We start from the raw sequence: 72,089 nt of genomic DNA on the forward strand, positions 1-72,089 counted from the left end.
ATGACCGGGGGCTGGGGCTGGGGGGGGGTGACGGGGGGTGACCTAGCGGGACCTGGGGACTTGGGGGCACCTTTCTGTCGCATGTGACGTGTCACATGCGGCAGAAAGAGCAGAATGAATGCGGCCGCGCGGCGCCGCCATCTTCCACGCTACGGAGGGGGGAGGCGGCTCTGGAGACCGGAGGGGGCTCCGGGGACCAGAGATCTCCGGTGTACCGGAGGAGGGGTCAGGGGGAGGACATTTCCCTCCGATCTGAAATGTTTGATCATTTCAGATCGGAGGGAAATGACTGCAGAGCCGGCGGCGGCTGCAGTTTTCTGTGCGCTTCGGCGCCATTTTGGATGTCCGGTGGGGGTAGGGGTGGGGGTGGGGGGACTCTCCGGTACCGGGGGCTTTGGGGGCACTAGGGGTTTAGATTTCTTTCTCATCTGACATGTTTGATCATGTCAGATGAAAAAGAAATCAGTTTTACCGGCCATTTCTTTTTTTTTCATGTGTTCGTCGGTATACGGTGTATACCGGCGATCACATGGTCGGGGTCCAAAAAAAACACCCCGATTCATAATCTGGGGGGTCTCAGCTACCCCCGGTAGCTGAAACCCCCGAGATTTTCGGTCGCTGGGGGGCGCTACAGGGCTTTTTCGGGCCGCCGCTTTAAAGCGGCGGAACAGAATAAGTACCCTGTTTTGCCGCCGCTTTAAGTCGTACGGCCGTCGTTATGAGGTTAAGCGGTACACACAAATGAAGGGAATTTTGTTTACTTACCGTAAATTCCTTTTCTTCTAGCTCTAATTGGGAGACCCAGACAATTGGGTGTATAGGCTATGCCTCCGGAGGCCGCACAAAGTATTACACTCAAAAGTGTTAAGCCCCTCCCCTTCTGCCTATACACCCCCCGTGCTCCCACGGGCTCCTCAGTTTTGGTGCAAAATCAAGAAGGAGGAAAAAGAATTATAAACTGGTTTAAAGTAACTTCAATCCGAAGGAATATCGGAGAACTGAAACCATTCAACATGAACAACATGTGTACACAAAAAAACAGGGGCGGGTGCTGGGTCTCCCAATTAGAGCTAGAAGAAAAGGAATTTACGGTAAGTAAACAAAATTCCCTTCTTCTTTGTCGCTCTATTGGGAGACCCAGACAATTGGGACGTCCAAAAGCAGTCCCTGGGTGGGTAAAATAATACCTCGTAAGAGAGCCGTAAAACGGCCCTTTCCTACAGGTGGGCAACCGCCGCCTGAAGGACTCGTCTACCTAGGCTGGCATCCGCCGAAGCATAGGTATGCACCTGATAGTGTTTCGTGAAAGTGTGCAGGCTCGACCAGGTAGCCGCCTGACACACCTGCTGAGCCGCAGCCTGGTGCCTCAAAGCCCAGGACGCGCCCACGGCTCTGGTAGAATGGGCCCTCATCCCTGATGGAACCGGAAGCCCAGCCGAACGGTAAGCTTCGATAATTGGCTCCTTGATCCACCGAGCCAGGGTTGATTTGGAAACCTGTGACCCTTTACGCTGGCCAGCGACAAGGACAAAGAGTGCATCCGAGCGGCGCAGGGGCGCCGTACGAGAAATGTAGAGTCTGAGTGCTCTCACCAAATCTAACAAGTGCAAATCCTTTTCACATTGGTGAACTGGATGAGGATAAAAAGAAGGTAAGGAGATATCCTGATTGAGATGAAAGGAGGATACCACCTTAGGGAGAAAATCCGGAACCGGACGTAGAACCACCTTGTCCTGGTGAAACACCAGGAAGGGGGCTTTGCACGACAATGCTGCTAGCTCAGACACTCTCCGAAGAGAAGTGACTGCTACTAAAAAAAAAACACTTTCTGCAAAAGTTGTGAGAGGGAAATATCCCTCATTGGCTCGAACGGTGGGTTCTGAAGAACCATCAGCACCCTGTTCAGATTCCAGGGTTCCAACGGCCGCCTGTAAGGTGGAACGATGTGACAAACCCCCTGCAGGAACGTGCGTACCTGTGGAAGCCTGGCTAGGCGCTTCTGGAAAAACACAGAGAGCGCTGAGACTTGTCCCTTAAGGGAGCCGAGCGACAAACCCTTTTCCAATCCAGATTGAAAGAAGGACAGAAAAGTGGGCAAGGCAAAAGGCCAGGGAGAAAAAACCCTGAGCAGAGCACCACGACAGGAAAATTTTTCCACGTCCTGTGGTAGATCTTGGCGGACGTTGGTTTCCTAGCCTGTCTCATAGTGGCAAAGACGTCTTGAGATAACCCTGAAGACGCTAGGGTCCAGGACTCAATGGCCACACAGTCAGGTTGAGGGCCGCAGAATTCAGATGGAAAAAACGGCCCTCGAGATAGCAAGTCTGTTTGGTCTGGTAGTGTCCACGGTCGGCCGACCGTGAGATGCCACAGATCCGGGTACCACGACCACCTTGGCCAGTCTGGAGCGACGAGGATGGCGCGGCGGCAGTCGGTCCTGATCTTGCGTAACACTCTGGGCAACAGTGCCAGCGGAGGAAACACATAAGGGAGCTGAAACTGCGACCAATCCTGAACTAAGGCGTCTGCCGCCAGAGCTCTGGGATCTTGAAACCGTGCCATGAACATTGGTACCTTGTTGTTGTGCCGGGAGGCCATGAGGTCGACGTCCGGCACCCCCCAGCAGCAACAGATCTCCTGAAACACGTCCGGGTGAAGGGACCATTCCCCTGCGTCCATGCCCTGGCAACTGAAATAATCTGCTTCCCAGTTTTCCACGCCTGGGATGTGAACTGCGGATATGATGGATGCCGTGGCTTCCACCCACATCAAAATCCGCCGGACTTCATGGAAGGCTTGCCGGCTGCGTGTTGCGCCTTGGTGGTTGAAGTATGCCACCGCTGTGGAATTGTCCGACTGAATTCGGATCTGCTTGCCCTCCAGTCACTGCTGGAACGCTTTCTGGGCAAGATACACTGCCCGTATGTCCAGAACGTTGATCTGAAGCGAGGACTCTTGCTGGGTCCACGTACCCTGAGCCCTGTGGTGGAGAAAAACCGCTCCCCACCCTGACAGACTCGCGTCTGTCGTGACTACTTCCCAGGATGGGGGTAGGAAGGATATCCCCTTCGATAATGAAGTGGGAAGAAGCCACCACCGAAGGGAAGCTTTGGTCGCCTGAGAGAGGGAGACGGTCCTGTCGAGGGACGTCGGCTTCCTGTCCCATTTGCGTAGGATGTCCCATTGAAGGGGACGCAGGTGAAACTGCGCGAAAGGGACTGCCTCCATTGCTGCCACCAGCTTCCCCAGAAAGTGCATGAGGCGCCTCAAGGGGTGTGACTGGCCTTGAAGGAGAGATTGTACCCCTTTCTGTAGTGACTACTGCTTGATCAGCGGAAGCTTCACTATCGCTGAGAGGGTATGAAACTCCATGCCAAGATATGTCAGCGATTGGGCCGGTGTCAGATTTGACTTTGTAAAATTGATGATCCACCCGACACCCTGGAGAGTCTCCAGGGAAGCGTCGAGGCTGCGTTGGCATGCCTCTTGAGAGGGTGCCTTGATCAGTATCCAAATACGGGATCACCGAGTGACCCTGAGAGTGGAGGACCGCTACTACAGTAGCCATAACCTTGGTAAAAACCCGTGGGGCTGTTGCCAGGCCGAACGGCCGTGCCACGAATTGCAGGTGTTCATTTCCTATGGCGAAGCGCAAGAAGCGCTGGTGCTCTGGAGCAATCGGTACGTGGAGATAAGCATCTTTGATATCGATCGACGCAAGGAAATCTCCTTGGGACATTGAGGCGATGACGGAGCGGGGGGATTCCATCCTGAACCGTCTGGTTTTTACATGTTTGTTGAGCAGTTTCAGGTCCAGGACCGGGCGGAAAGACCCGTCCTCCTTTGGGACCACAAACAAGATGGAGTAAAAACCGTGGCTCAGTTGCTGAAGAGGAACCGGGATCACCACTCCTTCTGCCTTCAGAGTGCGCAGCGCCTGCAGAAGAGCCTCGGCTCGCTAGTGAGGCGGGGATGACCTGAAGAATCGAGTCGGGGGACGAGAGGTGAACTATATCTTGTAACCGTGAGACAGAATGTCTCTCACCCAGCGGTCTTTTATTTGTGGCAGCCAGGTGTCGCAAAAGCGGGAAAGCCTGCCACCGACCGAGGATGCTACTAGAGGTCGAAAGTCATGAGGAAGCCGCTTTGTTAGCGGCGCCTCCGGTGGCCTTTTAAGGACGTGACTTAGACCGCCATGCTTCAGAGTTCCTTTGTACTTTCTGAGACCTTTTGGACGAGGAGAATTGGGACCTGCCCGCGCCCTGAAAGGACCGAAACCTCGACTGCCCTCTCCTCCGTTGGGGTATGTCCTGTTTGGACTGGGGTAAGGATGTATCCTTTCCCTTGGATTGTTTGAGGATTTCATCCAGACGCTCGCCAAACAGCCTGTCGCCAGAAATTGGCAAACTGGTTAAGCGCTTTTTGGGAGCAGAATCTGCCTTCCATTCCCGTAGCCACAAGGCCCTGCGGAGTACCACCGAATTGGCGGCCGCGACCGCCGTACGGCTCGCAGAGTCCAGGACAGCAATAATAGCGTAAGACGCAATTGCCAAGGTCTGGGTGGTAATGGATGCCACTTGTGGCGCGGCCGTGCATGTGGCTGCTTCAATTTGTGCTTGACCTGCTGAGATAGCTTGTAGCGCCCATACAGCTGCGAATGCTGGGGCAAAAGAAGCTCCGATAGCTTCATAGATGGATGTCAACCAGAGCTCCATCTGCCTGTCAGTGGCATCCTTGAGCGAGGCCCCCTCGTCCACTGCAAGTATGGATCTAGCCGCCAGTCTGGAGATTGGAGGATCCACTTTGGGACACTGAGTCCAACCTTTAACCACGTCAGGGGGAAAAGGCTAACGTGTATCCTTAAGGCGCTTAGAAAAAACGCTTATCTGGACAAGCATGATGATTCTGGACTGCCTCTCTGAAATCAGAGTGGTCTAGAAACATACTCTGTGCAAGAGAAGCTGACTCCTCCGCCGGAGGAGCTGAGGGAGAAATATCCAGCATTTGATCGATGGACGCAATAAGAACGTTCAGTATGGCGTCCCCGTCTGGAGTATTAAGATTGAGAGCGCCCTCAGGATCAGAATCCTGATCAGCTGTCTCCGCATTATCAACCAGAGATTCCCCCCGCTGAGGCCCTGAACAATATGATGTCGAGGGAAATTCTAAGCGAGCCCGCTTAGTCGGTCTGGGGCTGGGGTCTAAGTCAGAACCCTCAGCCTGGGATGTATGAGATACCCCGGGAGGACATTGTTGGTCCAACTGAGGGGGGCCAGGGAACAATGATTCAACAGAGTCCCTTTGCTGAGATACCGGCCTGGACTGCAAGGCTTCTAGTATCTTAGCCATAGTCTCAGAGAGTTTTGCAAATTCCGTCCCCGTCACTAGGACAGTGTCAACAGGTGGCTTCCCCTGGGCCCCTCTTAGCAGAGGCCCTGGCTAAAGAAGTGTCACAGGGGCCGAACATTGCACACAATGAGGGTCAATGGAACCTGCCGGCAGCTGGGTCGTACAAGCGCCGCAGGCAGCTAATAAGCCTGTGTTTTTGGCACCCCTGCCTTTTGTGGGCGCCATGCTATTGTTTTCCCTGAGTAACACACTAGGGTATATAGCCAGAATGAACTGTGCTCATACAGTGTAAAATCTATACTAAAAACAAATAATGTATCAGTACACTACAGCACCATGAGGCTAGCACCACAGGTGCTGCTTACCAGCCGCCTAAAGCGGTTATGAGGCCACCAGAGACCGTGTCTGGGTCTCTCAGGGTTTGTCCCTCTCTGCAGCGTCGTAGGAGCTGACAGGAAATGGCTGCGGCGTCGCCGAGGTGCTCACACTGTGCACAGTGAGGGGGGTGGAGTATGGAAATCATATTCCAGCCCTCAGTGCTGCTCTTCCGTGCAGCGTCCCGCCCTTCCCCTGCCTGTCAGGGCTGAGGGCGGGAGAAAGGGAAACTAGGCCGCAAGCCAAGCCGGGGACTCGAGTATAAGCGTGGCCGCCGTAAAACTACAAGTCCCAGCCGCGCCGCAGTTTCCCATGGCAGCGGCGGTTAGCGCGGTAGCCCCTACATATAAACACACTCAGCGACGCTGAGTGTGTAATGGCACAATTTAACCCGGTCCCCCGGTGCACTAGCACACCCAGCAAAGCTGAGGTGTTGCCGTGCGCGGTCCCCACAGGGATACAGAGTACCTTCACGTAGCAGGGCCATGTCCCTGAACGGTACCCGGCTCCTATCCAGCAGGCTCCACAGGAGTTGTGGATGAAGCACGGTCTCAGTGCCTGGAGACCGATAGGATCCCACTTCACCCAGAGCCCTGAGGGGGATGGGGAAGGAAAGCAGCATGTGGGCTCCAGCCTCCGTACCCGCAATGGATACCTCAACCTTAACAACACCGCCGATAAGAGTGGGGTGAGAAGGGAGCATGCTGGGGGCCCTATATGGGCCCACTTTTCTTCCAACCGACATAGTCAGCAGCTGCTGCTGACTAATCTGTGGAGCTGTGCTGTGCATGTCTGACCTCCTTCGCACAAAGCAAAAAACTGAGGAGCCCGTGGGAGCACGGCGGGGTGTATAGGCAGAAGGGGAGGGGCTTAACACTTTTGAGTGTAATACTTTGTGCGGCCTCCGGAGGCATAGCCTATACACCCAATTGTCTGGGTCTCCCAATAGAGCGACAAAGAAATTGATCTGTTCCATGCAGTCAGTCATCTGACCGCTGCTGCCAATTACTGGTCTCATGATTATTTTCTTATTAGGAGACCAATCTTCTAAAAATACTTCTTTTCAGAAAAGATCAGCTCATTTATTTGCACATTGCAAAGAGTTGAGATGTTAAATGGATTATTTGGGCCCAATATGGGTAATAGAAACCCCCCTTATTTAATGAGAAGTAAATTAGTGTACTTGGTTATTACTGACTAACCTAAATATTTGGTACACTGTAGTGCTGAAGACCTTGACAATATAGAATGTGTGTCATTGGAAATCCCCCACCATGGAACCACTAAGGCTGGGAGCCACACGGGGATTACTGCGATCCCATCCATGACACTCGGCTCACGCTGGCAGTACAGCAGAGCCAAGTGTCATACAAGTGTCAGGTCCGATCATGTGAGCGGACCTCAGCTGCGAGGGTCAGGCCGGCTCCGAGGCGCGGCAGGCCGGCATTTATCTCCCTCTCTCCTCCATAGCCGGCTATTGCCATTCTCGCCCTGCACTCGCGGTACACTGGTGTACTGCGAGTGCAGTGCGATTTTTCCATCGCCCCATACACTTGAATGGGTGAGAGAAAAACAACGATCGCATTCCACCCGCAGCATGCTGCAACTGTTTTCTCGGTCCGATTAGGGCTGAGAAAATAATTGCTCATGTGCGCTGGCACACAGGCTAATATTGGTCCGAGTGGAATACGATGTTTTATCGCACTCCACTCGCACAGATTTTCATGACGTGTGTCTTAGGCCTAATAGTGAACAGACCATACACCCAGACAAAGGAAACATTTGACCATATATAGACTTTTAATATCACTATTACATTTCTGAACAAATCCAATGACAACCTGTATTACACAGACAATGATCAGAGATGGAGCTTCCTCCCGAATGTCAATCCTACGTACAAGGGAGAAATAGGAGCAATTACATACAATGATAGATATCAAATTCATAAGGAGGTTTGGTCCCAAAAAGGAGGAAAAAGGTAAAATTTAACCAATTTTTTTTTGCAAACATAGCTTCTCTGAGATTAAAATATTGGAAGTGTCATATTGTTTTGTCGTGATTTCTTCTCAGTGCACCAGTGGGGCCTGCTTGAGGGATATCAGGACTGAGCGCATACGCGAAACATCTTTTGCTTGCTTGCTAGACTTGGGGTTAAAGTCACAAAGACGAGCCACTCTCTCCCAATCTGTTCCTGGGCATGTTTCTTCAGCATCGCTCACAAACGCCTCTTCGGCAGCCCTGAAAAGCAGCAAATTCACCAATTAGAAAGAGATCCGAGATTAAGTATTTATTTCCCCTCTGGTTACAAAGGATTCAATTACACAGTTTCCTAAGCCTTAAACTGTATCAAACTGAAATGCATTCAACATGGTTTCAAGATAGAAGCAGACCTGATCTATTTATATACTATATACTAGGGTTTACATTATATCAACTAATAAAATACGGAAACGAAAACATTTTGAGAAACAGAAATAAGTAAAACTCAGGGCAAAAATGATTACTATGAACCTCAGCTCAAATGGAATTAGTATAAGTTTAGTTCTTGAGTGACAAATGCCATCACTCATCGTAGACTTGGCCCTATCTATAATAATAAATAATAATAATAATAATAATAATAATAATAAATAAAAAAAAGTCTAGTTTTCACCAACTTTTTTGTGCTCAAAATTATCTTTATTCATCTGAGGGCGCCCAGTCCTGACCCCCCCCCCCCAGCTTTCCCAGGGCGCCCAGTCAAGCCTCCCCCCCCCCCCCCACCGCAGCTTTCCCAGGGCGCCCAGGCGCCCAGTCTCGTCCACCCCCTCTCAGTGCCCCCCCCCCCCAGCTTTCCCAGGGCGCCCAGTCCCGGCCCCACCAGCTTTCCCAGGGCACCCAGTCCCGGCCCCACCAGCTTTCCCAGGGCGCCCAGTCCCGGCCCCACCAGCTTTCCCAGGGCGCCCAGTCCCGGCCCCACCAGCTTTTCCAGGGCGCCCAGTCCCGGCCCCACCAGCTTTCCCAGGGCGCCCAGTCCCGGCCCCACCAGCTTTTCCAGGGCGCCCAGTCCCGGCCCCACCAGCTTTCCCAGGGCGCCCAGTCCCGGCCCCACCAGCTTTCCCAGGGCGCCCAGTCCCGGCCCCACCAGCTTTCCCAGGGCGCCCAGTCCCGGCCCCACCAGCTTTCCCAGGGCGCCCAGTCCCGGCCCCACCAGCTTTCCCAGGGCGCCCAGTCCCGGCCCCACCAGCTTTCCCAGGGCGCCCAGTCCCGGCCCCACCAGCTTTCCCAGGGCGCCCAGTCCCGGCCCCACCAGCTTTCCCAGGGCGCCCAATCCCGGGCCAACCAGCTTTCCCAGGGCGCCCAATCCCGGCCCAACCAGCTTTCCCAGGGTGCCCAATCCCGGCCCAACCAGCTTTCCCAGGGCGCCCAATCCCGGCCCAACCAGCTTTCCCAGGGCGCCTAATCCCGGCCCAGCCGCTTTCAGAGGGCGCTCAGAACCAACCGACTGTGCGTTTGGCTCCTGCAGTATCAGTGTTATTTCGCACACATGCCTAAGTCTACAGTTCAGGTAGTGCTCCCTCTGGGCAAGTGGATACTGTGACTGATGGGAACTGAGGAGTGGAATGGTTCAATTGGCATTTGGGCAAGCAAAGGGAGCAAAGTGCTTCATCTGCCTAGTGAATAAAAGATAAATTATCTGCACATAAAAGTTATAGAAAAAAAAAAAAAAAACTAAAAAGAAGAAGTGACAATTATAGTAGCTACATCCCCTATACTGAATCTGAAAAGCTAAATTAGAGTTTTAGGGGAGAATGACTGCCTTTAATGAAATATGGCTACATTAAAAACTGCTGTATGGATGGTAGTCCTTGCTGTTACTGCCTCGCTCGAAGGTATTCTCCCGCTTTATGGATACTCTGTACCATGTTAAAGCATTATTTCAGAAACGCAAAAAGAGACAATATAACGGAAGCTACAGAGAAGCAGTCGTAACAAACAAGGCCTGCAAATCTAAGTAGCGAGTCAGTCTACGCCTGTACATACAGCCATTACACCTATACCTAATGCACGTATATATCAAACAGACAACATGTACTACTTTCAGAGCTCAGACCACTCATGGTTCGGCCCAGACAGAACACATAAGTCTAATGCTATAGGGTAAGGGGAACTGACTTCTGAAAGCCTTGCCGGAGAATGCCATTAATGCCCCATGGAGCCTAAAAGCTTTATGGTTCCATGCACCATTTATAGTAGCAGCCAAGCCATTGGAGAGGATAAAACAAGACGCAACATGTAGACAAAGCAGGAAAGAAGAAAAAAAATAAACTGAGGAGGAACCACAGTGAGGATGGGCTTCCATGGCAGGGTGAACATACGGAGGGTATACACACCACCGCAAACAGGTCACTACGACACTAGCACTAACCATAGGACGGACATGTTAAAGGGGCAGTGAGAAGATTTTACTTAACTGTTCTAGGCTGTAGCAAGGATGGTTTATGTTTGTGCTTATAGGTGACGAGAAGAAATAAAAACAAGAAAAAAGTTTAAGTCAGATATAGAAGATGAAAATGAACGTAATGATGCTGACAGGCAGGGCATGCACCATGACACAGCTGGCATGCTGGCAAATTCACTTAGCGTCAATGACAATTAGAAAATGTACACTAGTATTCATAGCCCAGGAACTAAATAGGCATCTAATGATAAGAGCGCAGGTTTCTGCAGCGGAGCACAACAATTACAGTGTATGATGCAGCTAAACACCCACACACAACTCAATAATACACGGGAGACGCATCCATTGTGTGCCGCCTGGATCACAGCTATCTGAAAGGGGATGTGTAGGCTGAAAATATCCTGCGCGCCGTGACGAGGCAGGGCTTACACCACGCGCCCACAGCGCTCTTCATGGGCTCCCTCTGGGATGTCATTACACCACGATATTGATAATCCAAAGGACTAAGACATACTGTGACTAACAGCATATTTATTGTGAAACGTGGAGAATACTCCGTGCACCCGGCTGCCATCTGTAGGCCTTCCATTTACCCAACGGTGTAGGAAGCTCAGAATGCCCTTCTCTATAGAAGGCCACCACAAAATCAATGCGATACCTGGCAGTAAATATAGTGTGTATCCCCTCCAGAGATATAGATATTCTACTCATGCATCATAATAGGACAGATGAAACGTTCATTTTTTTGGTTTGTTTGTTTTCTGTGTATCCAGCTATAACTTTTTTTGGGGACTATGTTGGAGGTGCAGGTTGGCTTTGTTCACCTTTTTATTCCATATTTTGAGCGGTAGGACAAAAAAAAAAATTCTGGAATTCTTGTTACGGTACAAGAAGTTACGGACATGGGTGTGCCGTACATGTGCATGTTTCTATAGGGCATTTTTTTAAACATTTACAATACTCAAAAATCCTACATGGAAGCGTAAAGAGGTTGGCCACTAGTTTAACATTGATGACCTATCCTAAGGATAGGCAATCAATGTCTGATTGGCCAGGTCCCAGCATCCCCATCAGGCTGGAATTGTTCAGTTCAGGAGCAGTCCCGTCAACAGATAGTGGTCGCAGCCGAGTACTGTACATCCATCTCCTATGGATTTGAATGGGAAGCAGATTTGCAGTACCCACCTGCAGCCGCTATCAGCAGACGGGGCAGCTCTGGAACGGAGCATTCAGCTATTGAGAACAGCTGATCGGCGGGGGTTGAGGGTGTAGGACCCTGTATGAAAAGATGATGATGACTTATCCTAAGGATAGGCCATCAATCTTAGAGTGGACAACCTCTTTAAGCATGTGATCCTTTGATCGTATCAATAATATACGTAGTACAGCGAATATCTAACGGGTCAGTGTTTGACGGGTCACCTGAGGCCCTATTTTCAGAGAGATCTGCTCAGATAAAAGGATTGAGCTATAGGGGTGCAGAGAAGCTGACAGGGAAAGCGCTGTTACCCTGTCAAACACAACATGGGAGAGCGGTGTAGCTTCAGAATAGAGAAGAGGTTAACAGCTAATATTACAGATAGCATAGATCCCGTCTGTTGCAGTGGCAGCCCAACTAACTGCCAGCCCCTCCTGCTGATGGCACAGCTCCTGCACTCAATCCACGCCTATGTGTATGGCATGGTGTGATAAACACCACAACACAGTAGACATATAGGCATAGTGAAAAATGGTTTACAGTAGGTCCTTCTGTCTATGTTCATAATGAATGTCCAAAAATGGGTGTGTGTATGTATTATACAGTACAGACCAACAGTTTGGACACACCTTCTCAAAGAGTTTTCTTTATTTTCATGACTGTGAAAATTGTAGATTCACATTGAACGCATCAAAGCTATGAATTAACACATGTGGAATTAAATACTTAACAAAAAAGTGTGAAACTGAAAATATGTCTTATATTCTAGGTTCTTCAAAGTAGCCACCTTTTGCTTTGATTACTGCTTTGCACACTCTTGGCATTCTCTTGATGAGCTTCAAGAGGTAGTTACCGGAAATGGTCTTCCAACAGTCTTGAAGGAGTTCCCAGAGATGCTTAGCACTTGTTGGCCCTTTTGCCTTTCAAACTGCGGTCCAGCTCACCCCAAACCATCTCGATTGGATTCAGGTCTGGAGACTGGAGGCCAGGTCATCTGGCGTAGCACCCCCCTCCTTCTTAGTCAAATAGCCCTTACACAGCCTTGAGGTGTGTTTGGGGTCATTGTCCTGTTGAAAAATAAATGATGGTCCAATTAAATGCAAACTGGATGGAATAGCATGCGGCTGCAAGATGCTTAGGTAGCCATGCTGGTACAGTATTGCCTTCAATTTTGAATAAATCCCCAACAGTTTCACCAGCAAAGCACCACTACACCATCACACCTCCTCCTCCATGCTTCACAGTGGGAACCAGGCATGTAGAGTCCATCCGTTCACCGTTTCTGCGTCGCACAAAGACACAGTGGTTGGATCCAAAGTTCTCAAATTTGGACTCATCAGACCAAAGCACCGATTTCCACTGGTCTAATGTCCATTCCTTCTGTTCTTTAGCCCAAACAAGTCTCTTCTGCTTGTTGCCTGTCCTTAGCAGTGGTTTCCTAGCAGCTATTTTACCATGAAGGCCTGCTGCACAATGTCTCCTCTTAACAATTGTTCTAGAGATGTGTCTGCTGCTAGAACTCTGTGTGGCATTGACCTGGTCTCTAATTTGAGCTGCTGTTAACCTGCGATTTCTAAGGCTGGTGACTCGGATAAACTTATCCTCCGCAGCAGAGGTGACTCTTGGTCTTCTTTTCCTGGGGCGGTCCTCATGTGAGCCAGTTTCTGTGTAGCGTTTGATGGTTTTTGCCACTGCACTTGGGGACACTTTCAAAGTTTTCCCAATTTTTCGGACGGACTGACCTTCATTTCTTAAAGTAATGATGGCAACTCGTTTTTCTTTATTTAGAATTTGTAGAATGGCAAGAACAAAAGCAGCTAACAGTCTATTCAGTAGGACTATCAGCTGTGTATCCACCAGACTTCTGCACAACACAAACGATGGTCCCAACTCCATTTATAAGGCAAGAAATCCCACTTATTAAACCTGACAGAGCACACCTGTGAAGTGAAAACCATTTCCGGTGACTACCTCTTGAAGCTCATCAAGAGAATGCCAAGAGTGTGCAAAGCAGTAATCAAAGCAAGAGGTGGCTACTTTGAAGAATCTAGAATATAAAGACATATTTTCAGTTGTTTCACACTTTGTCAAGTATTTCATAGTTTTGATGTCTTCAATGTGAATCTACAATTTTCAATGTCATGAAAATAAAGAAAACTCTTTGAATGAGAAGGTGTGTCCAAACGTTTGGTCTGTACTGTCTATCTCTATATATGGAGAAGGAAGAGGGATCCATATTTGAAAATATAATATAATATAATATAATATAATATAATATATATATATAATTATTTTTTTCCCAATCTGTATTAAAGGGGTTCTCTCCTCCTAGCTCTTCAGAAGCTCCATTCTGCGTGCTCCTGTTTGAATGTCACCTCAGACCACTAAATGTCACACCGCTTGCCTGAACGGTCTGATCCCATTGCTGTTATATGAGGCAGCACTGGGCAGGAAATAGAGCTGGAGTGACAGAGGCAACAGATCTACAAATAGTTCTTCAGCCTCATGTACATATCAAATGAAACGCTGATTTCTCAGTAATGGAGGAGCTGACTGGACATGTAAAGGTATTGCTGGACTGGTCTTCTAAAGCGGTACATGGCCATAGAAGTTAGTTGGGGGGGGGGGGTGAAATCCTGACAAATTCTCTAAGGTACGTGTCTTTGGGTGAATTCGTCCAATCCATTATGAAGACCATTAGATAAAGCTCTGTGCACACCATGCCTGGTCACATTCTGAGTTAGATGGCCATGTAATACAGCTACATAAAAGGAAGAAAAGCCCCACAACCTGTCTCGTACATACACAAAGCAGCTGAAATGAGCCATCATTAGATACTTCACTATATATTTAATCACATACATGACACAGCTGGAAATGCCGTTTTCCAGCTACTGCTCAGTTTTGTACCTTGTGCATTATTTAGTAAAAGAAAAGCTCCCGCTAGGCTGGGGGCGCACACAAAAATACGGCTTTTCTACGCGTATACAAGTCTGAAATGAATGCCTCTATTGTACCACACAACACAGGAACATAGACTTCCAGCGAACATTTAATAAGCAGCTGACAAAATGCGGTGAAATATATACTTGTTACTAAACTTCGATAAATAAAACTGACAATATAATTCCAGGAAAAAAATAAGAAATACATAAAAGTAAATTAACTGTTCTCATCTCCCCTAAAATGACATGTGGCACCCATCCTGACATTATACCATTGTATGCAACAGATTTCTAAACTATAATTGGATGCTTAGAAAGCAATTAAAAGAAAACATGTAAAAGGGTGAAGTGAAAAAAGCCCAACGTACCGTACGATACAAGCACATAGGCGTACTGTGTGATTTCTATGGACAAACCATTGCAATCATTTACACAAGTGGGTGTGAATATTCATACTAGTAAGGTGACCCATAATGACACCACAGCTACTACAGATAGTAGTAAAGGCAACTTTTCAGTGGATGGTATATATTTTATGAAGTGTTCGAATTTCCCATTGACTTCCATTATAATCGCTACACGAGACAAGGCCATCCGAGCATCCACCTTCTCGTTACGAGCATGGTAGTGGTAATCACCACTAGTGGGGATCTAAAGACAATGCCGATATTAAAGCTCAGTACAGCATCCTCTACTATGGGGAGGGCAGGTTGGGGCGTGACATCGTTCCCCAATGTCTACTGCCCCCTCAGTGGTGGGTGAAAGAAATATTGACCACAAAGACGTTTCTTCATGCTATCATCTGTGTTAAGTCGCGGTCATGCTGATAAACTCATACCTTCGTTTTAGCAATCTGCGTTTCCATTACAGAGAAGTCCATTGTTCACTATTTATGCTGATGTGCCGCAATTGCAGGGTGCTTGGCATTGCACTTGCAGCTCTCCGACCTCTTTCACCACCTGCTATCCTTTAAGTGATCTCCTCCCCTCAGCTCTTGCTCAAGCGCTATCATTTTTTGGGGAGCGGTACATAGGCAGATCCATAGTCCAGTTCTCGCAACATCCTCAGGGATGAACAGCGTTTGTGTGAGAACACCGGAGTGGAAGCAGGTCACCGTGAGAAAAGTGTCCGACATGTCAGTCAGTTAAGGAAGACCATTGGTGGGTAGGGTAAGAGGTACATAAGCCGGAGAGCTATAAGTGCAGGGACAAGCTCATTCGCATAAAACATTGGAAAAAGCATTTTTTTTCTACAACTAAAAAAGGTATAGATTATTCAGCGTTACAGCAACTTCTCATAAAGGATATTCATTTGACAAAAACCTGCTGACCACTTCTCTATGTCCTCCTTACTAAGGCTTACTGAGCAGTTTGCTCATCCCAACGAGCATTTTGATGCTAATTTACAGACTATAATGGAAGTCAATGGGGAACTTGAGTATAGAGTTGAGCGAGTACCTAACTATTCGTACTATACTCATAATGAATACTGTCTAATACTCGCGAATTCATTCCGAATAGCGTGTGCAATGCAAGTCAATGGGGAAAACTCACAAAGTAACGACTAACCTAAATTCTGCACGATTCGCTACTCGCGTGAATAGTAAGAATTCGGGTTAGTCGTTACTTTGTGAGTTTTCCCCACTTGACTTGCACATGCTATTTGGAATGAATACGCGAGTATTAGATAGTGCTCATTAGGAGTATAGCGAGTACGAATAGTTAGGTACTCGCTTAACTCTACTTGAGAGCTTTTGTGGGAACTCTGCCGGAAAAATGTTTGGGCTCCCCATTGACTTCTATTATACTCTGTAAATGAGTACTGAGCACTAAAATGCTCGTTAGGCTTACCGAGCACTTCAGATGAGGTGAGAATTGGGCGAACATGCCATTTTCGGTGGGACCAGTTGACCACCTTACATGTATGGGGTGAAATCCTGACTCTCTTCCGACAGATTAGGTCAGGGAAGAGAACGGTCAGCAGAACAAATCTAGTGTATAAGGCCAACTTTACATGGAAAATAAGAAAAATATATAAACTACACAACAGGGAGAACTGCTATGGTGTGATTATCTTAACAGCAGGCACAAACGTGCCACCTGACATGATCTTTTCCCCTCCTACCTGTAATAACCGCAGTACCTAGGCGGCCCCCCCCCCAGTAGTCGTAGCAGTGCCAATCAATCCAGGACAACTTATCGAAGCTCATAGCTGATTTTAGTCATTGTGGCAATTGGATGGATATTATGGATATTGGATATTATGCTTTTTCTACTGGGACCCCGGCCATACGTAGTGCCATTGTTAATGGCTGCACAATTTTGCAAGTAAACTTTTGCAGGTATTATGACATTATGGTTTTTGCCTACATCACAGAGGTAACTTGGCGGACCAGTGCCTTACCGTTAACTTAACCGACAATTAAGGAGATTCTATTTTTTAGGACCCCTTTGTCAGTGCGTCACACAATAACAGCATTACGTTTTAATACATCTGTTCACAGACAAAGCCCACAAAGTTCCTATTACAGGTCTCCTCACCCAACAGAAAAGCGCAAACATAGTGACACAAAAAAAAGAACATCCATTTAGTGATTAGAATTAGTAATTTTGCAACATACACATAACCAATCACGTCAGCGAAGGGTTGTTTGTAGAAAGCTTCATCTGCCACCCTACAGACAGCAAGAAGTCCAAAGAGAAGGCAAGCAGGCAAAGAAGAAAAGAGGGAGAGAGCATTGAAAAGTGGAGAACATCAGAGCGTTATAACAGTATGGAGAATAAAAGGAGATTAGTGACACCATGCATGAAGCAAGACCACCACCACAGCACAAAAATGGTGTAGACTGTCAAATAAGATGTTGGTTGCCCATAAGATCATTGTTCTCGGCAGCACATTGTAATATATAAACAGTACCTGCGCTGGCGAGAACAATGGCAGCCTACATGCACTAAATCCCCCATTACACAGTCTTGTACGCATCATTAAGGGGGAACCTATCACTGTAAATGTAGTCCGATAAGTGGTATGGAGAAGGAAGCGGAGCAGAATGATATGTAGGTTTGTGAGAAAAAAAAAAAATTCAGTAGAACTTGGATTTATTAACTGAAAGCCCACTGCATTTATATGGGTCCAATTGGCGGTCCTACCAGTGACCAAGTCTCCCCTGTATGACTATGCATAGAGATAACTGTCAATCACTAGTAGGACCGCCCACTGGACTCTTGTGAAAGTATTTTAAAAAGGGAATCAGTCAGCAGGTTTTTGCCATGTGAGCTCAGAACAGCGTGATGTAGGGGTTAAAAAGCAAAATGCAACTACGCCTCATTTGTGTGTGCACGCACTATTTGTTATTGAAACTTATAGCTTTATTACCCTGTGATTAACATTGCAGGACTAGAAATGCCTGTGCACAGAAGTCTGACATGCCCCCTGCTGTGATTGACACCGCACAGTCAATGCACAATCTCTATAGAGAGAGCCTGGTGTGGGCTTCAGCTCTGCCAGCTCAGCTACATGCTTACAACTCAATTCTTTGATTGTGTCAGAATGGCTGTACCCAGTAATCTAAAGGCCGCTTTACACGCTGCGACATCGCTAAAGCGATCTCATTGGGGTCACGGAATTTGTGACGCACATCCGGCCGCATTAGCGATGTTGTTGCGAGTGACACCTATGAGCGATTTTGCAGCGTCGCAAAAACGTGCAAAATCGCTCATCGGTGACATGGGGGTCCATTCTCGAATATCGTTACTGCAGCAGTAACGATGTAGTTCGTCGTTCTTGCGGCAGCACACATCGCTCCGTGTGACACCGCAGGAACGAGGAACCTCTCCTTACCTGCCTCCCGCCCGCAATGAGGAAGGAAGTAGGTGGGCGGGATGTTACGTTCCGCTCATCTCAGCCCCTCCGCTTTGATTGGGCGGCCGCTTGGTGACGTCGCTGTGATGCCACACGGACCGCCCCCTTAGAAAGCGACGTCGCAGGGCAGGTAAGTAGTGTGACGGGTCTGGGCGATGTTGTGCGCCACGGGCAGCGATTTGACCGTGTCGCACAACCGATAGGGGCGGGTACCCACGCTAGCGATATCGGTACAGATATCACAGCGTGTAAAGTGGCCTTTAGTCAAACAGTTTGATTCAGGATCTCCTTGCCTACATTATGCTGCTCTCAGATGACGTAGCAAAAGCCTGCTGACAGATTCCCTTTATTGACTAAAACAGACGTTTTACTGAAACTTTTCCCATAAAAGGCTAAATTCCCATGAACTTTTGATATTGCAGAATTTCTGCACCTATTTAAAATTAGGTTGTCTTTTTTTTTCAGATAATTTTTATCACATTTTTGACACTACGGTTTCTGTCTTTGATAGGTCATTCTTTAAATAATACTGCTTTGTTTTTGTTACTTCCTAGTATGTGACAAAATATTACTGATATACGCGAGATTCCTACAAGATTCATCCACTGTGCTGGAACTGTAAGACGCAACAAAAACAAGCAGTATCAAAAACTCATGGTGGGAACATAGCTATACAATCTAATCAGTGCTGGTAATGATGGGTGTAATATTACAGTTTTCTTAGTATACACATAGTAATTAAAAATAGTTAGGAATTACCGATTATTTGCTTTAGTCTTCAGTAACAATTCATCCTGTCTGGCATACCATTCGTCTAACTCCTTTGAAGCCTTCTCTTTCCATTCAGATTCTTGCTTTTTAGAGTTAGCATCTGTGTATAAGACAGAAACCATTTATCACACAGAACAAAAAAGGTCAGGATTAGGGATTCTATTCGCGAATATTCGATGCGCAATGTAAGTCTATTGGAAGCCCGAATAGTTGTTATTCAGGTTTCTCATAGACTTACATTGCGCATCGAATATTCGCGAATAGTGGCGACCTATTCGGAAAACATATATTCAAAGCCGAATATTTGAGGTAGTCGATCATCCCTAGTCAGGATACATTGATTTGCAGGACTTATATATATTATATTTTTTTTAGGAAAAAGATTATCAATAATACACCAAGTACAGAGGATACAGTTCTTGTTCTGGGGGTGGGGAGTCATATTGGCATACACGCACAATAACAGATCATCAGCAGGGGTCTGACTCCCAACACCCTACAACCAGCTGATGAAGGGGGGGGGGGGGCACAGCTCATTAATGAGCACATTGCTCCCTTTGGTTGTTTATTTGCTGAGATTTTGAAGCTGATGCCAGGGGCATATTGTACACTGAAGAGAGGCTCATAGAAGAGATGGTACCTTTCTCCTTTATGAATCCATACCTTGATTTGGATACAAAAGTTAGGGTCAAATCAAATAGAAGGACTCAGTCCATCGGTTGCATCAGTAATCTCTGGCTGCCGGATGGTTGGCCTCTGAACCACCTACCTTATCATCAGCCAGTCTGGCGTGACGACATTTGTATCATGCAACAACGATGCGCCAATGGCTAATAAAGAAGAGCTGCAGATTTTGTCAAGTAAGGAGCAGTTCTCAGAGTTCCCATCCAGAAACCACACTTTACTTGTGTCTAATGGACCAAGTCTAGTGGTTAGGCTGGAGTCACACTTGTGTGTGACTTGTGCGAGTATCAGATCGCACTGCCCGGACCGGCTGGCTCTCTCTTCTCCCAGGGGCGGCTCCGCTGTATGTAATTCTATGATGCTGACCCGCTCCTGTCAGGAGAGCCGCGGCCGGTCCGGGCAGTGCGATCCGATACTCGCACAAGTCACACACAAACGTTATTGAATCGCTCCCACCTTCTTGATCCCTCAATCAGGAAACTGCAATCCTAAGGCTGATCAACCATAATCTATTTTTTTTTCCTATTTTCCTGAACACAAGCCGATACCAGATGATAAAGCTACCAGAACAGCTTCTGCATATATACTTAGAGACGGAGTTCTTACCAAGCACTTCTAAACGACTCCTCTGTTCCTCCCTCCATTTGCGGATGCTCTCTGGCTCTGCCTGTAGCCGGTCGGCATGGGAAATTGCTGCATAACTGTCTGTTGGGCCATTAGACTCCTGATCAAACCGTAAATAACATTTAATCCCCATGTATACATACAGTTACACACAACTAAGAATTTGTCATTTATAAACACATGGTCATGGCACTAAGAACTGAACCTAAAATACAATGACAATTTTTTTTTAATACACAACCCTGCATATGTGCCCCAAACCGTGCTCATTAAAAAGCAATATAAAAAACATAGTTATTTAAATTCTATTCACCGCAAAGCTGCCGTGTGCTGCGCCAAGCAAACGACTGTTAGAGAAGAGGCAAGAGTAAGAAACACTGAATATCACCACCACATAGCTTTCTCATGAGCCAGATCAGACACCCCCATACTTTGCACTGACGAGGGGCAAGCACCCCGAAACACCGTGTCTGTAAATTGGGATTCTGATCTGGCTTATATATCCTGAGTCATATTGCAAAGGATTGTTAAAAATCCACTTGTGACTTTTAAGATCGCTACTTCCAATAGGTGGCGCTGTGCTAGAGTTTGTCTCCTTTACTGGAGAGACAATTTGAATATCACCAGGCAGCCGCTAAGTGCAAGAATAGGATAATGTGAGAAGTGCTCTGGATAATAAAAAAAAAAAATAACACACACACACACACACACACAAACACAAACACACAAACACAAGATTTTATATGTAATTCCATTTGCACATAAAGTGATACATTTTATCAATAATACATGGAGAGAAGTCCGGCACAAAGTGTAATAGCATAAATTAGAAATAAACTTTAAAAGAAATAAATAAAAATCACCAAAACATCTCGTGCCGAGCTTCCAGTGACTATTTGTAGTGTTTTAACACTAGAAGTCCCAGAAATTTCGAGCTACCCTCTAAAGTCCCGAAAGAGGGTCAAATGACCCTTAAGGCCCCGTCACACTAAGCAACATCGCTAGCAACATCGTTGCTAACGAACAACTTTTGTGACGTTGCTAGCGATGTTGCTGTGTGTGACATCCAGCAACAACCTGGCCCCTGCTGTGAGGTCGTTGGTTGTTGCTCAATGTCCTGGGCCATTTTTTAGTTGTTGCTGTCCCGCTGTGAAGCACAGATCGCTGTGTGTGACAGCGAGACAGCAACAACTAAATGTGCAGGCAGCAGGAGCCGGCTTCTGCGGAGGCTGGTAACCAATGTAAACATCGGGTAACCAAGAAGCCCTGTCCTTGGTTACCCGATATTTACCTTTGATACCAGCCTCAGCCGCTCTCACTGTCAGTGCCGGCTCCTGCTCTGTGCACATGTAGCTGCAGGACACATCGGGTTAATTAACCCGATGTGTGCTGTAGCCAGGAGAGCAAGGAGCCAGCGCTAAGCAGTGTGCGCTGCTCCCTGCTCTGTGCACATGCATCTTCAGCACACATCGGGTAATTAACCCGATGTGTGCTGTACTAGGAGAGCAAGGAGCCAGCGCTCAGTGTGCGCTGCTCCCTGCTCTCTGCACGTGTGGCTGGTCACTGGTTGCTGGTGAGCTCACCAGAAACTCGTGTAGCGACGCTCCAGCGATCCCTGCCAGGTCAGGTTGCTGGTGGGATCGCTGGAGCGTCGCAGTGTGACATCTCACCAGCAACCTCCTAGCAACTTACCAGCGATCCCTATCGTTGTTAGGATCGCTGGTAAGTTGCTTAGTGTGACTGGACCTTTAGTCCAAACTGTAATTAAGGCCATTACTGTCACACCACAGGAGGTTGAAAAACAACAACCTCCTGTGGTGCGACAGTAATGGCCTTAATTACAGAACAAAAGGCAGTGATTATACGAGGTTAGCTAAAATCCTTCAGGTCATTCCACCCGTCTCTGGGTTCCAAAAGGTAAAAAAGTTAAATGACCCCTCTCTGGGACTTCTAGTGTTAATCAAGCAATTCTACACAATTAGCTCATTAGGCTCCTTGCATTTTTTTTTTTTTTAATGAGGTTTTATAGCATTTTACAGCTACTAGAGATGAGCAAATACATTCGAGAACAACTGAATTCTACTCCGATCTTACATAAAGCCGCATTCTCCAAAATTAAGGGGTTTTTTTTGCTTTTGTTTTTTTTGCAATTCACATTTACGAGGATTCAGCAAGATGAGAAAGCAAGAACCAAGTATAGCTGACCTCATTACTAGTAGTATACATGAACCCCATGATATGAATATAATAATTTGTGGAAGATCAGGGGTATTAACATGTTGAAAATACAACTCTGGTACCACAATTGTGAAAAAGTGTATACATTTTATTACAAAAATACATAAATTGTAGTCAAATGTGGTAAACCATTGGAATTAGACATACAACATTAATAACCAGATCTATAGGAGACAAGAGGAGGAAAAAGGGGGATTCAGCAAGATTAAGCACCAAAAAGTAAAAAGCCTTCTACCCATATAAAAGCTCACCTCTCTGGCCTCACCAGTTCTTGCCGCATGTTCTGATCCCCCACCACTCACACCAAACCAAGATTTCCAGCTTTCATGAGTCCTGGGAATCAGTGGCATGACTAGAGTTTGATAGGACCTGATGCAAAGTTTGGACCTGGGCCCCCCAAACCATACACAGACACTCAGCGTATGGGCTAATGACGCTGACATTAGGGATACAGGATAGTGTCGCTGACACTTGGCTTAGTCCCTCAGCACCCAGGTTTCCCCATGATCTAAATTCCCCTCTATCAGCACCCAGCTTTCCTGTGTTCTGATCTCCATCTTGTCCTCAGCACCCAGCTTTCCTGTGTTCTGATCTCCATCTTGTCCTCAGCACCCAGCTTTCCTGTGTTCTGATCTCCATCTTGTCCTCAGCACCCAGCTTTCCTGTGTTCTGATCTCCATCTTGTCCTCAGCACCCAGCTTTCCTGTGTTCTGATCTCCATCTTGTCCTCAGCACGCAGCTTTCCTGTGTTCTGATCTCCATCCAGTCCTCAGCACGCAGCTTTCCTGTGTTCTGATCTCCATCCAGTCCTCAGCACGCAGCTTTCCCATGATATCAGATCATTGGAAACCTGGATGCTGAGTGAAAGATGTATAGCAGAGCATGGGAAAGAGCCTCTTTCCCTCAGCATAAAACTTTCCTATCCCACGCTTTTATATTTGTCCCCCCTTCCTATATACAGTGCAGTATTCGCCCCCTTGAATTTTTCAACCTTTTCCCACATTTCAGGCTTCAAACATAAAGATAAATTTTTTAACGTTATGGTGAAGAATCAACAACAAGTGGGACACAATTGTGAAGTTGAACAAAATTTATTGCTTATTTTAAATGTTTATAAAAAATAAATAACTGAAAAGTGGTTAAAATTGATGGGAAGATGGATGGAGCCAAATACAGGACCATTCTTGAAGAAAACCTGTTGGAGTCTGCAAAAGACCTGAGACTGGGACGGAGATTTGTCTTCCAAGACAATGATCCCAAATATAAAGCAAAATCTAAGATGGAATGGTTCACAAATAAACGTATCCAGGTGTTAGAATGGCCAAGTCAAAGTCCAGACCTGAATCCAATCGAGAATCTGTGGAAAGAGCTGAAAACTGCTGTTCACAAACGCTCTGCATCCAACCTCACACAGCTTGAGCCACTTGCAAAGGAAGAATGGGCAAGAATTTCAGTCTCTCGATGTGTAAAACTGATTGACACATACCTCAAGCGACTTGCAGCTGTAATCGCAGCAAAGGGTGCCGCTACAAAGTATTAACTTAAAGAGGCTGAATAATATTGCACGCCACAATTTTCAGTTTATTATTTTTTAAAAAAGTTTAAAATAAGCAATAAATTTCATTCAACTTCACAATTGTGTCCCACTTGTTGTTGATTCTTCACCAGAACATTAACATTTTTATCTTTATATTTGAAGCCCGAAATGTGGGAAAAGGTTGAAAAATTCAAAGGGCCAAATACTATAATGGCCCCCACATAACCTTCCATATAGTACAATGGATCCCACGTAACCCTTCACATATTATAATGGAGCTCCCATAGCCCTTCATATTGTAGTATGCAGTCCACATACAGTTTAATGCACCCCCATAGGCCTCTGGCAACCGTGTACTCCCTGATTAACCCCTTCAGCCCCCGGGCACTTTCCGTTTTTGCGGTTTTGTTTTTTGCTCCCCTTCTTCCGAGAGCCATAACTTTTTTATTTTTTGTCAATCTTGCCATATGAGGGCTTGTTTTTTGCGGGACGAGTTGTACTTTTAAATGAATGAAAATATATTATATTTATATATTTATTATATTATATTATATTATATTATATATTTACTATATAGTGTACTGGAACACAGTAAAAAAATTTCAAGTGTGGAAAAACTGCAAAAAAAGTGTGATGCACAATAGTTTTTGGGATGTTTTATTCACAGTGTTCACTATATGGTAAAACTGATGTATGGGTATGATGCCTGAGGTCGGTGCGAGTTTGTAGACACCAAACATGTATAGATTTACTTGTATCTAAAGGGGTAAAAAAAAATTCACAAGTTTGTCCAATAAAAGTGGCGCACGTTTTGCGCCATGTTCCGAAACACGTAGCGTTCTCATTTTTTCTGGATCTATGGCTCAGTGACTGCTTTTTTTTTGCTTCTCGAGCTGACGTTTCTAATGGTACCATTTTTGCGCAGATGCTACATTTTGATCGTCTGTTATTGCATTTTGCGAAAAACATGTGTGACCAAAAAAACGTAATTTTGGCGTTTGGAATTTTTTTTGCCACTACGTTGTTTACCAGATTAATTGATTTTATATTTTGATAGATCGGGCATTTCTGAATGCGGCGATACCAAAATGTGTGTATATTTTTTTTAACCCTTTTTCAAATGGGGTGAAAGGGGGGTGATTTGAACTTTTAGGTTTTTTTTATTGTTTAACACTTTTTTTTTTTAATTTTACTAGTCCCCCTAGGGGGCTATAGCGATCAGCAATCCGATCGCTCTGATCTATCTGCTGATCACAGCTACACAGCAGATACGGTCACTTCCTGTTTCATTCGGCTCCAGGCCGGGTGAAAACGAAAGTAAAACGTCATAGCTGCAGACATCATCACCCTGTGCTACCATGGCAACCACCGAAAGTCAAGTCATCACACATGCAGGCACACATGTCAGCTCAGTATGCTTAATGTGACACGCTCCATGACGGATAGATCCGTCAAAGGTTGTGAAGGGGTTAAAAGAATTACAACATACATACATACATACATACACTACCTCTATTTATTCCCCCGCTGCTCCGGTCAGGGGTACTCCCGTCCTGCATGTCTCAGCACAGCAGTCGAGCAGTAGTGACAACACTGCGCTCTGCTGCACTGGAGACATCGAGCGCAGGCACAAGGGGAGAATGATGAAGGATGGAGCAGAGCGCGCCATCCTTCATCATTACTTTGTGTAAGGGAGGCCTGATGCCACTGGGCCCCCCCTGACTCACGGACCCCATAGCAGCCGCATCACAGAGAGGAGACAGCTGCTTCTCTGCAGGGCGGGCGCCAGGAACCTAACCCTACTGGGCTTGGTTGCAATCTCTGCGACCGCCATCGTTACGCCCCTGCCGGGAATGTTCTGTACGTTGTTCAGAACCTTCCCAGACATCATGAAAGCTAGAAGGACTAGAAAGGTGGTGGTGGGTAAAGGTGAGGAGTGTGGTAAGATTCATTTTTTTTTTTTTTTAAATAAATTACATTATGCTTTGGGGTCTCAAGAATCACAGAGCATAAGGGAAATAACATAGGCGATGTTCACAAACAACATTTTTGGAGCCAAAACCTGTTCTCTTTGTAATAAAAACGGGAATAGAGGTGAAACAGATATATTTAATTAACTGAAGGGTATTCAGAGTACATAGAAAAAAATAAGTGCTTAAAATAGGACTTTGTTACCTGGTAGAAGTCTCCATTCAATACACCATCTGTAGGATAAAGAGAAGAATAGGAAGGGAATGAATACATGCGAGGACCATCACTCTATATACACTACTGTATAATGTACTGACAGTTCAGCCAATGTATTTCATGCACCCGCACATGTAAGGATGTGCCTGATCAGATATACCCCTCCCCTCACCAGACAGCACTGAGCTGTGTTATATGCTCATGTGTCATATCTTACCCATAGGCCATAAATGGTGGCTACAATAAAGGGAATCTGTCACCAGGTTTTTTTCTTCCCCATCTCAGAGCAGTATAATGTAGAGACAAAGATCCTGATACCAGAAATGTGTCACTTACTGAGCTGTTTGCAGTTATTGTTAAAAAAAAAAAAACCACAATGTTTTCCCTGCTGCAGATCTAGCAGTTACACAGAGCTCCGGAATATGCTGGACTACCACAAGTAGTCCTTTGAGAAAATCAATGATTAATCAGCAGGAGATTATCAAAACTACACTAAGCAACCCAGTAAGTGACACATTGCTGGGAATCAGGATATCTGCTCCAATCTTACTGCCCTCAGATTAGGTGGCAAAAACCTGGTGACAGATTTCCTTTAAGCCACATTGGAGTCATTGTGCCCATATACACCATTAAAGAGGTTGTCCGAGGCTGCGCCCTCTAGTTGGATTTTGTCCAGGAGTATACGAATCGCATACTCGCAGCCGTGTGACCACAGTCCCCGGCTCAGACACCGGTGAATCCTCGCAGTGCACTATGTGCGCAATGTGAGGATCCAGAAGTCTACTGTCAGAGTGAACGTAGACTTGTGGATTCAGATCGGACAACAGCTTTAACATTCATACTACATATTAACCAAGTCCCTGGACATTGTCCCTCATTATCGAGTATTTTGAGGGGGCTCTAAAACGACATACAGCGATCTAAGGTACAATGTACAAAACTACGGAGATGTGAAAGGGACAGGCAAAATTACTATTAGACCACTTCAATTGCCAGCGTATTAACCAGTCATTAAAAGTATTTAAAAGGGAACCAATCACCAGGATTTTCCTATATAAGCTAAATCCAGTGCTATACTGGCACTATCAGGCTGATTCTATACAGACCTGTAGTCGTCAGCTCAGATGTTTAGGTTTTGAAACCCAAGAAATTAAAGTTTATAAAATCATCAGCATCTTGAGTGACAGCAGCTGAGGATCAGATAATATCGGGGGGTGGGAGTATTCATAGTTATCCCCTCCCCCTGTTAGACTCAGCATAAGTATTATACAGTACCATCAATTCACTTTTCTCTTCCAGGACCTGTGTGAGCTCATACCCATGTGACCAGAAGGGGCGGGGCCTTAAACAAAGCAACATTTTTCTGTTGGCTGAGGCCCCGCCCCTTCTGGTCACATGGGTATGACCTCAGCACAGGTCCTTCCTAGTGAAAAGTTAAGTCGATTGTATAATACTTATGCTAATTCTAACAGGGGGAGGGGATAACTGAATCCCCCCCAGATATTATCTGAACCTCAGCTACTGTCACTCAAGAAGCTGCCGATTTTACAAACTTTACTTGCTTGTGTTTCATAGCCTATATATCTGAGCTGGCCACTAAAAGGTATGTATAGAATCAGCCTGATAGTGCCAGTATAGCACTGGCTTTAGGTTATGTGGGAAAATCCTGGTGGTTGGTGCTCTTTAAATAAATGGAAATGAACTGAAAGTGAGCGTCTATACAACTGGCTACCTGGGACTAGTCCAGCGCTAACAGCTGGGCTGTTTCGTCACCAATGAAACATATAAGGTAAGCCATAAAGCAGGCTCTGGCAGCAAATGTGAAGGGTCTGGAGTTTTCTAGCCTTTGAGGAGTACTGCTCTACTACAGGAGGTACAATGTTAGGTTCCACCACACTACTGACCTTCATCCTCTTCCTCCTCGCACACTGCAATCAGTAATGTTACATTACACATGGAAAATATAGATAAAGTACACAGTACGAGGGAAGACAGGCCGGTATGTACAGAGGCGGTCTGGTGGGAATAAGCTAGGAGACTGCACTTGTACTATGTGCTGCATCGGCTCTTTACAATCACCACGTGAACTATTCATCCACAGGAATTTCCTCCCTTTCAACCTGCACAGCAAAATACAGTTCCTGTAAGCTGAGGAAGACAGAAAAAAAGTGCAATACTAAAGATCCCTCACCAAGGCACACACACAAAAAGTGCAATACTAGGATCCCTGGCAAAAATTATGGAATCACCTGGCTCTGAGGATGTTCACTCAGTTTTTTTTTTTGTTTTTTTTATAAACAAAAAAAAAAAAAACCCACAAAAACAGATCACAGACATGGCACAAAACTAAAGTGGAAACTTTCTGGTTTAAGAAACACTAAAAAAAAACAACAACAAAAAAAAACCATGAAAACATAATGTGCTAGTCAGTAACAGTTACTTTTCAAGACCAAACAGGGGGAAAAATTATGGAATCATGAAAAACAAACAAAAGAACACTCCAATACATCACTAGTATTTTGTTGCACCACCTCTGGCTTTTATAACAGCTTGCAGTCTCTGAAGCATGGACTTAATGAGTGACAAACAGTACTCTTCATCAATCTGGCTCCGACTTTCTCTGATTGCTGTTGCCAGATCACCTTTGCAGGTTGGAGCCTTGTCATGGACCATTTTCTTCAACTTCCACCAAAGATTTTCAATTGGATTGAGACCCAGACAATTTGCAGGTCATGTAATTGACCTTGTGTGTTTTCTTTCAAGGAATGTTTTCACAGTTTTTGCTCTATGGCAGGATGCATTATCATCTTGATCAATGATTTCATCATCCCAAACATCCTTTCAATTGATGGGATAAGAAAAGTGTCCAAAATTTTAATGTAAACTAGGGCATTTATTGAAGATGAAATGACAGCCATCTCCCCAGTGCCTTTACCTGACATGCAGCCCCATATCATCAATGACTGTAGAAATTTACATGTTCTCTTCAGGCAGTCATCTTTTAATTGTATAGCTTTTCAGTATGTAAATCCCATACCCTTTAGGAGGTTTCTTACAGTTCAGATATAGACATTGACTCCAGTTTCCTCCCATTCGTTCCTCACTTGTTTTGTTGTGCATTTCCTGTTTTGGAGGCATATTACTTTAAGTTTCCTGTCTTGACGCTTTGATATCTTCCTTGGTCTACCAGTATGTTTGCCTTTAACAACCTTCCCATGTTGTTTGTGTTTGGTCCAGATTTTAGACAGCTGACTGAACAAACAACATCTTTTGCAACACTGCGTGATGATTTACCCTCTAAGGCTGGGGCCACACGGGGACTGCTGCGATCCCCTTGCATGACACTCGGCTTACGCTGGCAGTACACCAGAGCCGAGTGTTATGCGTGTGTCCTTACGACTGAGGTCCGTTCGTGCGAGCAGACCTCAGCTGTGGGGGGGCGGTCCGGCACTCAGGAGGGGTGGGAGGGATTTCTCTCCCTCTCTACTGCGTAGCCGGCTATTGCCATTCTTGCACTGCACTAGCGGTACACCAGTGTACCGCGAGTGCAGTGCGATTTTTCTCTCACCACATTCACTTGAATGGGTGCGAGAGAAACTCTTGCATTACAATCGCAGCATGCTGCGATTGTTTTCTCAGTCCGATTAGAGCTGAGAAAATAATCGCTCATGTGCGCGGACACTAAAGGGGGCTTTACACGCTACAATATCGTTAATGTTTTATCGTCGGGGTCACGTCGTTAGTGACTCACATCCGGCGTCATTAACAGTATCGCAGCGTGTAACACTTACCAGTGACCTTAAACGTCCTCCAAAGTGGTGAAAATCGTTCACCATGGAGCGGTCGTCCTAAAACCAAAAATTGTTAATGGTTGTTTATAGATGTTGTTCCTCGTTCCTGCGGCAGCACACATCGCTGTGTGTGACACCGCAGGAGCAAGGAACCTCACCTTACCTGCCGCCGGCCGCAATGCGGAAGGAAGGAGGTGGGCGGGATGTTCGTCCCGTTCATCTCCGCCCCTCCCCCCCGCTTTGATTGGCCGGCCGCTTAGTGATGTCGCGGTGACGCCGAATGCACCTCCCCCTTGAGGGAGGGATTGTTCGGCACTCACAGCAACGCCGCCGACCAGGTAAGTGCGTGTGACGCTGCCGTAGCGATAATGTTCGCTGCGGCAGCGATCACACGATATCGCATGCACGACGGGGGCGGGTGCTTTTGCGTACGATATCGCTAACAATTGCTAGAAATATCGTAGCGTGTAAAGCCCGCTTAAGAGTTTTATAATCCTCTCCTTTGTTTCAATTGACATCTCTCGTGTTGGAACCATGATTCATGTCAGTCCACTTGGTGCAACAGATCTCTAAGGTGTGATCACTCCTTTTTAGATGCAGACTAACGAGCAGATCTTATTTGATGCAGGTGTTCATTTTGGAAATGAAAATTTACAGGGTGATTCCATTATTTTTTCCCGTTTGGTCTTGAAAATGAACAGTTACTGGCTAGCACATTATGTTTTCATGATTTTTTTTTAGCGTTTCTTAAAGCCAGAAAGTTGCCATTTGAAATGACTTTAGTTTTGTGGACACACATACACACACACACACACACACACACACACACACACACACACACACAGCTACCTTACAAATGACAAGTGGGGGGGGGGAAAAAACACAAGTCCATGTTTTCTGGATGAAGCAGACCTTTTCCCCTATACACTCACATGACCCTGGAGCATAGTGAGGTCGGGGGGGATCCGCACTTTTGAACACATGCATCAGCACATTTTTGGCAGACTTCCGTTCCAATGTAAAAGCAGGATTCACAGGAAATACAGGAAAGTGAATAGTGAGCAGTTTCTCACTACCGTCTCATATACAACTCGCAGATCACACTACAGAGGGTCACACTATTAATGCTGACCGGGCACACAATTTACTGGAAATATTGGGAAATGCTTAAAGTAGAATTTATTTTTTTCTGGATCGCATGGAACAGTTTCCAGTACTTTTTTTTTTTTTATTTTAACATTAGTAAAATGGAACAGAACACAAGATTGTCAAGAAGGGATGAAAGTCTGAAGGTGCTATGGGACAGACACACACACACACACACACACACACACACACACACACACAAATATATTATACAAAACGCACACAGCAGGTGAAATAAGTATTGAACACCTCAATTTTCTGAGTAAACATTTCTAAAAGTGATCTTGACATTAATTTCACACCAGATGTCAGTAACTACCCATCCAATCCACACAGACAAAGAAATCAAACCATAGATGTCCATAAATTTATAGATGTGCAATAACGAGAAATGACCAATGGAAAAGTATTTAATACTTCATACAAAAGCCATTGTTGGTGATGACATCTTGAAGATGCCTCCTGTATGGAGAAACTACTGGAATGCATTGCTCAGGTGGGATTTTGGCCATTCTTCCACACAAACACTCCAAATTCTGATGGAGCCCATGGAACCATCTATGAACTCTGATGTTTAGTTCCTTCTATAAATTTTCTATTGGATTCAGGTCAGATGATTGGCTGGGCCATTCTAGTAGCATACTTTCTCTAAAGCCAATTAAGAGAGTGAGATATATATAATTATTCTCTCTATCTATCTATATATAAAAAAATAATCATTGCCTTGCTGAAATGTCCACTCTCGTTTTATGTTCATCATCTTGGTGTATGGCAGCAGAATATTATCAAGAATGTCTCAGTACATTTATCCATTCATACTTCTATCAAATAAGGGGTCTTTCTGTAGCTCTCCACAGGTGGTCCTCAGCTCTTGGACAACTCTTCTGATAATCCTTTTCACTCCTCTGTCTGAAATCTTGTGGAGAGCACCTGGTTGTTGCCTGTTTATGATGAAATGATGCGCTTTCCACTTCTGGATTATGGCCCCAACAGTGCTTGCTGGAGCCTTCAGTAGTTTTGAAATTGTCTAAAGCTATTAGTATGTTTTGCAACAGTTAGGTTGCAAAGGTCTTGAGACAGCTCACTGGTTTTACACATCATGAGAGGTTTCTTGTGTGGCACCTTGGTATTGAACTTTTTTTTTTTTTTTTTTTTTATACGCCATCAATTGAACCAGCTAATATTTTTCACTAAGTGGCAGGATTGCTTTCTAAATAATAGATTTTAGGCTGGGGTGATGACTTTCCATGGCTTTTTACACCTCTCTTCAATTATGTGTTCAATACCTTTTGTCTTGTGTCATTTCTCATTAGTACACAACTTAAATTCATGGACATTTATGTCGGATTTCTTTGCTTGTGTGAATTGGGGGGGAAAATAAATTTAAAAAAAAGGAAAGCCTAATTCTGTACAAAGGATTAGACACCAGACTGAGCAGTAATGCTAGTATATAATCCTCTTTAAAACGTCAACCAGAGTAACATCCAGTAATCTACAGTGATGTCAACTAAAGAGTTAATTTACAGGCTAATCCAGGTATAACAGGAGGACCATTGAATTATTAACTGCTGGTACAGAAGTCACAAGCACAGGCGAAACATACACCACAAGTGTGCGCCATGATACTGCTCTAACCATTACCTCCTATGCACTAGATGGTGTGTTATATCCATTACCATATCCACATTAGCACCGGAAACTCATTTTATGAATTACATTATAAGTTGCCAAGCCACAGTTGTTTAGAGTGGGCTACAATATGCAGGATGGTAGGTAGCCAGACTAACCAAACGTATGGAGTCCAGGTATCTCCACTACAAACATCTCATGCAAATTACAACATCAAGAAGCAAAAGAAGTGCAATTATGGAAATCACGGGATCGGAACTCATGTTAGTGATATGTAAAAGAAGAAAAATGGAAACAGTTCAAAACATCGCAATTCAGCATCAAGTAGATATACATGCACTTAATAACTTGGCAGGCCATCAGTAAAGTCAAAGGGAATCTGTCACCAGGTTTTTCCACCTAATCTTAGACCAGCATAATGTAGAGACAGAGACCATGATTCCAGCGATGTGTCACTTACTGGGCTGCCTAGCGTAGTTTGGATAAAATCATTGATTAATCAGCAGTAGATTGTCATTAGAGCAGGACTACTTGGCCTGCTGCCAGGTAGTCCAGCATATTCATGAGCTCTGTATAACTGCAGCAAAGGAAACAGTGATTTATCAAAATGACAGCAAACAGCTCAGTAAGTGACATCGCTGGAATCAGGGTCTCTATATAATGCTGCTCTCAGGGGAGTAAAAACCTGGTGACCCATTCCCTTTAATAAGGGTTGTCTGAGCAATGTTTTGCTATGCCGGATGCACTTGGGCACGTAAATCATCAAGATCCACTGCTGGCAACGTCTTTTGTAATTGCCGAACAATGAAGTCACTGCCATGCACAATGAGAGATAAGTCCGGAGGCCAGTGGAGTCATTTGGACTTAAGGTGGTGTGACACATAGCGACGCAGCAGCGATCACGACCAGCGATCTGACCTTATCAGGATCACTGCTCCATCGTTACATGGTCGCTGGTGAGCTGGCAAACAGGCAGATCTCACCAGTGACCAGCCCCCAGCCAGCAGCGACGCGTGGTAGCGTAACTAAGGTAAATATCGGGTAACCAAGGAAAGCACTTCTCTTGGTTACCCGATATTTACCTTAGTTACTAGCGTGCGCCGCTCTCACACTGCCAGTGCCGGCTCCCTGTTCCCTGCACTCCTAGCCAGAGTACACATCGGGTTAATTACCCTATGTGTACTCCAGCTACGTATGCAGGAGCCGATGTGTACTCTGGCTAGGAGTGCAGGGAACAGGGAGCCGGCACTAGCAGTGTGAGAGCGGCGGACGCTAGTAACTAATGTAAATATCGGGTAACCAAGGAAAGGGCTTCTTGGTTACCCGATGTTTACCGTGGTTACAGCTTACCGCAGGCTGCCAGACGCCAGCTCCTGCTCGCTTCAGTTGTCGCTCTCTCGCGGTCACACACAGCGATGTGTGCTTCACAGCGGGAGAGCAACAACTAAAAAAATGGTCCAGGACATTCAGCAACAACCATCGACCTCACAGCAGGGGCCAGCTCGTTGCTGGATGTCACACACAGCGACAGCGACGGGACGTCGCAGCTACGTCACAAAAAATGGTGACTTAGCAGCGACGTCATTGTCGTCGTCGCTGTGTGTGACACCACCTTAAGGCCCACGTGCGTGTTTCCAATACACAACATGTCAGTTTCTCTTGTGGGAACACTGTCTGCTGTGCAGAATTTCCCCATAGACTTGCATTAGAATCAGAAATTCTGTGGGTAATAAAACGCCCATGCGTTTTTAGTGCATTTACGCTGTAGAAACGCATTAAAGAAGGCATGTAGTCACCATCTAATGATGTCCATACCAAGAAGCTACAAAAACAATACGACTTTACTTGAAGGAAACAAAAACTCAGCATCAAAAATACAAAAACGCAACTATATTAAGGTGCGAAGATGTGCAAAGAATATTCAGCGTCAAAAACTCAGATACTGATGGTGGGAATGTAGCCTTCGTGTTTTAGGAGCAGTTTTCAATCGCATGTTGCTCGTGCTACTGTGAGCAGCCTGTGGCCTAAACGCCCCACCAAGACATGCAGCGTCTGGGACTGGTCTACCCTCAGGGTACACTTGAGACATGATTGGTTAGCAAATACTAAAAGCAGCTGCCAGCAGTGGATCTTGATGATCTGTGTTTCCGAATGCACACAAAGAGCCATCCTCAGACAACCATCAATAACCGCATACATAGCGGGCAAGGTGGGCAAGTGTGTGGATTTCTGCCCCTGGCACTCATACTCAGAGGGGTTTGGAAAAGGTTTTAATTTTTCATCATTAGTAGCCCCCCTGAGATTTCCATGCCTTTTTCTTCTTAGTGGTGTAACATCCATGCTAATGAGTAAAACCACAGGCTATATGCTTACATTTACACGTATATAAAGTATATAGATGTATACACCACACACAGTGGAGCAACGATTCAGCAGTCAGCCCTGGAATGACAGGACCATGTGGCAGTGACAAACTGGGGACACCTCAGCATAGACACAAGTGCTGCCCTGAGATCCAGCAGCTAACGGCAGTCACCATTAGTCAGATCGGATGGCTAGTGAATGGGCAGCCTCTTCTCCCCGAGTCCTGCCAGTATAATGCCATCCCACCAGTCCTGCCAGTATAATGCCATCCCACCGGGTCACTGGTCCTGCCAGCATAATGCCATCACACCGGATCACACCGGTCCTGCCAGCATAATGCCATCACACCAGGTCACCAGTCCTGCCAGTAAAATGCCATCACACCGGTCCTGCCAGTATAATGCCATCCCACCGGATCACACCGGTCCTGCCAGCATAATGCCATCACACCAGGTCACCAGTCCTGCCAGTAAAATGCCATCACACCGGTCCTGCCAGTATAATGCCATCCCACCGGGTCACACCGGTCCTGCCAGTATAATGCCATCCCACCGGGTCACACCGGTCCTGCCAGTATAATGCCATCCCACCAGGTCACACCGGTCCTGCCAGTATAATGCCATCCCACCGGGTCACACCGGTCCTGCCAGTATAATGCCATCCCACCGGGTCACACCGGTCCTGCCAGTATAATGCCATCCCACGGGTCCTGCCAGTATAATGCCATCCCACCGGGTCACACCGGTCCTGCCAGTATAATGCCATCCCACCGGATCACACCGGTCCTGCCAGTATAATGCCATCCCACGGGTCCTGCCAGTATAATGCCATCCCACCGGGTCACACCGGTCCTGCCAGTATAATGCCAACCCACCGGGTCACACCGGTCCTGCCAGTATAATGCCAACCCACCGGATCACACCGGTCCTGCCAGTATAATGCCATCCCACGGGTCCTGCCAGTATAATGCCATCCCACCGGGTCACACCGGTCCTGCCAGTATAATGCCATCACACTGGGTCACACCAGTCCTGCCAGTAGAATGCCATCACACCGGTCCTGCCAGTAGAATGCCATCACACTGGGTCACACCAGTCCTGCCAGTAGAATGCCATCACACCGGTCCTGCCAGTAGAATGCCATCACACCGGGTCACACCGGTCCTGCCAGTAGAATGCCATCACACCGGTCCTGCCAGTAGAATGCCATCACACCGGGTCACACCGGTCCTGCCAGTAGAATGCCATCACACTGGGTCACACCAGTCCTGCCAGTAGAATGCCATCACACTGGGTCACACCAGTCCTGCCAGTAGAATGCCATCACACCGGTCCTGCCAGTAGAATGCCATCACACCGGGTCACACCGGTCCTGCCAGTAGAATGCCATCACACTGGGTCACACCAGTCCTGCCAGTAGAATGCCATCACACCGGTCCTGCCAGTATAATGCCATCACACTGGGTCACACCGGTCCTGCCAGCATAATGCCATCACACCGGGTCACACCGGTCCTGCCAGTATAATGCCATCACACCCGCACACACCGGCCCGCTCTCACCTGCCGCCCCGTCGTGCATGGCGCTGGGCACGTCCCCGCCGTCCAGGATGCTGAAGCCTTCATCGTTCTCGATGCCGGCGATCTCGCTCTCCTGCTGTGCCAGGAAGGCGGCGGCCGGGTCCTCCTCAGCGGACACTCCGTTACCAACTGAGCCGAAAGCGTCGAAGTCCGACATGATCGCAAACCAGAGGAAGAGGTGACGTGTGATCAGAGGATCAGTGCAAAAAGAAGTGCTGCTTGCTATTTCCGGCAGATCCCTCCCGATCACACTGCTGCCACCGGCGATCGCCAGAGGATAAGCACGGAAGTGACGTCCGCCGGGAAGAAGCAGGAAGAGACGTCACCGGGCGGCATCCGCCGAGAGCTGTTCTTATGGCGAGCAGTGCGCTGACGGTGCCGCTCCACATACCGCTGCAGGACTATGCCCTGGTCACACTGCGCTTCAACAGTGCGTCCAGAGACTCCGCCCCTCAAAACGGGATCAGAGGGGACTCACTGAAGAAACACGGTGTGAACAGGGACAAATGACGGAATGCTGCCGGTATATGTGCAATGTATATAATGTTATACTGCCCCATGTGGGCGTACATTCACAGTCGTGTGGTACACAGAGACAGGACACCATACTCTGGACAGCAGGAAGAATAGCTCTGACAGGCTGCCGTTCCCACAGCAACAGGAAGAATAGTCAGGGGGTGCCTAGCAACAGGCTACTATAGCCACAGCAACAGGAAGAATAGTCAGGAGGTGCCTAGTAACAGGCTACCATAGCCACAGCAACAGGAAGAATAGTCAGGGGGTGCATAGTGACAGGCTACTATACCCACAGCAACAGGAAGAATAGTCAGGAGGTGCCTAGCAACAGGCTACTATAGCCACAGCAACAGGAAGAATAGTCAGGGGGTGCCTATAACAGGCTACCATAGCCACAGCAACAGGAAGAATAGTCAGGGGGTGCATAGTGACAGGCTACTATACCCACAGCAACAGGAAGAATAGTCAGGAGGTGCCTAGCAACAGGCTACTATAGCCACAGCAACAGGAAGAATAGTCAGGGGGTGCATAGTGACAGGCTACTATACCCACAGCAACAGGAAGAATAGTCAGGAGGTGCCTAGCAACAGGCTACTATAGCCACAGCAACAGGAAGAATAGTCAGGGGGTGCCTATAACAGGCTACTATAGCCACAGCAACAGGAAGAATAGTCAGGGGGTGCCTAGCAACAGGCTACTATAGCCACAGCAACAGGAAGAATAGTCAGGGGGTGCCTAGCAACAGGCTACTATAGCCACAGCAACAGGAAGAATAGTCAGGGGGTGCATAGTGACAGGCTACTATACCCACAGCAACAGGAAGAATAGTCAGGAGGTGCCTAGCAACAGGCTACTATAGCCACAGCAACAGGAAGAATAGTCAGGGGGTGCCTATAACAGGCTACTATAGCCACAGCAACAGGAAGTATAGTCAGGGGGTGCCTAGCAACAGGCTACTATAGCCACAGCAACAGGAAGAATAGTCAGGGGGTGCCTAGCAACAGGCTACTATAGCCACAGCAACAGCAAGAATAGTCAGGGGGTGCCTAGCAACAGGCTACTATAGCCACAGCAACAGGAAGTATAGTCAGGGGGTGCCTAGCAACAGGCTACTATACCCACAGCAACAGGAAGAATAGCCAGGGGGTGCCTAGCAACAGGCTACTATACCCACAGCAACAGGAAGAATAGTCAGGGGGTGCATAGTGACAGACTACTATACCCACAGCAACAGGAAGAATAGTCAGGAGGTGCCTAGCAACAGGCTACCATAGCCACAGCAACAGGAAGAATAGTCAGGGGGTGCATAGTGACAGGCTACTATACCCACAGCAACAGGAAGAATAGTCAGGAGGTGCCTAGCAACAGGCTACTATAGCCACAGCAACAGGAAGAATAGTCAGGGGGTGCCTATAACAGGCTACCATAGCCACAGCAACAGGAAGAATAGTCAGGGGGTGCATAGTGACAGGCTACTATACCCACAGCAACAGGAAGAATAGTCAGGAGGTGCCTAGCAACAGGCTACTATAGCCACAGCAACAGGAAGAATAGTCAGGGGGTGCATAGTGACAGGCTACTATACCCACAGCAACAGGAAGAATAGTCAGGAGGTGCCTAGCAACAGGCTACTATAGCCACAGCAACAGGAAGAATAGTCAGGGGGTGCCTATAACAGGCTACTATAGCCACAGCAACAGGAAGAATAGTCAGGGGGTGCCTAGCAACAGGCTACTATAGCCACAGCAACAGGAAGAATAGTCAGGGGGTGCCTAGCAACAGGCTACTATAGCCACAGCAACAGGAAGAATAGTCAGGGGGTGCATAGTGACAGGCTACTATACCCACAGCAACAGGAAGAATAGTCAGGAGGTGCCTAGCAACAGGCTACTATAGCCACAGCAACAGAAAGAATAGTCAGGGGGTGCCTATAACAGGCTACTATAGCCACAGCAACAGGAAGTATAGTCAGGGGGTGCCTAGCAACAGGCTACTATAGCCACAGCAACAGGAAGAATAGTCAGGGGGTGCCTAGCAACAGGCTACTATAGCCACAGCAACAGCAAGAATAGTCAGGGGGTGCCTAGCAACAGGCTACTATAGCCACAGCAACAGGAAGTATAGTCAGGGGGTGCCTAGCAACAGGCTACTATACCCACAGCAACAGGAAGAATAGCCAGGGGGTGCCTAGCAACAGGCTACTATACCCACAGCAACAGGAAGAATAGTCAGGGGTGCATAGTAACAGGCTACTATACCCACAGCAACAGGAAGAATAGTCAGGGGGTGCCTAGCAACAGGCTACTATAGCTACAGCAACAGGAAGAATAGCCAGGGGGTGCCTAGCAACAGGCTACTATACCCACAGCAACAGGAAGAATAGTCAGGGGTGCATAGTAACAGGCTACTATACCCACAGCAACAGGAAGAATAGTCAGGGGGTGCCTAGCAACAGGCTACTATAGCTACAGCAACAGGAAGAATAGTCAGGGGGTGCATAGTGACAGACTACTATACCCACAGCAACAGGAAGAATAGTCAGGGGGTGCATAGTAACAGGCTACTATAGCTACAGCAACAGGAAGAATAGTCAGGGGGTGCATAGTGACAGACTACTATACCCACAGCAACAGGAAGAATAGTCAGGGGGTGCATAGTAACAGGCTACTATACCCACAGCAACAGGAAGAATAGTCAGGGGGTACATAGTGACAAACTACTATACCCACAGCAACAGGAAGAATAGTCAGGGGATGCCTAGCAACAGGTTACTATAGCCACAGCAACAGGAAGAATAGTCAGGGGGTGCCTATAACAGGCTACTATAGCCACAGCAACAGGAAGTATAGTCAGGGGGTGCCTAGCAACAGGCTACTATAGCCACAGCAACAGGAAGAATAGTCAGGGGGTGCCTAGCAACAGGCTACTATAGCCACAGCAACAGGAAGAATAGTCAGGGGGTGCCTAGCAACAGGCTACTATAGCCACAGCAACAGGAAGTATAGTCAGGGGGTGCCTAGCAACAGGCTACTATACCCACAGCAACAGGAAGAATAGTCAGGGGGTGCCTAGCAACAGGCTACTATACCCACAGCAACAGGAAGAATAGTCAGGGGGTGCCTAGCAACAGGCTACTATACCCAAAGCAACAGGAAGAATAGTGAGGGGTGCATAGTAACAGGCTACTATACCCACAGCAACAGGAAGAATAGTCAGGGGGTGCCTAGCAACAGGCTACTATAGCTACAGCAACAGGAAGAATAGTCAGGGGGTGCATAGTGACAGACTACTATACCCACAGCAACAGGAAGAATAGTCAGGGGGTGCATAGTGACAGACTACTATACCCACAGCAACAGGAAGAATAGTCAGGGGGTGCATAGTAACAGGCTACTATACCCACAGCAACAGGAAGAATAGTCAGGGGGTACATAGTGACAGACTACTATACCCACAGCAACAGGAAGAATAGTCAGGGGATGCATAGTGACAGGCTACTATACCCACAGCAACAGGAAGAATAGTCAGGGGGTGCATAGTAACAGACTACTATACCCACAGCAACAGGAAGAATAGTCAGGGGGTGCATAGTAACAGGCTACTATAGCTACAGCAACAGGAAGAATAGTCAGGGGGTGCATAGTGACAGACTACTATACCCACAGCAACAGGAAGAATAGTCAGGGGGTGCATAGTAACAGGCTACTATACCCACAGCAACAGGAAGAATAGTCAGGGGGTACATAGTGACAGACTACTATACCCACAGCAACAGGAAGAATAGTCAGGGGATGCCTAGCAACAGGCTACTATAGCCACAGCAACAGGAAGAATAGTCAGGGGGTGCCTATAACAGGCTACTATAGCCACAGCAACAGGAAGTATAGTCAGGGGGTGCCTAGCAACAGGCTACTATAGCCACAGCAACAGGAAGAATAGTCAGGGGGTGCCTAGCAACAGGCTACTATAGCCACAGCAACAGGAAGTATAGTCAGGGGGTGCCTAGCAACAGGCTACTATACCCACAGCAACAGGAAGAATAGTCAGGGGGTGCCTAGCAACAGGCTACTATACCAACAGCAACAGGAAGAATAGTCAGGGGGTGCCTAGCAACAGGCTACTATACCCAAAGCAACAGGAAGAATAGTCAGGGGTGCATAGTAACAGGCTACTATACCCACAGCAACAGGAAGAATAATCAGGGGGTGCCTAGCAACAGGCTACTATAGCTACAGCAACAGGAAGAATAGTCAGGGGGTGCATAGTGACAGACTACTATACCCACAGCAACAGGAAGAATAGTCAGGGGGTGCATAGTAACAGGCTACTATACCCACAGCAACAGGAAGAATAGTCAGGGGGTACATAGTGACAGACTACTATACCCACAGCAACAGGAAGAATAGTCAGGGGATGCATAGTGACAGGCTACTATACCCACAGCAACAGGAAGAATAGTCAGGGGGTGCATAGTAACAGACTACTATACCCACAGCAACAGGAAGAATAGTCAGGGGGTGCATAGTAACAGGCTACTATAGCTACAGCAGCAGGAAGAATAGTCAGGGGGTGCATAGTGACAGACTACTATACCCACAGCAACAGGAAGAATAGTCAGGGGGTGCATAGTAACAGGCTACTATACCCACAGCAACAGGAAGAATAGTCAGGGGGTACATAGTGACAAACTACTATACCCACAGCAACAGGAAGAATAGTCAGGGTATGCCTAGCAACAGGCTACTATAGCCACAGCAACAGGAAGAATAGTCAGGGGGTGCCTATAACAGGCTACTATAGCCACAGCAACAGGAAGTATAGTCAGGGGGTGCCTAGCAACAGGCTACTATAGCCACAGCAACAGGAAGAATAGTCAGGGGGTGCCTAGCAACAGGCTACTATAGCCACAGCAACAGGAAGAATAGTCAGGGGGTGCCTAGCAACAGGCTACTATAGCCACAGCAACAGGAAGTATAGTCAGGGGGTGCCTAGCAACAGGCTACTATACCCACAGCAACAGGAAGAATAGTCAGGGGGTGCCTAGCAACAGGCTACTATACCCACAGCAACAGGAAGAATAGTCAGGGGGTGCCTAGCAACAGGCTACTATACCCAAAGCAACAGGAAGAATAGTGAGGGGTGCATAGTAACAGGCTACTATACCCACAGCAACAGGAAGAATAGTCAGGGGGTGCCTAGCAACAGGCTACTATAGCTACAGCAACAGGAAGAATAGTCAGGGGGTGCATAGTGACAGACTACTATACCCACAGCAACAGGAAGAATAGTCAGGGGGTGCATAGTGACAGACTACTATACCCACAGCAACAGGAAGAATAGTCAGGGGGTGCATAGTAACAGGCTACTATACCCACAGCAACAGGAAGAATAGTCAGGGGGTACATAGTGACAGACTACTATACCCACAGCAACAGGAAGAATAGTCAGGGGATGCATAGTGACAGGCTACTATACCCACAGCAACAGGAAGAATAGTCAGGGGGTGCATAGTAACAGACTACTATACCCACAGCAACAGGAAGAATAGTCAGGGGGTGCATAGTAACAGGCTACTATAGCTACAGCAACAGGAAGAATAGTCAGGGGGTGCATAGTGACAGACTACTATACCCACAGCAACAGGAAGAATAGTCAGGGGGTGCATAGTAACAGGCTACTATACCCACAGCAACAGGAAGAATAGTCAGGGGGTACATAGTGACAGACTACTATACCCACAGCAACAGGAAGAATAGTCAGGGGATGCCTAGCAACAGGCTACTATAGCCACAGCAACAGGAAGAATAGTCAGGGGGTGCCTATAACAGGCTACTATAGCCACAGCAACAGGAAGTATAGTCAGGGGGTGCCTAGCAACAGGCTACTATAGCCACAGCAACAGGAAGAATAGTCAGGGGGTGCCTAGCAACAGGCTACTATAGCCACAGCAACAGGAAGAATAGTCAGGGGGTGCCTAGCAACAGGCTACTATAGCCACAGCAACAGGAAGTATAGTCAGGGGGTGCCTAGCAACAGGCTACTATACCCACAGCAACAGGAAGAATAGTCAGGGGGTGCCTAGCAACAGGCTACTATACCCACAGCAACAGGAAGAATAGTCAGGGGGTGCCTAGCAACAGGCTACTATACCCAAAGCAACAGGAAGAATAGTCAGGGGTGCATAGTAACAGGCTACTATACCCACAGCAACAGGAAGAATAATCAGGGGGTGCCTAGCAACAGGCTACTATAGCTACAGCAACAGGAAGAATAGTCAGGGGGTGCATAGTGACAGACTACTATACCCACAGCAACAGGAAGAATAGTCAGGGGGTGCATAGTAACAGGCTACTATACCCACAGCAACAGGAAGAATAGTCAGGGGGTACATAGTGACAGACTACTATACCCACAGCAACAGGAAGAATAGTCAGGGGATGCATAGTGACAGGCTACTATACCCACAGCAACAGGAAGAATAGTCAGGGGGTGCATAGTAACAGACTACTATACCCACAGCAACAGGAAGAATAGTCAGGGGGTGCATAGCAACAAGCTACTATAGCTACGGCAACAGGAAGACTAGTCAGGGGGTGCTGCTGTGAACACATTTGGACTGGGTTCCGGTTTGGGGCTCCCTCTTGTGGCCCATGATGGTAGTAGAGTTAGTCTGCTTAACAGAAGCCAGACAGCTGATGATGATTGGAAATCAGGCTGCTCAGACTGGGCCTATATAACTAGTAGTGTAGTAGTGTACTCTCGGTCTGGGCCGGTGATCAATGTTGTCTCCTGTGGTGCTGTGGATATTCTGGAGCCTGCCCTATCTTCTGTTTCTGTTACTCCTTGCAGATACGTTTTGTCTTTGTACCATTTGCTGGTTTGTTTCCATTTTCTTGTTATTTTTGTAGCACTAAGGCTTGTCTCCTGGTTTTGCTTGTGTGGAGTTGGATCATTCCCTGCTGAAAATGTCTGTGTACCTTGTTTCATATTCTGCTATGTATTTTGTTTTGTCATGCTTGATATTAATTTCAGTCCCTCCTATATATTAGTGTTTTGCTTGGATGCCAATAACACCAGAGTACTGATACAGTGGGGGAGAGATCGTGTGGTCTCAGTTTTTTCATATCAGGTGTGTTGATGTTTTGTTAGGGTTTTGCGCGGCTGCAGACAGTGCTCTTTTCTGTCCTTTCCTATATAGATAGTGTGGGCCTCATCTTGCTGAATTTGTTCTCTACATGTGTACTGTGTTTCATCTTGTCTCACCGGTTTTACATGTTTGGGGGCTACCTACAATCTTTGGGGAACTGCTCCGAAGGAGATTAGCTTTTCTTGTTTTTCTCTCTTTAGGAATAATTAGCTCTCCGGCTGTGTCGAGGCGACCAGGTCATCGTAGGCACGTCCCACGGCTACATCTAGTTGTGTTGTCAGTTAGAGGTCTGCAGTCAGATGAGTTTCCAACCACTCTGGTGATTCTCTAGGTTTCCTAGTTTCTACCCCTTTAATCCTCCTCGATCACTGAATCATAACAGGGTGCATAGTGATAAGCTGTCATTCCCACAGCAACACGAAGAATAGTCAGGGTGCATAGCGACAGGCTGCCGTTCCCACAGCAGCATGAAGAATAGGGTGCATAGCAACAGGCTACTATAGCTACGGCAACAGGAAGACTAGTCAGGGGGTGCATAGTGACAGGCTGCCATTCCCACAGCAACAGGAAGAATAGTCAGGGTGCATAGCAACAGGCTACTATAGCTACGGCAACAGGAAGACTAGTCAGGGGGTGCATAGTGACAGCCTGCCATTCCCACAGCAACGTGAAGAATAGTCAGGGTGCATAGTAACAGGCTACTATAGCTACAGCAACAGGAAGTCTAGTCAGGGTGCATAGTGACAGGCTGCCATTCCCACACCAACAGGAAGAATAGTCAGGGTGCATAGTAACAGACTGCCGTTCCTACAGCAACATGAAGACTAATCAGGGGTGTGCATAACGACAGGCTACTATAGCTACAGCAACAGAGAGAGAGGGGAGCCAGCACGATCTGAAAATGGCATGCATCATATAAAAAGTGCAAATTCACAGATTTATTCCAACTGTACTGTAATATAAATGAGATTTTTAGCAAATAATTGATCAATTCTTTGAGCCACCCCTGCCAACGTCACGGCAAATCTCAATAGGGGGGTCCTACTCTATATTCTGTATTTCATGTGCCATGCGGCCTCCTAGATAAAGTTAAAAGCAGAACCATAATGGAGCACACATACCTGTAACCTGTATATATAACCGCTTCTATGTTGCAAAAGAGGCAATTGTGGATAGAGGCCAGCCCAGGTCCCAGCATGTGGAGCAAGCTCTACACATACCAGGACTATATCAGAACTGACCCTCCCAGTGCCAGAGAGCAACCATTGATAAAGGCGGACCAGATCCAAGTATGGTGCCCAATTAGCAATGCCTGTGGAAAGGGTGAGGCAACTGAATGTGTACAGCTACCAACAGGAGGAATATATCGCAAACCAAGATCAGGCGTGCATAGCATGGTGGTGACCAGCCACCAGACATTTGTAGCATAACTACAACCAAACAGAGAGAGAGGGGAGCCAGCACGATCTGAAAATGGCATGCATCATATAAAAAGTGCAAATTCACAGATTTATTCCAACTGTACTGTAATATAAATGAGATTTTTAGCAAATAATTGATCAATTCTTTGAGCCACCCCTGCCAACGTCACGGCAAATCTCAATAGGGGGGTCCTACTCTATATTCTGTATTTCATGTGCCATGCGGCCTCCTAGATAAAGTTAAAAGCAGAACCATAATGGAGCACACATACCTGTAACCTGTATATATAACCGCTTCTATGTTGCAAAAGAGGCAATTGTGGATAGAGGCCAGCCCAGGTCCCAGCATGTGGAGCAAGCTCTACACATACCAGGACTATATCAGAACTGACCCTCCCAGTGCCAGAGAGCAACCATTGATAAAGGCGGACCAGATCCAAGTATGGTGCCCAATTAGCAATGCCTGTGGAAAGGGTGAGGCAACTGAATGTGTACAGCTACCAACAGGAGGAATATATCGCAAACCAAGATCAGGCGTGCATAGCATGGTGGTGACCAGCCACCAGACATTTGTAGCATAACTACAACCAAACAGAGAGAGAGGGGAGCCAGCACGATCTGAAAATGGCATGCATCATATAAAAAGTGCAAATTCACAGATTTATTCCAACTGTACTGTAATATAAATGAGATTTTTAGCAAATAATTGATCAATTCTTTGAGCCACCCCTGCCAACGTCACGGCAAATCTCAATAGGGGGGTCCTACTCTATATTCTGTATTTCATGTGCCATGCGGCCTCCTAGATAAAGTTAAAAGCAGAACCATAATGGAGCACACATACCTGTAACCTGTATATATAACCGCTTCTATGTTGCAAAAGAGGCAATTGTGGATAGAGGCCAGCCCAGGTCCCAGCATGTGGAGCAAGCTCTACACATACCAGGACTATATCAGAACTGACCCTCCCAGTGCCAGAGAGCAACCATTGATAAAGGCGGACCAGATCCAAGTATGGTGCCCAATTAGCAATGCCTGTGGAAAGGGTGAGGCAACTGAATGTGTACAGCTACCAACAGGAGGAATATATCGCAAACCAAGATCAGGCGTGCATAGCATGGTGGTGACCAGCCACCAGACATTTGTAGCATAACTACAACCAAACAGAGAGAGAGGGGAGCCAGCACGATCTGAAAATGGCATGCATCATATAAAAAGTGCAAATTCACAGATTTATTCCAACTGTACTGTAATATAAATGAGATTTTTAGCAAATAATTGATCAATTCTTTGAGCCACCCCTGCCAACGTCACGGCAAATCTCAATAGGGGGGTCCTACTCTATATTCTGTATTTCATGTGCCATGCGGCCTCCTAGATAAAGTTAAAAGCAGAACCATAATGGAGCACACATACCTGTAACCTGTATATATAACCGCTTCTATGTTGCAAAAGAGGCAATTGTGGATAGAGGCCAGCCCAGGTCCCAGCATGTGGAGCAAGCTCTACACATACCAGGACTATATCAGAACTGACCCTCCCAGTGCCAGAGAGCAACCATTGATAAAGGCGGACCAGATCCAAGTATGGTGCCCAATTAGCAATGCCTGTGGAAAGGGTGAGGCAACTGAATGTGTACAGCTACCAACAGGAGGAATATATCGCAAACCAAGATCAGGCGTGCATAGCATGGTGGTGACCAGCCACCAGACATTTGTAGCATAACTACAACCAAACAGAGAGAGAGGGGAGCCAGCACGATCTGAAAATGGCATGCATCATATAAAAAGTGCAAATTCACAGATTTATTCCAACTGTACTGTAATATAAATGAGATTTTTAGCAAATAATTGATCAATTCTTTGAGCCACCCCTGCCAACGTCACGGCAAATCTCAATAGGGGGTCCTACTCTATATTCTGTATTTCATGTGCCATGCGGCCTCCTAGATAAAGTTAAAAGCAGAACCATAATGGAGCACACATACCTGTAACCTGTATATATAACCGCTTCTATGTTGCAAAAGAGGCAATTGTGGATAGAGGCCAGCCCAGGTCCCAGCATGTGGAGCAAGCTCTACACATACCAGGACTATATCAGAACTGACCCTCCCAGTGCCAGAGAGCAACCATTGATAAAGGCGGACCAGATCCAAGTATGGTGCCCAATTAGCAATGCCTGTGGAAAGGGTGAGGCAACTGAATGTGTACAGCTACCAACAGGAGGAATATATCGCAAACCAAGATCAGGCGTGCATAGCATGGTGGTGACCAGCCACCAGACATTTGTAGCATAACTACAACCAAACAGAGAGAGAGGGGAGCCAGCACGATCTGAAAATGGCATGCATCATATAAAAAGTGCAAATTCACAGATTTATTCCAACTGTACTGTAATATAAATGAGATTTTTAGCAAATAATTGATCAATTCTTTGAGCCACCCCTGCCAACGTCACGGCAAATCTCAATAGGGGGGTCCTACTCTATATTCTGTATTTCATGTGCCATGCGGCCTCCTAGATAAAGTTAAAAGCAGAACCATAATGGAGCACACATACCTGTAACCTGTATATATAACCGCTTCTATGTTGCAAAAGAGGCAATTGTGGATAGAGGCCAGCCCAGGTCCCAGCATGTGGAGCAAGCTCTACACATACCAGGACTATATCAGAACTGACCCTCCCAGTGCCAGAGAGCAACCATTGATAAAGGCGGACCAGATCCAAGTATGGTGCCCAATTAGCAATGCCTGTGGAAAGGGTGAGGCAACTGAATGTGTACAGCTACCAACAGGAGGAATATATCGCAAACCAAGATCAGGCGTGCATAGCATGGTGGTGACCAGCCACCAGACATTTGTAGCATAACTACAACCAAACAGAGAGAGAGGGGAGCCAGCACGATCTGAAAATGGCATGCATCATATAAAAAGTGCAAATTCACAGATTTATTCCAACTGTACTGTAATATAAATGAGATTTTTAGCAAATAATTGATCAATTCTTTGAGCCACCCCTGCCAACGTCACGGCAAATCTCAATAGGGGGGTCCTACTCTATATTCTGTATTTCATGTGCCATGCGGCCTCCTAGATAAAGTTAAAAGCAGAACCATAATGGAGCACACATACCTGTAACCTGTATATATAACCGCTTCTATGTTGCAAAAGAGGCAATTGTGGATAGAGGCCAGCCCAGGTCCCAGCATGTGGAGCAAGCTCTACACATACCAGGACTATATCAGAACTGACCCTCCCAGTGCCAGAGAGCAACCATTGATAAAGGCGGACCAGATCCAAGTATGGTGCCCAATTAGCAATGCCTGTGGAAAGGGTGAGGCAACTGAATGTGTACAGCTACCAACAGGAGGAATATATCGCAAACCAAGATCAGGCGTGCATAGCATGGTGGTGACCAGCCACCAGACATTTGTAGCATAACTACAACCAAACAGAGAGAGAGGGGAGCCAGCACGATCTGAAAATGGCATGCATCATATAAAAAGTGCAAATTCACAGATTTATTCCAACTGTACTGTAATATAAATGAGATTTTTAGCAAATAATTGATCAATTCTTTGAGCCACCCCTGCCAACGTCACGGCAAATCTCAATAGGGGGGTCCTACTCTATATTCTGTATTTCATGTGCCATGCGGCCTCCTAGATAAAGTTAAAAGCAGAACCATAATGGAGCACACATACCTGTAACCTGTATATATAACCGCTTCTATGTTGCAAAAGAGGCAATTGTGGATAGAGGCCAGCCCAGGTCCCAGCATGTGGAGCAAGCTCTACACATACCAGGACTATATCAGAACTGACCCTCCCAGTGCCAGAGAGCAACCATTGATAAAGGCGGACCAGATCCAAGTATGGTGCCCAATTAGCAATGCCTGTGGAAAGGGTGAGGCAACTGAATGTGTACAGCTACCAACAGGAGGAATATATCGCAAACCAAGATCAGGCGTGCATAGCATGGTGGTGACCAGCCACCAGACATTTGTAGCATAACTACAACCAAACAGAGAGAGAGGGGAGCCAGCACGATCTGAAAATGGCATGCATCATATAAAAAGTGCAAATTCACAGATTTATTCCAACTGTACTGTAATATAAATGAGATTTTTAGCAAATAATTGATCAATTCTTTGAGCCACCCCTGCCAACGTCACGGCAAATCTCAATAGGGGGGTCCTACTCTATATTCTGTATTTCATGTGCCATGCGGCCTCCTAGATAAAGTTAAAAGCAGAACCATAATGGAGCACACATACCTGTAACCTGTATATATAACCGCTTCTATGTTGCAAAAGAGGCAATTGTGGATAGAGGCCAGCCCAGGTCCCAGCATGTGGAGCAAGCTCTACACATACCAGGACTATATCAGAACTGACCCTCCCAGTGCCAGAGAGCAACCATTGATAAAGGCGGACCAGATCCAAGTATGGTGCCCAATTAGCAATGCCTGTGGAAAGGGTGAGGCAACTGAATGTGTACAGCTACCAACAGGAGGAATATATCGCAAACCAAGATCAGGCGTGCATAGCATGGTGGTGACCAGCCACCAGACATTTGTAGCATAACTACAACCAAACAGAGAGAGAGGGGAGCCAGCACGATCTGAAAATGGCATGCATCATATAAAAGTGCAAATTCACAGATTTATTCCAACTGTACTGTAATATAAATGAGATTTTTAGCAAATAATTGATCAATTCTTTGAGCCACCCCTGCCAACGTCACGGCAAATCTCAATAGGGGGGTCCTACTCTATATTCTGTATTTCATGTGCCATGCGGCCTCCTAGATAAAGTTAAAAGCAGAACCATAATGGAGCACACATACCTGTAACCTGTATATATAACCGCTTCTATGTTGCAAAAGAGGCAATTGTGGATAGAGGCCAGCCCAGGTCCCAGCATGTGGAGCAAGCTCTACACATACCAGGACTATATCAGAACTGACCCTCCCAGTGCCAGAGAGCAACCATTGATAAAGGCGGACCAGATCCAAGTATGGTGCCCAATTAGCAATGCCTGTGGAAAGGGTGAGGCAACTGAATGTGTACAGCTACCAACAGGAGGAATATATCGCAAACCAAGATCAGGCGTGCATAGCATGGTGGTGACCAGCCACCAGACATTTGTAGCATAACTACAACCAAACAGAGAGAGAGGGGAGCCAGCACGATCTGAAAATGGCATGCATCATATAAAAAGTGCAAATTCACAGATTTTTTTCTCTGTTTTGACCGTAGTTATGCTACAAATCTGGTGTCTGACCAACACCATACCATGCACGCCTGATTTTGGCTTGCAATATATTCCTCCTGTTGGTAGCTGTTCAGACTCAGTTACCTCACCCCTTTCCACAGGCAATGCTAATTAAGCACCATTCTTGGATCTGGTCCGCCTTTATCAATGGTTGCTTTTTGACACTGGGAGGATCAGTTCTGATATAGTCCTGGTATGTGTAGGGCTTGCTCCACATGCTGGGACCTGGGCTGGTCTCTATCCACAAGTGCCTTTTTTGCAACATGGAAGCGGCTATATACAGGTTGCAGGTATGTGTGCTCCATTATGGTTCTGCTTTTAACTTTATCTAGGAGGCCGCATGGCACATGAAATACAGAATGTAGAGTAGGACCCCCCTATTGAGATTTGCCGTGACGTTGGCAGGGGTGGCTCAAAAAATTGATCAATTATTTGCTAAAAATCTCATTTTTTTATTATAGTACAGTTGGAATAAATTTGTGAATTTTCACTTTTTATATGATACATGCCAATTTCAGATCGTGCTGGTTCCCTTTTTTTCAGCTACAGCAACAGGAAGATTAGTCAGGGGGTGCATAGTGAGAGACTACTTTACCCACAGCAACAGGAAGAATAGTCAGGGGGTGCATAGTAACAGGCTACTATAGCTACAGCAACAGGAAGAATAGTCAGGGGGTGCATAGTGACAGACTACTATACCCACAGCAACAGGAAGAATAGTCAGGGGGTGCATAGTAACAGGCTACTATACCCACAGCAACAGGAAGAATAGTCAGGGGGTACATAGTGACAGACTACTATACCCACAGCAACAGGAAGAATAGTCAGGGGGTGCCTAGCAACAGGCTACTATACCCACAGCAACAGGAAGAATAGTCATGTGATATATAGTGACAGGCTGCCCTACCCACAGGAACACGTAAAATAGTCATGTGGTATATAGTGACAGGCTGCCATACCCACAGCAAGACAAAGAATAGTCATGTGGTATATAGTGACAGGCTGCCATACCCACAGCAAGACAAAGAATAGTCATGTGGTATATAGTGACAGGCTGCCATACCCACAGCAATACGTAGAATAGTCATGTGGTATATAGCGATAGGCTGCCATACTAACAGCAACACGTAGAATAGTCATGTGGTATATAGCGATAGGCTGCCATACTAACAGCAACACGTAGAATAGTCATGTGGTATATAGTATCAGGCTGCCATACCTACAGCAAGACGAAGAATAGTCATCTGGTATATAGTGACAGGTTGCTGTTTCCACAGCAACACATAGAATAGGCATTGGTACATTGTGACATGCTGCCATACTAACAGCAACACGTAGAATAGTCATGTGGTACATAGTGACAGGCTGCCATAATAACAGCAACACGTAGAATAGTCATGTGGTACATAGTGACAGGCTGCCATACTAACAGCAACACATAGAATAGGCATTGGTACATTGTGACATGCTGCCATACTAACAGCAACACGTAGAATAGTCATGTGGTACATAGTGACAGGCTGCCATACCCACAGCAGTACGTAAAATAATAATGTGGTATATAGCGACAGGTTGCCACACCCACAGCCAGGGCCGCCGTCAGGGCATGACAACCATGACTGGTGTATGGGCCTGGTGAAGAGGGGGACCCAGTCAGGCCCAGGGTAACTGCTTAGCTTTATTAAACCCTGGGCACCCCTCTTCACCGGGCCCCAGTCACAGCCGCATTGCATGCAAATTAGCCAGTTGGTGGAAGCAAGGTCAATGGAGCAGGGTGCCGACGTGTCATGCCACTGCCCAGCATGCAGCAGCGTGGTAAAAAAAGGTGCACAAGTAACCGGGATAACCGCAGTCTTCATAGGATTGCTAAGGAAAGGCCATTCAAAAATTTGGGGGAGATTCACAAGGAGTGGACTGCTGCTGGAGTCAGTTCTTCAAGAGCCACCACACACAGAGATATCCAGGACATGGGTTATAGCTATCACATTCCTTGTGTCAAGCCACTCATGACCAATAGACAAAGCCAGAAGTGTCTTACCTAGGCCAAGGAGAATAAGAACTGGACTGTTGCTCAGTGGTCCAAGGTGTTGCTTTCAGATGAAAGTAAATTTTGCATTTCATTTGGAAATCAAGGTCCCAGAGTCTGGAGGAAGAGTGGAGAGGCCACAATCCAAGCTGCTGAGGTCTAGTGTGAAGTTTCTACAATCAGTGATGGTTTGGGGAGCCATGTCATCTGCTGGTGTAGGTCCACTGTGTTTTATTAAGACCAAAGTCAGCGCAGCCGTCTACCAGGAAATTTTAGAGCACTTCATGCTTCTCTCTGCCGACAAGCTTTTTGGAGATGGAAATTTAATTTTCCAGCAGGACTTGGCTCCTGCAAAATATGTGAAACCACACAAAGGAATGATTTATCCAAATTTTATTCATTAAATGTACATACAAGTTAAAAACAGGAGTGCACACACATACTCCTGATTAGTAATAATCATCACTTATGAGGACATTGTAACCTCACCAACGTGGGGACCAGGACCGGATAGAAAGTATATCCACTATGCTTAGGAGAATAAACGGCAGATTGCCAGTCACAATACCCCTAGGTTATCCCCAAGCATAGATAGTAAACACCCTCAACCTAACTCAGGTACCGGATAATGCAGTACTAACCCGGGGTGCAAAGCACAACCGAGTCACATAAGTATTAGAGGTACATACCGGAAGTCGAAGTAAGTAGGGGAGCCGGTCCAGGGTCCACGCCCGACGCGCGTTTCGGGTACCTTTCTCAAGGGCACCACACGCGTGTGGTGCCCTTGAGAAAGGTACCCGAAACGCGCGTCGGGCGTGGACCCTGGACCGGCTCCCCTACTTACTTCGACTTCCGGTATGTACCTCTAATACTTATGTGACTCGGTTGTGCTTTGCACCCCGGGTTAGTACTGCATTATCCGGTACCTGAGTTAGGTTGAGGGTGTTTACTATCTATGCTTGGGGATAACCTAGGGGTATTGTGACTGGCAATCTGCCGTTTATTCTCCTAAGCATAGTGGATATACTTTCTATCCGGTCCTGGTCCCCACGTTGGTGAGGTTACAATGTCCTCATAAGTGATGATTATTACTAATCAGGAGTATGTGTGTGCACTCCTGTTTTTAACTTGTATGTACATTTAATGAATAAAATTTGGATAAATCATTCCTTTGTGTGGTTTCACATATTTTGCAGTTAGACTGGAATGTTCCTTCTATAATTAGATCCTACCTATGGGGATTACTGTAGTCAGATGATATCTACCTGACATGTATTATTACAGCATGCTATACCCCTTTTCTTCTATGAAAATTTGTTCAAGGACTTGGCTCCTGTCCACACTGCCAAAAGTACCAATACCTGGTTTATTAACCACAGTATCACTGTGCTTGATTGGCCAGCAATCTCGCCTGACCTAAACCCCATAGAGAATCTATGTGGTATTGTCAAGAGGAAGATGAGAGACACCAGACCCAACAATGCAGATGAGCTGAAGGATGCTATCAAAGCAACCTGGGCTTCCATAACACCTCAGCAGTGCCACAGGCTGATCGCCTCCATGCCACGCCACATTGATGCAGTAATTCATACAAAAGGAGCCCCAACCAAGTATTGAGTGCATTTACTGTACATACTTTTCAGTAGGCTAATATTTTTGAGTTTAAAATCATTTTTTCAGTTGGTCTTATTTAATATTCTAATTTTCTGAGATAATGACTTTTGGGTTTTCATTGTCCGTAAGCCATAATTATCAACATTAATAGAAATAAACATTTGATATACAGTGCCTACAAGTAGTCTTCAACCCCCTGCAGATTTAGCAGGTTTACACATTCGGAATTAACTTGGCATTGTGACATTTGGACTGTAGATCAGCCTGGAAGTGTGAAATGCACTGCAGCAAATAAGAATGTTATTTCTTTTTTTATTTTTTTTTTAAATTGTGAAAAGTTTATTCAGAGGGTCATTTATGATTCAACCCCTTAAACCACAAGAATTCTGTTTGGTTCCCCTAAAGTATTAAGAAGTATTTCAAGCACAAAGAACAATGAGCTTCACATGTTTGGATTAATTATCTCTTTTTCCAGCCTTTTCTGACTAATTAAGACCCTCCCCAAACTTGTGAACAGCACTCATACTTGGTCAACATGGGAAAGACAAAGGAGCATTCCAAGGTCATCAGAGACAAGATCGTGAAGGGTCACAAGGCTGGCAAGGGGTACAAAACCCTTTCCAAGGAGTTGGGCCTACCTGTCTCCACTGTTGGGAGCATCATCCGGAAGTGGAAGGCTTATGGAACTACTGTTAGCCTTCCACGGCCTGGACAGCCTTTGAAAGTTTCCACCCGTGCCGAGGCCATGCTTGTCCGAAGAGTCAAGGCTAACCCAAGGACAACAAGGAAGGAGCTCCGGGAAGATCTCATGGCAGTGGGGACATTGGTTTCAGTCAATACCATAAGTAACGTACTCCACCGCAATGGTCTCCGTTCCAGACGAGCCCGTAAGGTACCTTTACTTTCAAAGCGTCATGTCAAGGCTCGTCTACAGTTTGCTCATGATCACTTGGAGGACTCTGAGACAGACTGGTTCAAGGTTCTCTAGTCTGATGAGACCAAGATCGAGATCTTTGGTGCCAACCACACACGTGACGTTTGGAGACTGGATGGCACTGCATACGACCCCAAGAATACCATCCCTACAGTCAAGCATGGTGGTGGCAGCATCATGCTGTGGGGCTATTTCTCAGCCAAGGGGCCTGGCCATCTAGTCCGCATCCATGGGAAGATGGATAGCACGGCCTACCTGGAGATTTTGGCCAAGAACCTCCACTCCTCCATCAAGGATCTTAAGATGGGTCGTCATTTCATCTTCCAACAAGACAACGACCCAAAGCACACAGCCAAGAAAACCAAGGCCTGGTTCAAGAGGGAAAAAATCAAGGTGTTGCAGTGGCCTAGTCAGTCTCCTGACCTTAACTCAATTGAAAACTTGTGGAAGGAGCTCAAGATTAAAGTCCACATGAGACACCCAAAGAACCTAGATAACTTGGAGAAGATCTGCATGGAGGAGTGGGCCAAGATAACTCCAGAGACCTGTGCCGGCCTGATCAGGTCTTATAAAAGATGATTATTAGCTGTAATTGCAAACAAGGGTTATTCCACAAAATATTAAACCTAGGGGTTGAATAATATTTGACCCACACTTTTATTTTGAAAATTTATTAAAATTTAACTGAGCAACATAACTTGTTGGTTTGTAAGATTTATGCATCTGTTAATAAATCCTGCTCTTGTTTGAAATTTGCAGGCCCTAACTTCTTTGCATCTTATCAAACCTGCTAAATCTGCAGGGGGTTGAATACTACTTGTAGGCACTGTAGATCACTCTGTTTGTAATGACTCTATATAATTTATGCATTTCCCTTTTTGTATTAAGTTACTGAAATAAATTAACTTTTTAATATTCTAATTTATTGAGATGTACTTTTATATACGAGGAAGGGGACAAAAACCAGGATGGGGACATATATACCAGAATGTGCTTAGGAGGGGGCTATATATACACCAGGAAGTGCCCAGGAAGGGGACATATATACAAGAAGGAGGACATATATACCAAAAAGGGGACAAAAACCAGGATGGGGACATATATAACAGAATGTGCTTAGGAGGGGGATATATGTATGCTCAGGAAGGGGACGTATATACAAGAAGGAGGACATATATACGTGGAAGGGAATAAAAATCAGGATAGGGACATATATAACAATGTGCCCAGGGGGGAGATATACACACCAGGAGGGGCCCAGGATGGGGACATATATGCTGGGAGGAGACAAATAAACCAGGATAGGGACATATATAGCAGGAGGAGGACATATATGCTAGGAAGAGGACAGAAACCCGGATGGGGACATATATACCAAAAGGTACTCAGTAGGGGGATATATATATATACCAGTAGGGACCCAGGATGGGGACATATATGCTTGGAAGGGGGCAAATAAACCAGGATCGGAACATTTATACTAGGAGAAGGACATATATACCAGGAAGGAAACAGATATCAGGATGGGAACATATATACCAGAATGTGCCAAGGGATGTGTGTGGGGATATACAGAGGGGCAGTGTCTGTGGGGATATTATACAGAGGTGCAGCGTGTGTGGGGAATATACAGAGGGGCAGTGTGTGTGTGGATATTATACAGAGGAGCAGTGTGCATGTGGGGATATACAGAGGAGCAGTGTGTGGAGGATATTATACAGAGGAGCAGTGTGTGGGGAGATATTATACAGATGAGCAGTTTGTGTGTGGGGGGATAAACAGAGGAGCAGTGTGTTGGGGGATATTATACAGAAGAGTACTGTGTGGGGGGGAAATTATACAAAGGATCAGTGTGTATGGGAGAGATATTAAATAATATGTATGGGAATATTAAATACGGGCATCATGTGGGGGTATATTATACAGAGGGACAGTGTGTGTGGGTGTATATTATGGAGAAGGGCGGTGTAGGGGGTGTATTATTAATTTTCTGAGGGAAGTACTTCATTTTCTGGAACAACTTCAAGAGTGCTAACACTTTTGTGTGAAAAGTTTACATACCCCGGCAGATTTTTTGGTTTTTTTGCCCTTTTTTAATAGACTATGAATGATAACACAAAATGTTTATTTCCACTCATGGTTAGTGGTTGGGTGAAGCCATTTATTGTCAAATTACTGTGTTTTCTCTTTTTAAATCATAATGACAACCAAAAACATTGTGACAGGCTGCCATACCCATAGCAACACATAGGAACGTCATGTAGTATATAGCGACAGGTTGCCATACCCACAGCAACACGTAGAATAGTCATGTGGTACATAGCAACAGGCTGCCGTTCCCACAGCAACATATAGAATAGTGATGTGGTACATAGCAACAGGCTGCCGTTCCCACAGCAACACATAGAATAGTGATGTGGTACATAGCGACAGGCTGCCGTTCCCACAGCAACACATAGAATAGTGATGTGGTACATAGCGACAGGCTGCCATTCCCACAGCAACACGTAGAATAGTCATGTGGTACATAGCAACAGGCTGCCGTTCCCACAGCAACACGTAGAATAGTGATGTGGTACATAGCGAAAGGCTGCCATTCCCACAGTGACACATAGAATAGTCATGGGGTGCAGAGCGAGAGACTGCCAAACCCATGGCAGCACGAAGAATAGTTGTGTGGTATTTAGCGACAGGCTGCCATATCCTTTTCTACGCAAAGAATAGTCGTGTAGTACATAGCGACAGGCTATCATACTGTTATGGGTGTGTCACCGGTGACAGACAGTTATGTGGTGTCTGGCAATAGAAGGTTACTACGTTTGGTTGCGCAAAATGCTCCCTGACTTCTTGTTGTTCCTGCTGTTAGTATTCATTGAACTAGGTAGCTTTCCTGCTGGATTTTCATCTATTCCCCTTTAGGAGCCAGGGGAGCTGCTGATTATCAGTATTCTCCTTGTGTTAAAATACTCCCTTCTTCCCTGAACTTGTGCTGCTGATATTATTCAGTTTATTCAAGCTTTGGTTGCAAGCAGGTGGCTTGCTCTAATATGTAGTATCATTGCTGAAACCTTGCTTAACTTCTGCCTGAGTCATCTGTAGAGAAGTAGTTCATGCACTTTCCCCTGTGTGCCCTACTTGTGTCTTCCTTTAGCGATTAGTGGGGTTGATGAAGAGCTCATCCCACCCGTTCTCTATTTAGGATCCAGCACTAGGGATACCTAGGGTCAGGTATCCGGCTCGGTGCATAGGTGTGGAACCTATCTTGGGTGGCGAGGGACCCCAAGGACCAGCAGTAGGTTTGGTCAGGGGTCAACATCTCCCCCTTCCCTAGACAAAGGGGTCCCACTTTCACTGCACGCTTTGTATTCCCCTATAACTAGTGTGGCACATACCCACGGCAGCACAAAGAATAGCCATGTTGTACATAGCGACAGGCTGCCATACCCACGGCAGCACAAAGAGTAGTCATGGGGTGCATAGCGACAGGCTGCCATATCCATGCAGCACAAAGAATAGTTATAGGGTGCATAGTGACAGACTGCTGTTTACACAGCAACACAAAGAATATTCATGGGGTGCATAACAACACACTGCCATTCTGTCACGCTAGGTATAGGGAAGTACCAAGCAAACAGCGAAAGGGAAAGGAAAGGCTGTGTCTAGGGAAGGGGGAGATATTGACCCCTGACCAAACATACCACTGGCCCTTGGCTTTCCTCACCTCCAAGCCGGCCAGCCTGACCCTGGCTGACCCTGAATTAGACCCTAGGTAGGGAACGGATGGGATGAGCGCTTAAGTCAACCCCACTAAGCTCTAAATAAAACAGGGAAATACACACAGTGGAAAGTAAACAAACAACTTATCTCCAGATGACTCAGGGAGAGGAATTACAACAAGAAGGTTTCTCCAGATGAATACAAGCCTACTGCTTGCACTGAAGACTTGTATTAGACCTATCACCAGCAAAGAGTAAAGGCCTCTTTACACACTGCAACATCGCTAGTGATATCGCTGTAACGTCACCAGTTTTGTGACGTAATAGCGACATCCCCAGCGACATTGCAGTGTGTGACACGCATCAGTGACCTGGCCCCCGCTGTGAGGTCGCAGATCCCTACAAATCTTTCAGGACCATTTTTGGTCCTTTGTTTCCCGCTGCGCAGCATGCATCGGTGTGTTTGACACCGTTACGACTTCGTTAGCGACTTCCCTTTCAAATAGCTGCTTTGACACGTCCCCAACGACCAGCTAGGTCATTCTGCAGATCCGTATCGCTGCTGGGTCGTTGGCCAGGTCTGCCTGTTTGACAGCTCACCAGCGACTCACCAGAGTCTTTCCAGCGATCCCGGCCAGGCCACCTATAATCTCGCGCCTGTGCATTTAGCTCACCGGCGTGACAAGGGCAGCTGTTTTCTGCTCTGCCCGTGATATGGCAGAGCGAACTGTGCCTGCGCAAGCCGACCTAACTGCTCAGGTGCGAGATTTGAAAATGCGACATGGAAGATGACGGAGGGCATCATCCCATTAATCAAGAAAGGAGGACGGCGATCAGCGGCAGGAGCTGGGAAAGGAGCAGAAAATGAGCCCGCCCAACTGGCCTACACAAGTAATTAGCATACCTAGCGGCCAAGTTTTTTAAAGTTATTTTTGGGGTCTGGAAAGAGAGTCAGGGCCAAGGTGCACCTTCATAGAATGCAGCCCAGGAGCTGCAGAAGGTGATTCTTTTAGTTTAATAGGGAAAAATCTGGTGTCAGGTTCCCTTTAAAGACACAATGGGAAGTGCTGAAGATTAACAGCTGAAAAGGTGAGGAAATCGGCAGGGTGCTAAGGAGAAAAGGATGAACCCCAAGCAGGGCAAAAGTGAAAGTCAGAGAGCAGCTTGTGTAGCCAAACCTTCTACAGCTGGAAATGACAGGACTGTCTGTCATGCGTGACACACATGTGACACATACCCACAGCAGCACAAAGAATAGTTGTGTGCTATATAGTGACAGACTGCCATACCCATGGCAGAAGAAGGAATAGTCATGGGGTACATGGAAAAAGGCTATCATACCAATAGCAGCACGAAGAATAGTCATTGTGTACATTGCGACAGGTTACGAAACCCACGGCTGCACGAAGAATAGTTATGTGATATATATCACAGAGACAGGCTGCCATACACACGGCAGCACCAAGTATAGTTGTGTGGTACATAGTAACAGGCTGCCATACCCACGATATATATGTATGCCAGGAGGGGAGGGCCACAACCCCTAGTGTGCTCTGGTGCTGTAGACTACCTTGGAGGTTGGCTCCCTAGTCCTAAGCAAATGGCACCCCCTCTTCTCGTAGATTGTCCCTCCTTTCCCTGATGTGTTCCCTCAACCCTCCATCAGGAACATACCAGGGAAAGGAGGGACAGTATGAGTTTAAGACTTTGATTCAGATTTTCCATCTGACCGTTCGATTGAGGATGAAACACTGAAGAAAAGGATAGCTGTACCAGACGAGAAAAAAACACTTTCCAAAATTTAGATACAAACTAGGTCCCCCGATTTGACACCGCATTGGAAGGAGCCCTGTGAAGCTTTATGATCTCAGTGACAAACAATTGAGCTAAAGTTTTAGCTTTAAGAATAGTATAATGCTTGCAGATGTCATGGCACACAGAAATCCTGAGATGCATAACTATGGCACACCAAGTTTTCACCAGAGCCTCTGATGCTGTATTTGCACTGCTGGTAGAAACCAGGTGTCACTCAGGGAGACTTGGTGCTACAACAGCTGACCCCAGTGGTACGGACATGGACAGTCTCTAATGAGGCATTTCCAGGAGGGATGGCTGTTGCAGCAGCAGCCAGTAACAGCAGGCTTGGCCAATAAGGTACGATGCAGCAGTGGCCGGTAACAGCAGGCTTGGACAATAGGGTACGATGCAGCAGCAGCCAGTACAGCAGGCTTGGCAATAGGGTACGATGCAGCAGTGGCCGGAAACAGCAGGCTTGGCCAATAGGGTATGATGCAGGAGCAACAGCTGGGATAGCAGACTTGGCCACTATGGTAAGATGCCACAGCGGCCTGGGACAGCAGGCTTGGCCAATGTGATATGATGGAGCAGTGGCGACTGGGATAGCAAACTCGGACGATATAGAACAATGTAGCAGAAACTGGGACTATGAAAAAGATAGGTGTAAGTAACACAGCAGCAGCACATCCGTAAGAAACGTGAACAACTAGCAACGTGTCTCTAGGATTAGATTACATTGCCCAGGCACCTCCCATAAACAGAAGATGCCTTAAATACCAGATGCCTCTCAGCCATAGGCTGAGAGATACTTCCGGGCTTGTGTGTGCTGGCCCTTTCAGAAAGGTGAGTGCGTGCACCCTAACAGAGCACCCAGGAGGCCTGTGCGGCATGTGCAGAACCCGTGAGTCGGCAGCAGAGACCAAGGACAGAGGAGCCACCGCTGAGCGGTCGGGAGGATGAGTGTGCCAGCGTCCCGGGGGGGCAGGACAGAGCGGGGGTGCCAGTAAAGGTGTTAGGCCAGTTTCAGACATCTGTGTTTAATCAGGTACAAGTCACACGCATGGTTATACAGTCATATGAAAAAGTTTGGGCACCCCTATTAATGTTAACCTTTTTTCTTTATAACAATTTGGGTTTTTGCAACAGCTATTTCAGTTTCATATATCTAATAACTGATGGACTGAGTAATATTTCTGGATTGAAATGAGGTTTATTGTACTAACAGAAAATGTGCAATCCGCATTTAAACAAAATTTGACCGGTGCAAAAGTATGGGCACCTGTAACGCCTGCCTGGATCCACAGACTCAGATGGGCTGTAAAGGGGAGGCTAGAGGGAAGCCAATGTAATGCCTGCCTGGATCCACAGACTCAGATGGGCTGTAAAGGGGAGGCTAGAGGGAAGCCACTCACCAAGTAGGACCCCCAGAACCCTGAAACCCTTTAACCCCTATACAGGGATTTGGAATTACACAGGACCCTGGAGATCACTATCTGTGGAAGGCTGCAGTCCGATGAGAGTAGTAGTCAGGCAGGGTCAAACCAGGAATTGCGGAACAGGGACAGAATCGGCAGGCAGTGACGTAGTCAGCAAACGTAGCAGAGGTCAGATCTGGGTCGGGCAGCAAGGTACAAAAACAGTAGGCAGAAGGGTAGTCAAAAACACGCAGAAGTCAACACAGGAATCACCAACAGAATAGGACGTAACAGGAGCCAGTAAAATCAGAACTATATCTGGCAGTAATCATGTGACCGGAGGGGAAATAAGAAGGGTGTGGTGTCTTCCCATTGGCTGTAGCTGAATGCTGGCAACTTCAGCTGGAAGACACATGCCACCCACAGTCAGCCAGCGGTACTGCAGATCCCAAGCTAACCCAGCCCAGTGGATGATCGGAGCCTGCGCCCACTGGTGCCGCTGGCATCGACTTCTCTCCTATCACCAGCACCATCCACGGCAGGAACACGGCGTCGCCTGGTGATCGTAGCAGAAGTCGCTGGAGCAGACTCCGGCGGTGACGTAACAGCACCCTTATCAATTTCTTGATTTGAACACTCCTAACTACTTTTTACTGACTTACTAAAGCACTAAATTGGTTTTGTAACCTCATTGAGCTTTGAACTTCATATGCAGGTGTATCCAATCATGAGAAAAGGTATTTAAGGTGGCCACTTTCAAGTTGTTCTCCTATTTGAATCTCCTATGAAGAGTGGCATCATGGGCTCCTCAAAACAACTCTCAAATAATCTGAAAACAAAGATTATTCAACATAGTTGTTCAGGGGAAAGATACAAAAAGTTGTCTCAGAGATTTAAACTGTCAGTTTCCACTGTGAGGAACATAGTAAGGAAATGGAAGAACACAGGTACAGTTCTTGTTAAGCCCAGAAGTGGAAGGCCAAGAAAAATATCAGAAAGGCAGAGAAGAAGAATAGTGAGAACAGTCAAGGACAATCCACAGACCACCTCCAAAGACCTGCAGCTTCATCTTGCTGCAGATGGTGTCAATGTGCATTGGTCAACAATACAGCACACGTTGCACAAGGAGAAGCTGTATGGGAGAGTGATGCGAAAGAAGCCGTTTCTGCAAGCACACCACAAACAGAGTCGCCTGAGGTATGCAAAAGCACATTTGGACAAGCCAGTTACATTTTGGAAGAAGGTCCTGTGGACTGATGAAACAAAGATTGAGTTGTTTAGTCATACAAAAAGGCATTATGCATGGAGGCAAAAAAACACGGCATTCCAAGAAAAGCACTTGTTACCCACAGTAAAATTTGGTGGCGGTTCCATCATGCTTTGGGGCTGTGTGGCCAATGCCGGAACCGGGAATCTAGTTAAAGTTGAGGTTCGCATGGATTCAACTCAGTATCAGCAGATTCTTGACAATAATGTGCAAGAATCAGTGACGAAGTTGAAGTTACGCAGGGGATGGATATTTCAGCAAGACAATGATCCAAAACACCGCTCCAAATCTACTCAGGCATTCATGCAGAGGAACAATTACAATGTTCTGGAATGGCCATCCCAGTCCCCAGACCTGAATATCATTGAAAATCTGTGGGATGATTTGAAGCGGGCTGTCCATGCTCGGCGACTATCAAACTTAACTGAACTGGAATTGTTTTGTAAACAGGAATGGTCAAATATACCTTCATCCAGGATCCAGGAACTCATTAAAAGCTACAGGAAGTGACAAGAGGCTGTTATTTTTGCAAAAGGAGGATCTACAAAATATTAATGTCACTTTTATGTTGAGGTGCCCATACTTTTGCACCGGTCAAATTTTGTTTAAATGCGGATTGCACATTTTCTGTTAGTACAGTAAACCTCATTTCAATCCAGAAATATTACTGAGTCCATCAGTTAGTTATTAGATATATGAAACTGACATAGCTGTTGCAAAAACCCAAATTGTTATAAAGAAAAAAGGTTAACATTAATAGGGGTGCCCAAACATTTTCATATGACTGTAGTCATACGTGTGTCATGCGTATGTAACACGTCTGACATCTGTGTTTTCATACGTGTCACATGTGTACCGGAGAAAACACTGGTCTTTTAAATAAAAAGATTTTCTATATTTACCTGTATCCCTGTATCCAGCGCTGTTTTCTTCGGCTCTGCTGCCTCCCGCTCCTGATTGATGCTCATTATATTAATTGATTATTCACCGCAGTGAGGAGCTGGAAGCAGGAGCATCGCGGGGACAGCGCTGGGTACTGCATCGCCGAGGACAGCATCGTGGGGACAGGTAAGTATTCACAAAGCAGTGTGTGTGCAGTGACGACTAGGAGGTCGTCAATGATGACATCATGATGACACCCCCGCGACACCTGCGCTACAGCTGGTGTCAGGACGGTGACTTCACGGGTTCATCAGAGTTCATTGGGAACTCTGAGTCCCCAATGCTGTCCCCGCGATGCTCCTGCTTCCAGGTGCGCACTACACACACACACATATAGCACACACATATATACACTGAGCACATATACACACACATAACGCACATGCATGTATACACTCAACACACACACACACTCTGCTGTATACTCTCCCAGCGATGCGGTCCACGGCACTGAAGTTACCGGCGATGCTCCGGCTTCCAGCTCCTCAGTGGAGTGAATATTCAGTATTTTATTTTATTTTCATATTTTATTAATCAATTATGTATTTATTAACAAAAACACCAATTAAAAAAAACATATTAGACAATATGGGAGTGAGCTACACAAAAATGGCTAGTAAACAAAGGAATAGAGAGATTGGTATGAAACCAGGCTAAAAGGTTCTGTTATACATCATTCAGCAAGTGGCGTGAAAGTGAATGTGTCAGGTCCAATATGCACCCAGTACCACAAGCAGTTCTGGGTGCATATTATAATCCCTGCCTAACCGTCCCTGTATATACTAGCATAGATAAAGGGATCTTTAGAACAAGTATTTCTAAAGATCGTTTATTGTATGCTAATGAGTGAGGGGACTAGTCCCAAGGGCGTTGCCTTCCTTGCTAGTCGGGAGTGATAATAAGATGCTAGAGCAGCGATTAGAGATATGAGTAATCTCAGCCACAAGGGAAAGGGTCCTTAGCCCCTTCAGCATTAAATGAAAGTAAATCCACTCCAATACAGGATAGCATTGAAACCTTCTGATGCAAGATGCCCCAGAGGTAACCTGTAGAAGTGATACAATCGGGCTGGACTCAGACGAGCGTATGGCATCCAATGCGACAGCATCGAATGTGACATGCTAATGACCCTCGCCTCAGGGTCTGGATATTTATGATGTAATGTCGTCAACAGTAACTTGCAAGCAAAGAGATGTAAGTCCTTTAATCCTAAGAAGGGATCAAGTTTACCAGAAGCTGAGAAATTAAGAACCAAACCCAAAACTTCCTAATTCAACCCTAATTCGAAATATGAGCGGTTAATTACCTTAAGAATGCGCTCACACGAGTGTTGAAATCGGACGAGTGCAATGCGAGAAAATCTCACATTGTACTCTGACCAATACTAGTCAATGAGGGAGAGCAGTTGGTCAGCTTTTCTGGATGCAAGAAAAGTGGCAACATGCTGCGATTTGATCCAGAATACGTCCGAGACTCGCCAATACAAATTAATGGGTGCGAGGAAAAAATGGATGTCACACGGACGGCACACGGACCATCCCAGTGACATCTGATTTTCTAAATACAATCCTATCATGTAGCAGAGAACACTGTAGATGCTCCTGTACATGACTGTAAATGAGTAACAGCTGCTGAGGACATAAACGGATTGCGCACTGACAGCACACTGATGAAAAGTGAGAAAAAAATCATCCTACTCTTGCAAACGAGAATGGGACCATTTTTTATACGTTCGTGTGAGTCCAGCCTAAGGCCTCTTTCACATGTTCGTGTCTCCGGCACGTGTTTGGTGCGTTTCCTCACGTACCGGAGACACGGGCACACGTAGACCCATTTAAATCAATTGGTCTGCGCTTACGTGCGTATTCTGCCATGGACCGTGTGTACGTGTGGAGCATACGTGTGCCCGTGTGCTCCACACATAGACATGTCCGTTTTTCTCTGGCATCACGGGTGTCACACGGAACGCAAACGGACCACACGGAGGTGTTCCGTGGGACACACGCCGGAGAAAACACAAGTGTCTGAGGTCTGAGAAAATAATAAAAAAACTTTACTCACCTTCTCCAGCACTGCTGTCTCTGTCGTTGCTGTCACTTGCTTCCGACCGCCGCTCATTATGCTCATTGCATATTCACTTCACTGCGGCCAGAAGCTGCAGCAGCTGGGAGTCGGCAGGACCGGAGACCGAAGATCAGCACCACGGACAGCGAAGCCAGGGACAGGTGAGCAGAAAGTTCCCGTTCTCCATGTGTTATCAAGGAAAACACACGGAAAACACACGTGTGCCATAAACAAGACACGCGGAGGGGAAAACGCACCTTTGACATGTCCGTGAAAAACGTGCGTGGTTTTTCACGGACGTGTGAAAAAGGCCTAAAAGAGAGGAGCTAGCCTCAGGGATATGAGATTGCATTTTCATAGGTCTCTTAAGCCCACTTTACACGCTACAATATATCTTACGATGTGTCGGCGGGGTCACGTCGTAAGTCACGCACATCCGGCATCGTAAGGTACATTGTAGTGTGTGACAAGTACGTGCGATTGCGATCGAACAAAAATCCGTTCATCGCATGCACGTCGTTCATTTCTCATGAATTGAACGTGCGGTTGTGCAATGTTCCTGAGGCAGCACACATCGCAGTATGTGACACCCCGGGAACATTGAACGACAGCTTACCTCCGTCCGCGGCTCCTTGCCGACAATGCGGAAGGAAGGAGGTGAGCGGGATGTTTAGGTCCCGCTCATCTCCGCCCCTCCGCTTCTATTGGCCGGCTGCCGCATGACGTCGATGTGACGCCGAACGTCCCTCCCACTCCAGGAAGTGGACGTTCGCCGCCCACATCGAGGTCATATGGACGGGTAAGTAAGTGTGACGGGGGTTAATCGTTTGTGCGGCACGTTCAACAAATTGAACATGCCACACATACGATGGGGGCGTTGCAAATCGCATACGATATCGTATGCGAAATTGCAACGTGTAAAGCAGGCTTTAGATTCTACTGTATATGGTTTATCCATATTTCTATTTACCTTTAGCGATATGAAAGGTCGTATGGGAACCAGAGGAGGATGACTAATGAAGTTGAAGATACAATTGTCAAACTTTTTCCTCTATAGTTTCTGTTAGACAATTTCCACTTGTAGACACGGGTAATCTCATAATCCTAGAAATCACATGTATTCTTCTTTATTTTGGCTTCCTTACTTTGTTTTTCCCAAACAATGTGTAATTCTTCAATCTGCTTCTTGGATTTGTCAAGCTCTGTTTGTGGAAGTAGGTGGTATGAATCATGCTGTATCTTATCAATCTCTTTCTCTAGATCAGACATAGTTTTGCTATTAAAATCAACAATCATTGATAGGAATGACCTTGAGCAGGTGTTCCAGATGGTCTCCAAGGGAAGGTGTCATCCAAAAAAAAAATCTTTCAATAACTGAAAAAATGTAAAGTATTAATGTTTTAATGTTTTGTTTAAATAATATTATTTGTTTTTAATTGAAATATAAAAAAAATTAAAAAGTTTGATATTTTCCATTCTTAAACACTAGGGGGAGCAGCTGCAGAAAAGCAACAGAAATCCTACTGTAGAAATATCTCACATTACAGCTGCAGTAAAGTGGGCAGAATCTGCTCTCCTGTGGGGTATGTCACAGCTCCCCCTCCCAATCTGAGTGTTTCCAAAAGGATAATGGAAGATGAAGTTTAGGATCACAGTGCCGAGCCATTTTGTTGGTGACCACAAATGTCTAAAGTGTCATTAAGAACAGCTGCATAGTGCTCCCCACATAGCGCTCTGTATGCCCCGGTCCAGCAATGCTCTGCTGCATGCACACCCACCCGCAATGTTCTGCCACATGCACGCCCGCAATGCTCTGCCACATGCATGCACACACAATTCTCTGCCACACGCATACCCGCACACAATGCTTTGCCACACGCATGCCCACACACAATGCTCTGCCACACGCATGCCCGCACACAATGCTTTGCATGCACACACGCCCGCACGCAATGCTCTTCCACATACATGCACACAATGCTCTGCCACACGCACTCCCGCAATGCTCTGCCACACGCACCCACGCCCGCAATGCTCTGTATGCACGCACGCCAGCAAAGCTCAGCATTCACGCATGCAATGCTTTGCCACACGCACGCGCACACACAATGCTTTGCCACACACACGCACATCCACAATGCTCTGCCACATGCAAGCCCGCACACAATGCTCTGCATGCATGCACGCAATACTCTGACACATGCACGCACTGCTCTGCATGCACGCCCACACACAATGCTCTGCCACATACATGCACACAATGCTCTGCTACACACACTCCCGCAATACTCTGCCACACGGATGCCCGCCTGCAATGCTCTGCCACACGCATGCACAGACACCCACCCGCAATGCTCTGCATGCCCGCACGCATGCATGAAGTCTTGCGCCTGTTCAACTACATCACCAGCGCTCGCGCAAGGGAAACTTTATGCTCAGCCCCGCGATAGGGGCACAGCGAAATACGCCTGCGCGAGACTCCAGCAGCGTGGACGATGACTGGGGTGGCGTCATCCATGTAAATCATGACTGGGGGACGGCGAACAGCGGCAGGAGGGGGGACAGGAGCCGAATTACAGCCCGCTCATGTGGCCAACCAAATTAATTTGCATAGGACACAGTAAGATTTTATAAAGTTCTTTTAGGGGTCTGCAAGGGGCGCCAGGAACAAGGTGCATCTTCCTAGAATGCAGCCCAGGAGCTGTAGAAGGTGATATTTTTGGTTTAATAGGGAAAAAACTGGTGACAGGTTCCCTTTAAGTATAGGGTCGCAGTCCGACTCACAAGTGAATGCACAGAGGACTGCCATAAAGGAGGTGAGTAACTGTCGTTACTCACAGCAAATGCAAGATGGCAGCCCCCAATGCTTCAGTAACACTAGAATTAAATAAAAACTAAATAAACAGTGAGTTTAATTTTGTATTAAAAATACTTGATTTCATAATCACTATTAATAATACAAAAATAAAAAGCGCTACACCTTCCCTTTAAACTCTTCATTGTCAATGCAATACATGTATCATGGAAAGATTTAGACTCTAAGGCCTCGCGGTATTAAATTCTTTGTAATGTAGGTCTCTAAAAATATCTTTTTCAACTAAATAGTTGCTGTGTGGTGGAAACAGTTTTTTCATTTATTTTTTAACTCTCATGCTGTCTTCTGTTTACCGTTGTCAGGTGTATACTTGTTATGCTTGCAGGGAGAGAGTGGGTCCACTGGACCGAAAGTACCGTTCACTTGCCTGGGGGAGTGAATTGAACCGGCCACCGAGTCTTCACTACTGCATCCAAAAGGTAGCAGCAGGTATACGCCCTGGTAAGCAGCTGACAGAGGGCAGTCCCAGGGCATCTGCGGTACTCCGGCAGCTGGCGCCATGGACACAGTAAAGTTTCTGGCGGAAACGGCAGCAGCGGTGGGCAGAGGAGTGGATCCACACGGGATGGATGGATATGGCAGCAGCAATCGGCGTGGATACTTGCGGCAGCTTGTATATTAGGAGACAGCCGGCATGGATGGTCACAGCAGCGGCAAAAGATAGGACACTGTAACAGAGATACAGTTAGCAACAGAAATATACTAAATCAGTAACAACAGCAGCAGCACTGAGGATCTGAGAACTAGCAACTAAAGTAATGTGTTGCCCAGGCATTTCCCATAGAGCAGAGGTGCCTAAAGTACCTGCATCCTCCCAGCTGACCCGAGAGGCACTTCCGGGTTAGGAGGATGCGGACCCTTTCAGAAAAGGGGCGTGGCCACAGGCACGTTCTTCAGGCAGAGACCGGAAGCCTGAAAAGTGTGCATCTGCTCCGGTAGACAGCAGCATTGATAAATTCCCTTTGCCAGATGGCCTTCATCCACGAATATTGAGGGAATTGAGCTCAGTAATTCACAGACCGCTGCATCTCATCTTCTTAGACTCGCTTGTAACACGTTTGGTGCCTCAGGATTGGAGGATTGCTGATGTGGTACCAATATTTAGGAAAGGTAAAAGGGTGGATCCAGGCAACTACCGTCCAGTAAGCCTGACATCAGTAATATGAAAAGTTTTTGAGGGCATTTTAAGGGATGACATGCAAAAATATATTGCAGAAAATAATATAATAACTGACAGCATGGATTCATGAAAGATAAGTTGTGTCTAACCAATCTGTTGGGGTTCTATGAGGGGGTAAGTGCAAACCTGGATATTGGTAATGCAGCTGATGTGATTTATTTGGACTTTGCAAAGGCATTTGATACTGTACCACATAATAGGCTTATACTAAAGCTCCAGAAGCAAGGACTAGGGGAAACTATATGCAACTGGGTAACGAATTGGCTAAAAGATAGGAAACAAAGAGTAGTTATAAATGGTACATTCTCTAAATGGGCTATAGTCAGCAGTGGGGTACCGCAGAGATCTGTGCTAGGACTGATTCTTTTTACTCTCTTTATTAATGACCTTGTGGATGGGATAGATAGTAAAGTGTGAATCTTTGCTGATAACAGCACTCAATGTCAAGCAGCAGCTGCTAAAGCAAACAAGATTTTAGGGTGTATAAAATGAGAGATTAGATCCCGTGATCTCAATGTATTGTTACCCCTCTATAAATCACTTGTAAGGCCACATCTGGAGTATGGGATCCAGTTTTGGGTTCCACATTTTAAAAAGGACATTCAGACGTTAGAGTCAGTTCAAAGGCGGCTAACTAGACTACTACAAGGAATGGAGGCCTCCCATATGATGACAGGTTGAAAAAGTTAGATATGTTTAGCTTAGAAAAAAGACGTCTCAGAGGAGATCTCATTTATATGTATAAATACATGTGTGGTCAATATAAAGGACTGGTATATGACTTATTTCTTCCAAAGACAATACTAAGGACTAGAGGGCACTCACTGCGAGTGGAAGAAAAGCGATTCCGACAGCTAAATAGGAAAGGGTTCTTTACTGTTAGAGCACCCAGACTATGGAATGCCCTACCACAAGAGGTAGTAATGGCAGACACTATAACAGCTTTTAAAAAAAGAGCTGGATGATTTCCTCACTACACACAACATTCTTGGTTATAAATTACTTGGTGACAAAATGTAGAACTGGTGGAGGAAGGTTGAACTAGATGGACCTAGGTCTTTTTTCAACCTATGTAACTACAGTATGTAATGAGACTGAGATGGGACCGCCGCCGCAGGATGCCCGGACAGGTGAGGAAACCGACGTCCTCGCCCGGGGAGCAGACAGGACAGTGCGAGGA

At 46.4% G+C, this 72,089-nt stretch overlaps 1 protein-coding gene across 3 annotated transcripts; it reads right to left on the reverse strand.

The window, feature by feature from the left end:
• Window positions 1–7,501: 7,501 nt before the first annotated feature.
• Window positions 7,502–37,052, reverse strand: CLTA (clathrin light chain A). 3 transcript variants are annotated; one of them, XM_075315691.1, is made up of 7 exons: window positions 36,704–37,052; window positions 26,202–26,230; window positions 20,234–20,351; window positions 18,932–19,043; window positions 16,932–16,985; window positions 10,182–10,217; window positions 7,502–7,965 (listed from the first exon to the last, which is right to left on the reverse strand). In XM_075315691.1, the coding sequence occupies exons 1-7, from the start codon at window positions 36,876–36,878 to the stop codon at window positions 7,794–7,796; spliced, it is 696 nt and encodes a 231-aa protein (XP_075171806.1). In that variant the 5' UTR covers window positions 36,879–37,052; the 3' UTR covers window positions 7,502–7,793. The 3 variants fall into 3 exon arrangements, with proteins under 3 accessions (XP_075171806.1, XP_075171816.1, XP_075171823.1); XM_075315701.1 differs by lacking the exon at window positions 10,182–10,217 and having other exon boundaries at window positions 36,704–37,051; XM_075315708.1 differs by lacking the exons at window positions 10,182–10,217; window positions 16,932–16,985 and having other exon boundaries at window positions 36,704–37,047.
• Between the last annotated feature and the right edge of the window lie 35,037 nt (window positions 37,053–72,089).

The sequence above is a fragment of the Anomaloglossus baeobatrachus genome, chromosome 1, assembly GCF_048569485.1.
Source record: "Anomaloglossus baeobatrachus isolate aAnoBae1 chromosome 1, aAnoBae1.hap1, whole genome shotgun sequence".
In the NCBI taxonomy this organism is placed as follows: Eukaryota; Metazoa; Chordata; class Amphibia; order Anura; family Aromobatidae; genus Anomaloglossus; species Anomaloglossus baeobatrachus.

Coding starts and splice junctions, on each gene's coding strand:
- CLTA (XM_075315691.1), bottom strand. CDS start 36,878: ATGTCGGACTTCGACGCTTTCGGCTCAGTTGGTAACGGAGTGTCCGCT. Junction 20,352..26,201: donor TGAATGGAGACTTCTACCAG/GTAACAAAGTCC, acceptor CGGTTTGATCAG/GAGTCTAATGGCCCAACAGA. Junction 16,986..18,931: donor AAGACTAAAGCAAATAATCG/GTAATTCCTAAC, acceptor TGCTGTCTGTAG/GGTGGCAGATGAAGCTTTCT.